Source organism: Mytilus edulis, chromosome 14 (assembly GCF_963676685.1).
Source record: "Mytilus edulis chromosome 14, xbMytEdul2.2, whole genome shotgun sequence".
NCBI classification, from domain to species: Eukaryota; Metazoa; Mollusca; class Bivalvia; order Mytilida; family Mytilidae; genus Mytilus; species Mytilus edulis.
In genome coordinates this window covers 26,050,534-26,122,622 of record NC_092357.1, presented here as the reverse complement: position 1 = coordinate 26,122,622, position 72,089 = coordinate 26,050,534, and the positions used below count along the sequence as shown (strand labels likewise).

General features: G+C 32.1%; 3 protein-coding genes across 4 annotated transcripts in view; all 3 read right to left on the bottom strand.

Annotated features, from left to right (window-relative positions):
* Window positions 1-10,124: 10,124 nt before the first annotated feature.
* Window positions 10,125-30,709, bottom strand: LOC139504451 (uncharacterized). The gene is made up of 14 exons (XM_071294537.1): window positions 30,397-30,709; window positions 27,427-27,477; window positions 24,592-24,670; window positions 24,126-24,212; window positions 23,075-23,155; window positions 22,064-22,159; window positions 21,329-21,397; window positions 18,730-18,795; window positions 18,076-18,129; window positions 15,933-16,254; window positions 14,400-14,579; window positions 13,388-13,680; window positions 12,274-12,899; window positions 10,125-11,477 (listed from the first exon to the last, which is right to left on the bottom strand). The coding sequence occupies exons 3-14, from the start codon at window positions 24,666-24,668 to the stop codon at window positions 11,176-11,178; spliced, it is 2,253 nt and encodes a 750-aa protein (XP_071150638.1). The 5' UTR covers window positions 24,669-24,670; window positions 27,427-27,477; window positions 30,397-30,709; the 3' UTR covers window positions 10,125-11,175.
* Window positions 30,710-35,801: 5,092 nt separating this feature from the next.
* Window positions 35,802-63,675, bottom strand: LOC139504449 (uncharacterized). Of its 2 annotated transcripts, none has more exons than XM_071294535.1 (20): window positions 63,547-63,663; window positions 61,062-61,140; window positions 60,404-60,490; window positions 59,256-59,336; window positions 57,605-57,700; window positions 54,790-54,852; window positions 53,219-53,290; window positions 52,595-52,648; window positions 51,074-51,133; window positions 50,332-50,385; window positions 48,511-48,564; window positions 47,930-47,983; window positions 46,853-46,906; window positions 44,860-44,898; window positions 44,275-44,328; window positions 41,829-42,150; window positions 40,772-40,951; window positions 39,594-39,886; window positions 37,819-38,408; window positions 35,802-36,940 (listed from the first exon to the last, which is right to left on the bottom strand). In XM_071294535.1, exons 2-20 carry the CDS (start codon window positions 61,136-61,138, stop codon window positions 36,645-36,647), a joined length of 2,580 nt encoding a protein of 859 aa, XP_071150636.1. In that variant the 5' UTR covers window positions 61,139-61,140; window positions 63,547-63,663; the 3' UTR covers window positions 35,802-36,644. The 2 variants fall into 2 exon arrangements, with proteins under 2 accessions (XP_071150636.1, XP_071150635.1); XM_071294534.1 differs by having other exon boundaries at window positions 35,803-36,940; window positions 61,062-61,146; window positions 63,547-63,675.
* Window positions 63,676-68,652: 4,977 nt separating this feature from the next.
* LOC139503035 (uncharacterized) overlaps window positions 68,653-72,089 on the bottom strand; it is a 16,421-nt gene continuing 12,984 nt past the window's right edge. The window contains exons 12-13 of the mRNA XM_071292712.1: window positions 71,346-71,962; window positions 68,653-70,062 (exon numbers count right to left, since the gene is read on the bottom strand). Of these exons, the coding sequence (XP_071148813.1) occupies window positions 69,767-70,062; window positions 71,346-71,962 (913 nt within the window). The 3' untranslated portion in view covers window positions 68,653-69,766. The remainder of the gene's footprint in view (window positions 70,063-71,345; window positions 71,963-72,089) is intronic.

Below are 72,089 nucleotides of genomic sequence, written 5' to 3'. Positions count from 1 at the left end.
AGTTAACTTCGAACCAGTCCTGCCGTAAAGTAAACATAAGTTAACTTCGAAACCAGTCCTGACATAAAGTTAACATAAGTTAACTTCGAAACCAGTCCTGCCACAAAGTTAACATAAGTTATATTTTTATCTATTATTATATTTTTATATTTTAACGTTTGCTTTGACAAATCCGATCGAAACCAGACCTGTTCCAAATTTAACTTTTGACTGGTCTGCTCAACACTAAGCTAACTTGTAACGAGGATTGTTCTACGTCGATTTTTAAAAATATTTCTTAATATCTTTGTTTCGTAGTATAAACATCGAAAATAAAGTAAAATTAAGACTTACGTTATATAAACAGGATTTAATACAAATATTTGAAAATAAAGTACGCATAAAACGTTGCTTTTAACACAAATTTTTCTGTGATCTGCCAATCTATAGATTAAAAAACGATCTTGGTTACAATGATAACGGGCACTGAATATATATTCCAATACCTATCAAATTCAACCATGTTTGCACTTTATTAATATGTATATCTATGAAAGGACGTATTTAAGATGTTAGTCATACGTCCTTGTTAGTTATATGTCCTTGATCTATGTAGCCTCAATCAGCAATATTTTAAATTCAGGATAGAATTTACTATACAAAATGAAAGCATCATTTTAACCATGTTAACACATGACTACAAATTTTTGTTCGCATAAATTTAGGATGCCAGCGTGTCCTCCTTTTATTCAAAATATTGATACTTCACAAAATTTCAGTAGTTTTGATACCTCATGCTAACTTGTACAATAAAATTATTTGACCGCATTGACAAAAACTGACCATATGTGCACTTTAATTTGTAAATCTATATACCCTCATAGTAAATCAGCATTTTTTTTTGGTCAGGATTCAATGTATAATACAATGGCAGAGATATTGCAATACAATAACAACAATCTTTTGTTCGCATAAATTTAGGGTGCCAGCATGTCCTCCTTTTATTCAAAATTTTGATATGTAACAAAATTTCAGTAGTTTTGATACCTCATGCTGACTTGTACAACAAAATTATTTGACTGGTTCACCAAAACTGACCACATGTGTACTTAAATTTGTAAATCTATATACCAGCATAGTAAATCAGCCATATTTTTTAAGGTCAGGATTCAATGTATAATACAATGGACAGCAATATTGCAATACAATAACAACAAGATTTTGTTCGCATAAATTTAGGGTTCCAGCATGTCCTCCTTTTATTCAAAATAATGATACGTAACAAAATTTCAGCAGTTTTAATATCTCATTCTGACTTATACAACAAAATGATTTGACTAAGGTCCACCAAAAGTGACCACATGTGTACTTTAATTTGTAAATCTATAAACCCGCATAGTAAATCAGCTATATTTTTTATGTCAGGACTAAATGAATAATACAATGGACAGCAATATTGCAATACAATAACAAGAAATTTTTGTTCGCTTAAATTAAGGGTGCCAGCATGTCATCCATTTAATCAAAATATTGATACGTACCAACATTTCAGTAGTTTTGATACCTCATGCTGACTTGTACAACAAAATGATTAGACTGCATTGACCAAAACTGACCATATGTGCACTTTAATTTGTTAATCTATATGCCATGTATACCCGCATAGTAAATCAGCCATATTTTTGTGTTAGGATAAAATGTACAATACAATGGACAGCAATATTGCAATACAATAACAACAAATTTGTGTTCGCATAAATTTAAGGTGCCAGCATGTCATCCATTTATTCAAAATATTGATACGGAACAACATTTCTGCAGTTTTGATAGCTCATGCTGACTTGTACAACAAAATGATTTGACGGCATTGACCAAAACTGACCATATGTGCACTTCAATTTGTAAATCTATATACCCTCATAGTAAATCAGCCAATTTTTATAAATTTAGGGTGCCAGTATGTCCTCCTGTTATTTAAAATATTGATATGTACCAAAATTTCAGTAGTTTTGATACCTCATGCTGACTTGTAAAACAAAATAATTTGACTGCATTGACCAAAACTGACCATATGTGCACTTTAATTTGTTAATTTATATGCCATGTATACCCGCATAGTAAATCATCAATAATTTTGTGTTAGGATTCAATGTACAATACAATGGACAGCAATATTACAATACAATAACAACACATTTTTGTTTGCATCAATTTAGGGTGCAAGCATGTCCTCCTTTTATTCAAAATATTGATACGGAACAAAATTTCTGTAGTTTTGATACCTCATGTTGATTTGCACAATAAAATGGTTTGACCGCATTGACCAAAACTGACCATATGTGCACTTTAATTTGTAAATCTATAATCCCTCATAGTAAATCAGCCAATTTTTTTATGTCAGGATTCAATGTATAATACCATGGCAGCAATATTGCAATACAATAACAACAATCTTTTGTTCGCATAAATTTAGGGTGCCAACATGTCCTCCTTTTATTCAAAATTTTGATACGTAACAAAATTTCAGTAGTTTTGATACCTCATGCTGACTTGTACAACAAAATTATTCGACTGGTCCACCAAAACTGACCACGTGTACTTAAATTTGTAAATTTATATACCAGCATAGTAAATCAGCCATATTTTTTAAGGTCAGGATTCAATGTATAATACAATGGACAGCAATATTGCAATACAATAACAACAAGTTTTTGTTCGCATAAATTTAGGGTTCCAGCATGTCCTCCTTTTATTTAATATAATGATACGTAACAAAATTTCAGGAGTTTTAATATCTCATGCTGACTTGTACAACAAAATGATTTGACTGCATTGACCAAAACATACCATATGTGCACTTTAATTTGTAAATCTATATGCCATGTATACCCGCATAGTAAATCAGCCATATTTTTGTGTTAGGATAAAATGTACAATACAATGAACAGCAATATTGCAATACAATAACAACAAATTTTTGTTCGCATAAATTAAGGGTGCCAGCATGTCATCCATTTATTCAAAATATTGATACGTACCAAAATTTCAGTAGTTTTGATACATCATGCTGACTTGTACAACAAAATGATTTGACTGCATTGACCAAAACTGACCATATGTGCACTTTAATTTGTTAATCTATATGCCATGTATACCCGCATAGTAAAATAGCCATATTTTTTGTGTTAGGATAAAATGTACAATACAATGGACAGCAATATTGCAACACAATAACAACAAGTTTTTGTTCGCATAAATTTAGGGTGCCAGCATGTCCTCCTTTTATTCAAAATATTGATACGGAACAAAATTTCTGTAGTTTTGATACCTCGTGTTGACTTGTACAACAAAATGGTTTGACCGCATTGACCAAAACTGACCATATGTGCACTTTAATTTGTTAATCTATATACCATGTATACCCGCATAGTAAATCAGCCATATTTGTGTGTTAGGATTCAATGTACCATACAATGGACAGCAATATTGCAATACAATAACAACAATTTTTTGTTTTGCATAAATTTAGGGTGCCAGTATGTCCTCCTGTTATTCAAAATATTGATATGTAACAAAATGTCAGTACTTTTGGTACCTCATGCTGACTTGTACAACAAAATTATTTGACCGCATTGACCAAAACTGACCATATGTGCACTTTAATTTGTCAATCTATATACCCGCATAGTAAATAAGCCTTTTTTTATGTCAGGATTCAATGTACAATACAATGGACAGCAATATTGCAATACAATTATAACAACAATTTTTGTTCGCATAAATGTAGGGTGCCAGCATGTCCTCCTTTAATTCAAAATATTGATACGGAACAAAATTTCTGCAGTTTTGATAGCTCATGTTGACTTGTACAACAAAATGGTTTGACGGCATTGACCAAAACTGACTATATGTGCACTTTAATTTGTTTATCTATATACCATGTACACCCTCATAGTAAATCAGCAATATTTTTGTGTTAGGATTCAATGTACAATACAAGGGACAGCAATATTGCAATACAATAACAACAAATTTTTGTTCGCATAAATTAAGGGTGCCAGCATGTCATCCATTTATTCAAAATATATACCATGTATACCCGCATAATAAATCAGCCATATTTTTGTGTTAGGATTCAATGTACAATACAATGGACAGCAATATTGCAATACAATAATAACAAATTTTTGTTTGCATAAATTAAGGGTGCCAGCATGTCATCCATTTATTCAAAATATTGAGACGTACCAAAATTTCAGTAGTTTTGATACCTCATGTTGACTTGCACAATAAAATGGTTTGACTGCATTGACCAAAACTGACCATATGTGCACTTTAATTTGTTAATCTATATACCATGTATACCCGCATAGAAAATCAGCCATATTTTTGTGTTAGGATTCAATGGACAGCAATATTGCAATACAATAACAGCAAATTTTTGTTTCGCATGAATTTAGGGTGCCAGTATGTCCTCCTTTTATTCAAAATATTGATACGTTACAAAATTTCAGTACTTTTGGTACCTCATGCTGACTTGTACAACAAAATTATTTGACCGCATTGACCAAAACTGACCATATGTGCACTTAAATTTGTAAATTTTTGTACCATGTATACCCGCATAGTAAATCAGCCATATTTTTGTGTTAGGATTCAATGTACAATACAATGGACAGCACTATTGCAATACAATAACAACAAATTTTTGTTCGCATACATTTAGGGTGCCAGTATGTCCTCCTTTTATTCAAAATATTGATACGTAACAAAATTTCAGTACTTTTGGTACCTAATTCTGACTTTTACAACAAAATGATTTGACCGTATTGACCAAAACTGAACATATGTGCACTTTAATTTGTAAATCTATATACCCGCATAGTAAATAAGCCATATTTTGTATGTCAGGATTCAGTATAAAACAATGGACAGTAATATTGCAATATAATAACAACAAATTTTTGTTCGCATTAATTTTGGATGCCAGCATGTCCCTCTTTTTTACAAATGTTTTATTCAAAATATTGATACGTAACAAAATTTCAGTAGTTTTGATACCTCATGCTGACTTATACAACAAAATTATTTGACCGCATCGACCAAAAACTGACCTGCATATGTCCACTTTAATTCAAAAATATAGATCCGCATAGTAAATCAGCCATATCTTTGATGTCTGGATACAATGTATAAAACAAATGACCGCTGTTACATGTAGGATGGCACCTTTATGTCTTCTCCTAGCACTCCTGTGAACATGTTAGTAGGACGGCAAATGTAAACAAGGAAAACAATGAATGCAAATTTTTTTTCTGCATAAATTGAGAATGTCTGCATTTCATCTCTGTATTGATTATATTGAACTGTCACTAGGGTGTATAAAACAAAACTATAAGACCGCATCATCCAACACTGACATGTTGTGCTTTTTTATAAAAAAAAATGTATACGAGGTTCTCTTCTGGGAATAGTATAATCTATTATGTCGGTTGAGTGATTTTGTTTGTAGTTAAACGTCAAGTGGCAACTATTTCATTCATGTGCACAAATCTCTCGACAAATCTGACGAATTTTACGAGATTGTTGGTAGGTTTGTAACCGGAGAGCACGAATTTCATTACAAAATTGCTTGTCTCCACCGGGACTCGAACCCGGGACCTCTATGTTACAAGGCAGCGCACTAACCGACTAAGCTAAAGAAGTATTTCCCTGGCTCAACCGCTTACGGCTGACTAAGTATCTACTAAGTTTTCTAATGGAAGCAATCCCGTCACACTTCCACCACCTCAAGAGTCATTATACTCTATAATGATGATATTTTTCATCTTTTTTTTTATATTTATATTTTAACCTGGCTAGGTAATTCTTCTAACCGTGGGATATTATTGTTGGGCGCCAATGTAACCGGAGAGCACGAATTTCATTACAAAATTGCTTGTCTTCACCGGGACTCGAACCCGGTACCTCTGTGTTACAAGACAGCGCGCTAACCGACTGAGCTAAAGAAGTACTTCCTTAGCTCAACCGCTTACGGCTGACTAAGTATCTACTTAAGTTTTTCCAAGGGAAGCAATCCCGTCACAGGTTTACCACATATCCGGACACTGTACAACTGTACAATTTTCGTTAGAATATTCTGCGGAAAAAAAATAGTAAATTCAAACAAGTAGAATAACAATGAAATATCCATGCATGTATAAATGCATCAAGTAAAAATTAGGAAGAGACAGGTAAAAAAACGGGGAACGAAGTAACGTCGACAAAGATGTTGATATCCCATGATATAAGAATGTTGTTCCTATGCGTTGGATAACCTTTCTAACAGCCTTCTAATTAAACAAATATGATAGCTCTATGTAATTGACTAATGTATGTAACGTAAGGGTACCCAAATTGCACCGAGTACCCAAATTGCACCTATTTAGAAAAAAAAGCATTCATTTCGTAAACCTTAATATTGAGAATGGAAATGGGAATATGTCAAAGAGACAACAACCCGACCAAAGTGCAGTTAACGGGAAAGGCCAAAAATGGATCTTCAATACAGCAAGAAAATCCTGCACCCGGAGGCGTGCTTCTGCTGCCCCCTTTACACAAATGGCTTCTAGTTTAATGATAATTGACGTTTGAATGATTAGGATTCATATTGATTGAACAAACATTCCATGTGGGAAAGATAAAATTGAAAATTGAAATGGGGATTGTGTCAAAGAGACAACAACTCGACCAAAGAGCAAGCAACAGCTGAAGGCCATTAAATGGACTTTGATACAGTGAGAAATATGTACAAAAACAAAACATAAGCCGAACAAATAAATTCGATCTATGACACAACATTAACACAATGAAATTAAAACAAGGTCAGATGAAAACAATATCAGAAATATGCATGCGAAATATTTCATGAGTAGTGATGCATTTTTCAATTAACCGACAGCGGTTTTTGTAAGTAGAATACTTAAAATGAAGAAGAAGATGTTCTCTATAATTCTCAGCATTTTATATTCAAACTATCTATCAATCGATATGTTGTTTTAACAGACAAGTAAATTAAAGTATTTTAGTCATATCTACACATTTCATTTCAGGTTTTAGTAGAAGAAAGCAATGGGGAAAAGACAAGAGTGACAGATAATTTGAAAAAACAATGCACTCTATTTGCTAGTATTTATGCGTTTTTCTTACTGAAACTGACGTGTTCTTTTCTGAAAAGTAGCACTAAAGAAAAGGTAGACCAAATAGATGTATAATAAAATGCTTGTTGGGGAGGTTGTTTTAAACTAAAATACGTAAAATTGATTTGAGTAGCACAATGACTGTGTACAGAATAGAAAAGCACAATATTTGATATAGTTTCTTTTGGGTTTTTTTCTTTACTTTGTTGAAATGTTTTCTAGTATATTATTATGATTATATTCATAACACTCATTCACATGTTTATTAATGTCGAGATAACAACGAAAATCACAATCTTGCCGATACTTCAAAACTTAGGACTGTAAATTAACATACACATATTCCAAAAGGAGACATAACTAATTTCAAAAAATGTTCCGATGACATAGAAATTAGTCATGTTTCTCTTCTGTGCTACACCTGTCGATATTCCTTTGAATACAATAAAAAGAAAGTTAGAAAATTTGAGATTGTTTCGAAGTTAATGAAGAATGAAGAGTAGATAAAACTATGAGCAATATAGATACAGGGTAAATGATAAATGATTTTCAGGGCGAGAACATGTTGATGTAATATAAAAAAAACACGCTGAGCAGAAGTTTTAACATGCTTGTTCACATAGCGACGACCCATACACAGAAAGATATCGCCCTATCCGGACAAGTTAATGTTGATTTTTAAATTCCGCGTACTAACAGGGGATACTAGTTTTAAGTTTTTGGTTTGACACGACCAATGATCTATATTAAGATCTCACCCGCTTAAGGAATCAATATTTAGATCTTTCGCACTCAAGGGCGAGCATGATACATCGTGAACCAAGAAAGATGATTTGTGTATCTTTTTCATGTTTTTTATTTAGAATTATCATAAAGTAATCTGCATCAGATCGAAATTGACACTATGCAAGTGCCCGTATAGGTACCAGTATTGTATTACAACTCCAGTTTCCGCTGCATGGAGACATGGAGGGAAACAAAATATTCTATGTTTGGACTCCTTTTTGTTATGTTTGATTATAGGTTTATGCTGAATTGAAACATATATATATAGATTTGAAAAAAAAACTTGCATCTGTTTGGGGATATCAATCCAGAAAAATGGAAGAATATCATGTTTACTGGAAGTGGTGCGGCCAAGTGAAAACAGCAATCAGAAAGTAGAAACAAATGTTTTGACTTCAGGGTAATGTAACGTTTTATTTTACGTGGCATGACCCACTTTTTTTCGATTAAATCATAATTTCACATTAGTACATACATGGTATGAAAATGAAAATGTTTGTCTATGTAGTATTTTTTATTTCTTTATTTTCAAAGATCAGCTGTTTTGCATGTAAGCCTATCAAACAGTCGATTACAAGACTGAAACCTAAACATGTACTTTTATAAGACTTTGCTTTATTTCGAAATATTTAAATACGAAATTTAGATTCATTGATATTTAATTCGTAAAGGCCGATTTCAATCTGACGCAGTTCAGTCTTTATATTTTGTAGTTATTAATTACAATCCGAACCTTCTGATTGATCTGGAAATCGTATTCAATTGGATGTTCTGTTTATTAGTTGTTAGCAGGACACAGTTAATTAGTCACGCCCGTTCATAGTCGGGGTAAAGGGGGCTATAATGGGATAAAAGAAAATTCGACAAAACAAGTTAAAAGTACGATGTATTGTGTTGAACAATTTGTCTGCTTTTTGGAAAAAGGGGCTCAAAGAACGTACATTGTTGGCCTTTTTTAATTATATTCGCGTAAGAAATATCAAAGCATACGTCTAACATATTTCCCTGAGAAATTATATACTTTCTGCTCAACTGACATTCATGAAAAACATACCGGTATACTATGAATTTAGATGGTACTATTCTAATCTTTAATATTTTGGATATTTTTCTGCAGAAATTTAATTGTTTCCATCATGAAATATTTTTTTATGGTTCTCTTTGGAAATAAATTTGGAAGACAACTTTAAATTAATCCTCTGCATACCATCTTCTTCAATACATGCATGCACATCATTTGTTTATAGTTTAATCTCTGTCACACCTCTTTGCAATGCTTATGCATTTGAATCACACTTGTCTTTGGCTAACATACACATCTTGTTTTTTATGTAAACTGCAGTTTACAAAACAAACATAAAACTCTTGAAACTGAACAACAACAACTCACAAAATATCATTGGTAATTTTAGGTGCTCCGGAAGGTGAAGGTATCTGTTCCACATGTAACACTTGTCTAAATAAATATATTAAATAATAAACTATAAATTTATAGTTCTCCTTTAATTTATTGTCAATATAACATGTGGAATAATCTGATAAAAAAATAAAAACAACACGCTTAATAATTTCTTGCGTCCGAAGCGTTTTTCTGGATTTACCTTCATCAGCAACGCTCAAAGCCAAACATTTGAAATCCGAAGATGTATAAGTACCGAAACCGTTGAAAAGCTATATGTCAAAAATGCCTAAAATAACTAGCCAAATTCATCTAAAGCCAACTTTGCCTGAGGAAGTTGAAACCTTAGTTTCCAAATAATTTCAAAATTTATAAACGGACAATTTTAGTAAAGTTTGTTAAATCATGACAGTACCGAAATACTGACTACTGAACTGACGATACCCTCGGGGACTGATAGTCCACCAGCAGAGGTATCAGCCCAATGATGTAAAAATAAAAACAACACGATTAATAATTTCTTGCGTCTTTTCTGGACGCTCAAAACCAAACATTTGCAAACATTTGATAACCTACTCTACGAATTTGTGTTATTCATGTCAGTTATTAATTTAGATTATTGTCCATCATGGGTGAAGTCTAAATATGAATAGAGTTGGTCCTGATTCGTTTTACTATGTATAATAGAGATTGTCCAAATTACATTTACAAGTCTGTATCTCCACGATGACACATAGCCTATACTATCGTATATTCAGTTAATACAGTGGACATCATACATGTACGCTAGCATATATTTTATTTTTATTTCAAACACATTAGTATATAGTCATTTCACAACACGGTTACAAAACGGTGATCAATAACTTTTGATACAGGGATAATATAAACACGAAACATAAAAATACAAAAACGAACAAAATCAACAACATGCATTAACGTCTACTCCCTAAATCTTTTCTTTTTCTCTATTTTTTTTTATTTTATTCATTATCAACAAATCAAAATATGACCCTTTAACATGTTAAGGCATTTTAACCGTAGACAACATAAAAAAGAACAAATGAACAAGCAGATTAATTAAACTGTGCGTTATTTGAAATTATGCACTCGATTTGCTGTCCTAAATGTCAAATATGTTTGCCTGAATCTTATTTAAACTTGTAGTATAAGCTTAAACCACTTGTTTATTATTTAATGAGATAGATTCTGGTTAAAATGTACCTTCAAACATACGTTTGACCTTACATCAAAAGACGTCTGATTTTACAAATGTAACATAAACATGAATAATTACAGAAAAATCAGAAAAGAGCATTGAGATCATAATATACTATGACAAAAATATTAATGAAACAAAAAGTGAAAAAAAACCAGAAGCACTCATAAACATTAACGAATGATTAACAGTGAACAATAATATAGAATACAAAACACGTAAACAAAGGGGATTGATGCATATGACTTTGAATAATACCTCCGATTATCAATTCCAACGCGTCATGTTCCTGCTGTTTTAAATAGTCTAGGATGCAATGGTAGGGAATTTCACAATAGGATTCCCAATTCAGGATTTGTTTACAGACAACACAAAAATGATGTGAATTTAAACAACATAAGAGGTGCACAAATTTTGCAATGTTCAAGCGCTACAACATGGACAAAAAATCGTATATATAACGAATTTTATGATGCGTTGCAGCCACAAGATATATATATATATCCCTTTGATTAATTTATGGTAAAGTTGGTGACTTTTTGATAATTATATTGTTACTCATTAGTTGTGTTCTTATTAAAGAACAGTCTGGAGAAAGGCAAGTGAATGTATAATTAATGTATCATCTGTATTTGGGACAACTCTTTTCTGTCTTTGTGTAATTGGCGAATACTTTCAGCTAATCCTCCTTCACCAACACTTTCAAGGGCAGATACTAACTTATCAACTTTGCCGTTCTTTAGTTGATCGAGAGCAGTTTTTAGCAATGTGAAAGCTTGCCTGTTACTTGATGGTACTTTTTCACAAATTTGGTCATATTGAACCTGTTTCATATCTAGATGAAGAACAGTTTCAAACAGTTTGTCTGCGTTAAGCAACTTTCCTATAGCCATTATACCTTTTTCTGTCAGGAAATCTAAAAAAAATAATAATTGTTATGAAAAATAAGAGTATTGTTACGAAAAACATTCATATTTGAAGATGTAATACGATGTATAAATTAACACAGTTGATTACAAGACAATTACAAGATAAACATCACTATTAAAGCGAATGTCATGAATTATTGAAAATAATACAAAACATTATTGCATTTATCTCTTTAGAAGAACACCAAAATGCGTAATACATATTTACCCAAAGAACTTAAGTTGTATATATTTTGCATAAACCCTAGTTAAAGTATTAGCATGAGATTTATAAACTTTAAGGCTTAACATGTACAAATTCTTCAAAACGAATCACATATAATTATCTGATTTTAAAACAGGTCTGCACACTGATATCCGGATTATCATATTAGTGTACAAAAGTGAATATGGCATGATTGCCAACAGATATAAAAAGATAGTGAAACATATGTGATCACTGCATGCCTTTAATATAATTGTGTATTAAATAATACGCAATGTATATTTTATCAGTTGTTTATGATATGCCGAATTATAATTTTGAGAGCGTTGAAGCTAATAAAATGTCTACCATTTAAAAATCTCACAAGTTCGTCAAATGGAGACTAAAATATCAATACAAAACTTATAGGTATTTAGAGAAGATATTTTATAAGTAACCAGAGGGAAATATGACTTTTGGCATTCATCGATATGGACCGGATGCAGGACCAACGTTGTAATTAATTGTATAGCTATAATTTGTTTTTCTTGTGAGTTAGATTATTAAAATAAAATCAGTATGTGTATTGTTTTTCATACCATCTTCATTACATTGGCGAACTGACAAGGTTGGTTGTCTACTAATGTAACTTTTTCCCTTCGGGGACATCGTTTGATCATGTTGTGCCGTTCTAGCTCGTCGGTCAGGAGTATTTCGTCCTTTCAGTAGAGTTGCATTTGCGTATTCTTTGGTGCTCAATGTATTATAGCTTATTTCATCGATTATTTCTTGATCTTTGGTGAGTAACAAAAGTCCATAAACATCTTGATCAATTTTGTGTTTAATTTCGACTACGAATCGTGTAAAATTTTCCGCGGAGTTAGGTAAAAATGTCAGGTCTAATCTTTTCCTTGATGTAAAGCGCGGCAAGCCAAAACATCCTTTCAAATTGATATCAATTTTAATTTGTGGTTTGAAGACAAAATCTTTGCTTATCCAGTTCTTGAACAGGTGAAAACCCCTATCTTCGCAACTTTGGCAAAACGCTTGCATCTTTGATTTTTCAATGCATGCCAGCAAAACAGTGAGACCACGTGATGTCACATCGTTTACAAAGAATAGAATTTTACAAATGGACGTATGACCATGCATTTCTTCGATTGTTCCTGATAATTTTAGCGGGCCTTTCTTCAGTTCCTCCTTTCCTATCAAAGAAACACTAGTTCTGAAATAAATTAAACCCTGCTTATACATTCTGTCCTTGATGTCTATAAGTCATCAGTATCGACCACTACAGTAAAAATAAGGTATAGAAGAAGTCCCCATACAGGAGCCTCTGGTCAATGCTTGTTGCATTGTGTATGTATTTCATTTTTAATTTTAATTCATTTATGTTTCGGAGTTTAGTGTGACGTTCATTTTCACTAAACTAGTACATACTTTTGTTTAGTGGCCAGCTGAAGCCATTCCTCCGTTTGCGTATTTGTGTTTTGCTATGTTTAAGACCCATTTTTGCCCTTGGAAGTTTTTGTTCTTTGGTAGGGTCGTTTTCTCTTTGACACATTCTCCATTTCCATTCCTAATATAACGGTCACATTTAAGTAGCATATGCAAGTATGTAATCCTCATTTCAATGTCTAAGCTAAAGCAGATAATGGTTTTCTAACGTCATTTAGATAATAGATTAACTGTTTCAACAGCAAAATAACCTACCCAGAAATCTTGTCCGTTTCAAAGACTGCAGTATGGTTTTCATCAACGGTGACCACGTTATCTGTTAATGTAAACTGACCATTGGTGTTCTGTCTAAATAGGCGGTATACATAATCCTCATCTGTCTCGTATGGGTTTCTTATATCGTTGAGTGGTAGTTTGACTTGAACCTTCCTTTTCAATGGTGTATTTCCAGATGTGTACAAACAATCAGAGATAGCCAGGATTGCTTCCCCTTTCTTACTCCGCTCTTCATACTGTCTTCTCAAAATCTCTTTATTCACAGGAATAACCTGACAAATAGATGTTTTAATGTGTGAAACTATGTCGCCTTCTCCCATTTCATGCAAAGTAAAAATGTGAGATTTTTCCATATTAAATATTGTTGAATATTTTAAATGAAAAAGACAGCTAAGTGTTCTGTGTATGCATCATAGCGTGTTTCAATTATTTTTTACATTGTCAACAATTTTGGGTTTCTGCAAATATGGTTTGTTGCTAAATTAGAATCTACTTGGAATTCATTAAGCATTGAATACTAGTGTTCGTAAAAAATACAAAGACGTGTGAAATTCAAATTTTCTATTTTATTTAGAGTGACAGTTTGACGTACACGTTCAAAATAACTTTACAATACTTTGGCTTTTATTTTAATTTAATATCGCACGTTTTTTACGTATTTATACAGTCATATTCCTCAAAAGTTTAGCTTTAAGCTTTGAAGGGAAAATCAGAAATTAACGCATCGGACGTAGATATGTATAGTGATTGTTTTATTATGAAGATTGCATATTACTAATTGAGACGATGAAGCTCCTATTGAATTTTGTAATCCTTCAATTAAATCACATGCGAACAAACATTTTATAAAAGAAAATTGACGTTAATGGTAAACTCGTTAATTTTTAGAACAGAGTAGGCACTAAAGACAATCCTAGTCAAGTAAATGTGAAGTCAATTACAACCGACCTTGAACATCTAATTGCGTATCATTCATAATTGTAATACGTACGTGTAAACATATCGATTCTTCTTTCACGACAGCACCAGGAGGGAAGGTTATTTGAATCCTTGTGTCAGTTTGGGCAATATACTTGTAACCAGTTGGTAAAATGTTCACCCGTTCTTTGATTGGGTTGGATACAATACAGAGTGCATCTAGTTTGACAGTGTGAAAGGTCACTATTTTCTCCTGAAGAAATGTAAATTTGAAATAATCAGATATACATGTTTAGTTAAAACTAGTGTGCAGATTTTTAATGTTACAGTTGTTACTTGTATATACACGAATATTATCTAGAATGAACTATTGTGTCAACTAAATAATTAGTCATTAATCAAAAACATTTACACTTATATATCGTAGAAACCTTTTGTCTGAACCATTTCTTTATCGCCCAAATACTTCTTCTTATCTTGCATTTATGTATCTAAGACGAAACATCTTTAGAGTGAGATCCCAAACGTTGTGGGAATGTCACTGTATTGTACTGTAATGGTCGATTCATACCAAGCTTTTCCTTATACTGTGGATTCATTTATATTCGTTAGATACTTATGTTCGTGGATATCGTGGAGTCATGGGAACCACAAATTTGAATGTTCAACTGATTACAAATTTTCTGAAGGCATTATGTAGATTTTACCAAAACCACAAATTCAAATATCCACGAATATGCAAGTTTCCTTCAATCCACGAAAATAGCAAGCTACAAACAACTAATCAACTTTTGTGTGAGATTCCTTAAAGATATACTGCACTCATAAAACAAAAGTATCGATCATGAACAAAACATTAATTCATGTTATATGATGGCTGTGTATGCTTCAAATTTTCCCCATCATGTCAACTACATTACAATGGTAAACTAAGACTAGAATTCTACGCCAGAATATCGTCGATCGATTGGTTTTCATAAAGCGACTTTACTTTAATTTTGAATCGGTATCACATTCTTTTATTTGAAATCGTAATGACAGATGAAAAATACCATGATAAAATCCGATGGACGCAATTTCAATATCAAAATTGATTGATTGATTGTTTGATTTTGTTAAACGCAAGTTTAAGCACATGTAAATTTTTTAATGGCGGCAATATTTAATTTACAGATGATGCAAAAGTGCCTTAAGAAAACAACCAACCTTCAACAGGAAAATCGACAATCATAGTAATTTGACGTGCCTTCTGTGTACCCTTGTACCCTTGTACCCTTGTCAGTGTTGACAGGTTACTGATACATGAATTGAACTATTTACACAAACCGAATGTTTATCAGAACGCAGACATGAATATGATGTACATGATTACAATACTCAAAACAATTGATCGGAAGTTGTGATCACTTATATAACTGTTTGTGTCGTAAAGATAACCATTTAGAGGTTGTAAGAATAATATTGATCATCAGCGTGTTATTCTTATCCTGTTCCTTATACGTCTTTGACAAGATGGTGCATGGTAAACGCCACTGAGCAGTCAACGTATTGATGAATATCAGTTTAGACGGACCTACACGCTATTACGTAGAGAAATATTATATACCTTTAACGAAGCCTCAACTAAACTCCACTTTGGTCCAAATTTAATGTAGGCCTTCAAATGCAGAAACTGATAATTTATCTCGTTTGGAAGCTTAACTCGCACAGTAATCATTCCACAACTATCTTTCGGAAAATTCCGATTAGTTTTTGGATCTGTTGGCTCAATATGGAAAAAATCTGTCTCAAATTTGTAGTTGGTTAACGCAGCATCTGGTTTGTAAAAACGTTGAAAATCGTCAGACCTCCATCGTTTTGCTTGAAATATGCTGGAAACATCCGTTGTTGAATAAATTTGTATTCCGCATCCAATATCGTAGAAAGTTCTATAAATGAAATGCAGAAAAACTTTATTATTTCCTTAAAAAAGTGTATAACAGTAGGTTTCTCCTGAATTAAACTTACATCCGTACTCTCGTGTTTGAAGATCCAAATGGTATCTTCCGCCTTTTATTCGTTATATATTTCAAGTGATGTAATGCATAATATTCTGAATTAATCATTGTTTTACACATAAACTAAAACAATCGTATAGAGAAACCTACCCATACCGGCGTCACGCATCAGGGTATAGCACCGATGTTGGGCGCTTGTGGTCAAATACAATGTAAGCTGTCACTATACTAGCAATTTTGGACGCAGTCAACTTGCAGTCATATATGTATTGTGTGCAAAACCAACTTAAAACGGTTTTAAAACGTACGAGGAGCGTGCATATGCATTTATCGGTCGTATGTATAGCATTTGTCGAGCTCGGATGAAATGCACGCTTCGAAGGAAAAAGGTCCTTTGAACATATTTGAGAAGCGCCCTGATCGTATCTGGAACGATTATCCGTGGCTTCGGCATGTCTGAAACGTGTAATTATTGAATGTTTGAACTACTTCATCAACATGTGCCACTTTCAATGTGAGAGCAAGTTTCGTTGAATGTCAGAATACGTTTTGATACGTCACGGGTGCATTTAATATGCCACACAACACCAGACGTATGTCACAAACGCGACCCGCATACGTACGTTCAAGTAAAAGTCCAGGTAAAAGTTTAACGATCTTAAGAAGTATACGTTCCCTTAACATGTATCAAACGTATATGTAGCGTTTAGCAACGCGCTTGTAATTTATGTAGTGCGTGAGTGTAGCAAATAAGTAAACGCTTGAAAAAGAGCTAGATGAATTTGTTAATGCTACATACGAACTTGTGCAACACGCTTGTTCCTCTTGCGTGCACCTAACGCCTACGGTCTATACGTTAATGTGTGACGCCATCATTAAATGAATGTATTGGTTCATTGTTAGATTTCATCACTTTACAAATCCGTTGTGTAAGTAGAAGTCGAATATTCATACACTTGCACCAAAGGCAATAATCTATATTAACAGACTTTCGTTATATATTATCGATGAGTTCTGAAAACAAATTCACGAAAGCAAACCTACATGTATTGATATCTCCTATTGATCTCCTATTAATTCTATTATGTCATATATTTGATGATAAAATTAACTAAACTAATCATGGGGCACATACATGCCATTCAGGCTAGAAACCTACTTATGTTAAATTATCGCTCCGCCAAACGTATGTTAAGTTTCGACAATACTGCCATCTCTTCGGATTAAGAGACTTTCCAGTAGCAAGATGACGAACTATTTGGGCATTTAGGTTCATTTATATATATGTTAGCGTCAAAAAGTGAAGAAATTAGGCATTACGCTTAAATCCTAGACAATAAAGTAACGCCTAGGTAGTAAGTCTATTGCCTAAATAATGTTATGCATTAGTCTTAAATCCGATGATTTAAGCTTAAATCCTGAAAAATGTGTGCAGATATTAAGCTTAATGCCTTAAATATAAATGCGAGTAAATAACAGACATTTATTCATTTAAATAACAAATATCTTTGTTAAATATTTACATTATGGGAACTGGGGCCTGTTTATCGAAACTGTCCTAACATCGGTCCTATTCGATATTCTTAGAGCAGAAATTCTGATAAAGTACGGATCGACTTACGACATGTCTCAGCATTGAAACCGAAGCTATATATCTTCAGTTTACAATCATGTTTCCCTGTTGGTACACTTATTTTGTAATGGTTTTCAAAACCTGAAATGGTGTTTACATAAGTAAACGTTCATACAAACCCTGAAATCTCTGCACGTTTATCTTCAGCTTTTGGTTGGGGGATCAATGTTGACCTGTATATAAATATATAAGATGAAATAACACAAACCAGAAAACCAATAACTGAGAACACAAACATAAACAAAAACGAGTTCTTATGTCCTTGTAGAGTTTAAATAGACCCACTCTTCGTGCAGTTTATGTAGATTCGGCGATAAGTAGTATGTACAAATGTCACGTTATATGGTAAGAACGGGAGTGTGGCTACGACAACATATATTTACGTGAGAGGTTTAGCTAGCTATAAAACAAAATTTTATCAACTGTTTTGTGCATCAGAAAATGCATGTACCAAATCATGATTATAACAGTTGTTTTCTATTCGTTTAATATGTTTGAGCTTTTGATTTTGTCATTTGACTTTTCGATATAATTTTCTTTTGAGTTTATTGTTATTACCCTTTCCCGTATTACAACAACATTGCAAACAATTTTTTTAACTCTAGTGAATTTTGCTTTGGCTAAATTTCATTACAAAAAGGGTATGTTTTTCTAACCAACAAAATCAAATTCAGCACATTTTTTTTTATATACAATAGACATAATTAAACACATTGAACTTATTTTAAGAAGGTTTGAGTTCATTTAGTATCAGTGGAGTTATCGAAACCTACTCAATAATGTCTGGTGTTCTGCCGTTGACCATGTGTGGTATAACTGATTTTGCTACATCTGTTGACCTGTAAAATCGATTTATAAATTGACTAATTAACACAAAAACTACGCAGGCTTTCTTTTCTACCTTTATCGGTGTTTTCAAAAATGTGTTTGAGTCACTCCATAAAACATTTCACTCATTAGTAAATATATGTTAATTTTTATTACACAATTTTACACGACACGATGTGAGGGAACATTAAACATTAACATTAAATATGTTAAAGTGTGCATTCATTAACATTATATATACCAGGCTTATGATTAAGTTCCCTATATCCGAGTGTCGTCAGGGCCGTAACTACATTGAGGCAAATGAGGCAAATGCCTCATGTTGGAAATTTCAAAAAAAAAAAAAAAACTGAAACAAGATTGTCTTCATATCAACCTGAATTGTTTTCACGGAAAGTTTCTTGCAAGAAGCAAGTTCTCTTCACTCTCTGATGATGTCGCCCCTGCATGTTTTTCGTGATCCATGTTTCTATTTTACTTTTAGTTTTCAGAGTTGATGGTCTATTGTTTGTATTTCTGTGTCCCGGGTTTTTCTTTTGTATGTCCTACTTTATAACTGTAGTCTGCAGAGTGTTGATTTTCATTTGTAAAGTGTGGTTTTGCAATGTTGCATGTCCACCGATGTCCAGACATTGTATGAGAAACTATTTTAAGAATATACGATGCTACTGGACATAGAAAAAAATTGTCGTTTTTGCATGGAGAATTGAACTTGATATCAAAGAATACAAAACTGGCTCTTTTTTTGTAGATAAAACTAGATAGCTGACATGGTTTAAATTAAAGAATACAAAACTGGCTCTTTTTTTGTAGATAAAACTAGATAGCTGACATGGTTTAAATTAAAGTAAGACCACCAAATTCCCGGTATCAAATCATCTTTGAAAAAAAACGTCAATGTATTGCCATATGACCTTTTACATTAGAGAATTAAACTTGCATGAAGTTGTGTTCAGACTCTTAAACAGAAAATAAAAGAATATGGAGTAAACGTGCACAGGACCTTATCTCACACAAAGTCAATGCATAGAAAAAATACAAATGATCAATGGCCAACATTTTTTTCCCTTTCTTCATCTTGATAGTTGATGGAGGGTCTTCAACAATAAAAGAATCATTAATACCGTAAAAGAAGGTCAAGATGGTCCTTGGTGTCGACTTAAGCAGTACTAGTACTTAAAGTATAATACTGCACTGTCACTATATTTAAATCTAGTCATAAAAAATCACCAAAGTCTGAATTATGCACTGAGTACAAGACAAGAACAGACAGACATAATGATTTTGAGAATTTCGGTTTTTGCTTTATCCTATATATCGGTCTACTTTTAATGTTGTCCCCGTAAAAACCTAAAAGTCTTGAATTACAATGAATTTATGTTTTTGCTTTGAAACAAGAATATTATCGAAAGAAATAGCTAAAAATTAATTGCGTTTCAATGTAAGAAAGAGTCCGGGAAACGCTCAGAATGCACGATTTTGCGTTATTTTTCTCAGAGCTTCTGGGGGCCTTGAGCGGCCCCCAGACCCCTCGCCAAAACCATTTCGCCTCGCTACGCTCGGCGAATATATTTTGCCTCAATATAAAAAGAAGCTAGTTACGGCTCTGGCTTCATAAAACGTTTGAATGTCGGTCAAATATAAGTACATGAAATAGTTGCAGAGGTTATCAAATGCAAAGTTTTTGTCTGGAAATGACTCTGCAGTCACATCAAAAACAATAGAAAGTAAAAAAAACAACAGTAAGGATTTTGAGATCATTGAAGATCCATGATTGCGCAAAGGGTTTTCCAACTACAGTTATGGTTATCTTTTCCTTGGACACACTGTCCTCCGTATTTGGAAAAAAAATTAGTTATTTTAAAAACCTGACCATATAAATAACCGGTGAATTATTAACTTTGTACTAGAGTGACTTTCACAGTTTTGCAAATTCAAAGGAAATGAACTAAACAGTGATATAGCTAGTTAATGTATAGTTAAAAAAAACTACTGCATTGTACTTTTCTAGGAAACTAAACGCCAACTTTCAGTGGCATTCATTCTTTAGATTTCAAATGCAGCAGTTTTTTTTTAGGTTGGTTATTTTTGCGATGGTATACATTATTTGACACCACCTAGACTGAACAATAATGTTTTTAACTGATATCCAAAATGTAAGATCTGTATTAGAATCACTACCTGAACGCTTTGAAAAAAAATATAGTATTTTCATCAAACTTATTATTTTTAAAAATGTGATCTTCCACATGATGTGAACTCAAAACGATACGTCTCAGAATGTCTTTCAAATTGAATTCGAGAAATAAATAACGAGAACGAGAACATAAAATATAGTTATCATTATTATTGTTTTAGCTTTCCAAATAACCAATAGTGCCGTGTTTCTTGCATTCAAATGATAAGCACAGATGCATCTATCGAGTTTGTATCCTTTTCAATCAAAATTCATGTTTGCATCTTTTAAGAAGACTTGAGCAACTATAACTGGTTCAAGTCATCTGCGCATAACGTATACACTTACAGTACGTAAACAATACATACTTGAAAATATCTGAATTATTGTCTTCGTCAGTCTCTGGAATTCTTTCTTCCGCGTCTGTGTCTGAAGTTCTGAGTTTATGTAAAATAAAACATACATAATTAATAAATAAGAGAAGCTTTCGACTTATTTAAAGTGTTTCAAAAGTTGAAACAATTTGATAAATTGTATTCACACCCTTTTGTCGTAAAAAAGTTTTGTTGGTTTCGACTTGCTAAATCAGAAGTCTTATGGGATTTGTATATTCGAAGTCATGATTTTGTTTGTTCAAGGTTTTGTTTGGTATATATTTTTAAGAACATTTTTAGAGCCATTCATACAATGCCAAAATGTTAACAATATTACATGAAATGCAGCAATTCATTATAAGATATATTATACCAGGAATATCTCCTTAATGCGGAAAAGATTGTGAAGAAGTTTCGCCATTTAGTTTCAAAATAACAAGCTTCTCATTATACTAGTATATATTGATAGAGGATTATTAAAGGAACTAAAAGAGCATACAAAATATAAAGGTCAAAGTGCTTGTTTTCGAGATATTACCCATTGAAATGCCTGTACCAAGTCAGGAATATGACAGTTCTTGTCCATTCGTTTTTGATGCGTTTTGTTATTTGATTTTGCCATGTGATTATGGACTTTCCGAATTGATTTTCCTCTGAGTTCAGTATTTTTGTGATTTTACTTTTTCCTTAACATAGCAAGCGAACATCTTTAAACCATGGAGAACTTACCTTTCATCCGATTTTATTCTTTTCTTTAGAATAGTATTCAGGGTTTCTGTTAATCTGTTCACCATCATCTTGAAATCAAAGTCTGATTTAGCATGTCTGAACAAAACAAAACACAATAATTATTAAAATCGATAGGTCTGTCTCATATAAAGATACCTAGAACGACAATTAAAAAAATACGTGAGAATTTCAAATTTCCATTTCGACTTCAATTAATCCTGTGTAAAAGTATTATATTGCAGGGTGTTCAAAACATGCAAAACGTGAAGTATTTTATAATTTATGCTTGTGCAGTTTCGCATTACATGAATGGTATTACCTTGAGTTAACTACAGTTAACATCAAGATTTTGCATACTGTCTCTGTTTATGGAAACCGTCTTTTTTGCTAACTTGAAATATATAGTCACCAGGCATTGAAGTTGAAAAAAATTTTGAATCATTTTTTTGTACTCATACTCCAAATCAACCAATCAAAATGCTGGATTTCATGTTTCGAGCATGATTTTTGTACTCCGAACACTGAGCGAAGTTTTATGACTTCAACCACAGAATAGGTTTTTTCAAATTGAGCGATTGATTTTTATACCTACTTGTGATATTTTAATGACGGATGAGAGATATCAGACATGATGCAAAAAGCCATGTCGATGCACGTTTTGCCTCACATTTAGTTATTTTTTTCTATTATTTTTTTTTGGGGGGAGGCGATTTCAAATGCATTTACGATCTTTTAAAGTCGTCAATGTATCCTAAATTCTAAAACGATTATCAACTTCATCTGAAATAATGATAAATAAATGAACTTCAATGCATCTATCTCAACAGAAAGAATATGGTAAAACTATATGGATGTATGGAATTTTCTCCTTATTAAACAACTAATCAACCTTAATAGTCACTGCCTTATAACACAGTATAGATGACTTTATGTAATTTACAATTTGATAGTATGCTTTTTTATTTCATTAGAAATACAGTAAATAAAGCAAACATTAAAACTTATACTAACCTGTTTTCTGATAGAAATTTGAGATTTTGCTTTAATCGCTGAATAATTCCCAAAGTATCTTTGTCATATTCAATAACATCCCTAAATAGAAAAAAACACTTATTAAAACATATTATTCTTTAATTATATTCATAAATGATTAATGTTAATGCTGAACAACTCTTCATTGACTCAACTGTTGTCATCATTGTGTCTATCAATCTTTCAATTTCTAAACTTCGAGAAAAAGTCAATCAATAAGTTCTATCAAAGATGGAATTTTTTGTATCGTTTATCTAAATTCGACGTTTTATCCTCATCTAACCCGTGAAATGTGACGTTCACATGTTTCTATGTGCTTGCTCTATTTCATCAAAGCGCATCAGTACATTGTAGGTTAATTTACTGAGACGCGACGGGTGCCACATGTGGCGCACGATCTGCTTATTTTACCAGAGCACCTGAGAACACTACATGTTATCGATGGTGTTCGTGTTGCATAGTCTTTGTTTTTCTATGTTGTGATTTAATGTACTATTGTTTGTCTGTTGGGTTTCTCCTTTTATAACCATGGCATAGTTATCTTATTTTTTAGTTTGAATGTCCCTCTTGTATCTATAGCTTATATGATACTGTTATGCTGACTGTGTTGGATTCTTTCTTTAAAAAAAATAGCAAAACATCATCAACCAATTACTCATAACTGCAGATGAGGCAATCATATAACGCTATACATGTTATAGTTTAGGCTTCCAGAGAAAAAAATGACTATACAAATATAACGTGTACCGACACAACATATCGATTTCTATGACTTAGTAATTTATAAAATAAAATTGAGTAATCCTTTTACAGTTACACTATGAGATTGAATAGTCGACAATCAACCTGGTGATAACAATAACGCAATCATTCTAAACCGGTGGCGTATTACATTTTGTTCTTTAAGACAATATTAAAAAGATGGCAATTGATATCAGTTGCTATAATTCATATTAACTTGGTGGTAAAGTGTAAACAATCAATTGATCTCTTGAAGAATGATTATCCGTTGCAAACAGGTATTACATACCTCTCAGAAAGTATATTTAAGTATGTCTGTACATTCGTTATACTTTCATTTAAAAATGTTTCTTCGGTGGAAGTTGGCGTATCACATCTACAAATACAAAATAAATGTTATATACAAATTATATTTCACAATATTTGAAAGATTCAAATAGCAGGTGGTACTAAATATCTAATAGAAAAACATGGCGCTTATACAGTAGTAAAAACTTTCATACAATTAAAGCATTAAAAATAAATTGATCATGTGGTTGGCAAAGGTGATGAATACGTCGTTCAAAAAGTAACAAAAACTTTCAAGTTTGAGTTGCATCTTATTTACATAATACACTTTAAATTAAACTCATCATAAATATTCTGAATTCCTCCTTTCTTTCTTATAATAAGTGGTTCGGTTGTGGATAATCTGATTATATGCTTATGTTGACATTTTTTTGGCGAATAAAATATTTTTTGCTATATGCACCTACTTTTTTAGAACACTCTCCCTTATTTCTGCCAATTTGAGAATAAGTTTCTCTGTTTGTGCTTTATTAAAGGTGTCCATTCCTAGAAAAGAACAAAAGAGTACTGTCAAACTTTTATGGTATTAGCAAATCATAGTGTAGTGTTTATCACTGCGAACGTCATCACAATTGTCCTCAATTTGGAAAAAAAAGAATTTCAGTTCTCGATATTTTAGGTTTTCACGAAATGAAATGGATTATGATTTATTATTTGCTGAAACATATCAATCATTTGTCAAGGTTCTAAGCAGCTAAAGCTCAACATTCCATAGTAAATGGGTGTTCACCAAATTATCTACCGGTTGGTTTTTTGCCGACTCAACTTCTGGTTCACGTTCCCGCCAAATCATTTGATTTACCTGTGATATTCTGGAACAGCATAGACTGTACAATTAAATCGATTGTCATCTCGACAATTAAAGTTTCTCCATTGATGCTCGAGACCCAAAAGTTAAAGATATGATTTAAACATCAATCTGATAAAAAAAAAAATGACTGAAAATAATCCCAAGCTTGCACGTATGTATAATCTATTGTAACAACAGACGTTATTGTTTTACACAAGTTCTCAATGCCATTTTAAGGTTTTTCCGTTCCAAAAAGATACTTTCAGTTCTTAGTAAACTTTTCTCACTTCAAAGTTGATATGTTACAATATACATTTTTGTAAGTTAACATATCCTACTTCGTTACTTACATTTTTTACTTCCAACTTAACAACATTTTGAAGTTGACGTTCTTCAGTTTAAACCTGCTATTTCTCATTTTTTTTTTGACATACATTTTGTAACTCAGTTCGACTCGGTGGTGAGACATGTTATCTTGGAACTATATAAATAGTATATTTTAACAATGTAGTGTCCCTATCGGTCTTTTGTTTGTATCAGTAGCGTTTCAATTTGAAGAGCATTGAAAAAGTGAATTTTTGCTCTTCCTTATATTATGACGTGACAAAAAAAATAAGCTTTCATCTATCGCAATTCTAGCTTGTGACAATTATCTTGTTTTGGCTATACAATTAAACTAAATGAATTACAAATTATCAATTTAAAAATGATCATGGAATCATTGCTTTGATTTTTAAATCGTTTAATAAACACATATAAATAATACATGCGTCAAACTATGTCTTTAAATTACGATTAACTACCTGGTCAAATGTCTTGTGTTAAAAGTCGTACCCTTCTGTTTTATGATATGAATCTTTGTAAGGGATGCATCTTCAATTTCAAGTCATATAATCTTTCTTATTTAATAATTGTATGATTGATATTAAAGATAACGAACATATAATAATCCGTTGTATGACGTACTTTAATGACTGATCATTTATGCAATAATTGGAATTACTTCAAGTTATATGACAGTTTTATATACAGAATATAAAGTGTGTTGTATATATAAATATATATAAATATGCTTAAAAGGAAGAGTTGAAAGTATGTAAATAAGCATACAATATATTAAGGTCTGCTCATAACACTTACAAAAAATATATCTATATCTGAGTTTATTCTAAATAGCTGCGTTTAGCTGTTTTGATTATTATACATCATTGGCTTGCATAGGTACAAATTTAAATCGGATGCATACAATAGAAAAAGAGTCGGTTTTATGTTACTGTCAGCTAAATCATATACAAAATTACTAATTGGATTAGCTATGGATATAGGAAGATGTGGTATTAGTGCCAATGAAACAACTCTCCATCCAAATAACAATTTATAAAAGTAAAACATTATAGGTCAATGTACGGTCTTCAACACGGAGCCTCACACTGAAAAACAAGCTATAAATTACAAGACGTGTACAACCATTCAAACGGGAAAACCAGAACAGGTGCAAATATATGTATTGCTTTAAATTCAGTTTTCAAAATTAAAAGTTAAATATTTAATCTTTTTCCCATCACAATTGATAATGAGTAAAAATTATAAATTTCACCTCAGTTATCATTAGTTTTTTTTTCCTCTTGAAAAAAGCATGATAAGGGGTCCTTCAAGTCATTTGTCCTTTCCTTCTATTCTATCACCTGCGAGCATACCTGACCTCTTAACCTCAATTGTTATCGCTTTGAAGATGTCTACCTTACATATTAGATAATTCTTGAAATTGATAGAAAAGTTCTGGTGAAATAGAAGTTCTTTTGGGTTGAAAAAGAGCTTAAAAGAACCATTATTTAATTAAATATTATAGGATTTTAAACATTTTGTGGTTGACGGTCACAGCAAAACGAATATTGCATTGACAACTTTTACAGTCCTTGCAATGTCAGTTATGATACATTATATTATATATACTTTAACGTGTCACGGAAAGCGTCCCCTGGTAAAAACGAACCTTGAATAACTGCTGACTGTACGATTTAATGAAATTTCGTCAACACATCAGCAATTCAATAATGGATATAACAATTAGAAGATTTGGCTAGATTGCCAACTGACAATTCCCAAAATGACTTGCAAGTTCACAAGACGATAATATTATGAGATCAACATTTTCCGTATTATCATTGAAAAAAGTCGCGGATATCTTTAATCGGGTTACGGTCAATTAACAGAGATACTTTCTGAAATCTCAAATCTTAAAAGTTATATAGATGTAAACTTTTAGTTCTTATTTATAATTTCATCTTAGTTAGCACACTTATTTATCTTCTTTTTAAAATCATATTGAAAAGTGTTCATGTTTTGTCAAATAAACTTTATATTTAACATATGTATATATTGCAATCTTTGAAAAAAGGTTTTAGTAATAGATTATTTTTTTTTCTTACAAATATACATACAGTTTATTTACCTTTATTTTGATGTGTTCTGTGATGTTAAATCTTCGGTCGATCCGCGCTCTCTGATTATATAAAGAACTGTTCAGTATTTTAGACTGGTTTAATTGTTTTTGCTAAAAGAACATTGACTAATAATAAGATTCCTAGAAATATGCTATTAATACAGCTATATATATTTGTTTGGCAAATCAAATTGCATACAGAATATGAAATATGAATCTGCAATTGATAACCTCTTGTTACTAGTATGAAAGGTCAGATTTAAAAACAAAAAGGGGAATATATACTTAGTTGATATAATCATTCATTATATGATACCATTGATATTCTGTTGAGATACTAATGTTTAGTATTCCCAAAAAACATCTATACTCTTAAAAAGTAAGATCACAAAAATACTGAACTTAGAGGAAAATCTATTCGGAAAGTTCATAACCACATGGTAAAATCAAATAACACAATGCTTTAAAAATACCAACTATGTTATATATGTTTTACGTTAAACATCTATATACTTTAATTATGTCAACTCATCTTTAGTCCTATGACATGTATGAAAAGGTGAAAGGTCACATTTAAAAACAAAAAGGGGAATATATACTTAATTGATATCATCATTCATTATTTGATACTAATGATATTCTTTTTAAATACTAATGCTTCAACGAATTTCAATTATTGATTATAAGGAAATGAGTTAAATGGGGAAGTATAAAGTATCAACTGCGTACATTTGTTGTGTAATATCTAATAGCCTCGTGACAAATAATCACTTCGTAAATTTTACGGACGCCATCACAAGTTGGTTGACCGTTATCGAATATAACTGTTTCACAAATAATATCGGATATGTTCCTTATGTCGTAACTACAATCCCCTTCCCTTTCATGCATGTATATAAATTTGTTAAGGGGCCAGCTGAAGGACACCTCCAGGTGCGGGAATTTCTCGCTGCATTGAAGACCTGTTTGTGACCTTCTGCTGATGTCTGGTCTATGGTCGGGTTGTTGTCTCTTTGACACATTCCCCTTTTCCATTCTCAATTTTATGAATGTGACCTACCGAATTATAAAAAAAGAAGATGTGGTATGATTGTCAATGAGACAACTATCCACAAAAGACCAAAATGACACAGAAATTAACAACTGTAGGTCATCGCACAGCCTTCAACAATGAGCAAAGCCCATACAGCATAGTCAGCTATAAAAGGCCCGATAAGACAATGTAAAACAATTCAATCGAGAAAACTAACGGCCTTATTTATGTACAAAAAATGAACGAAAAACAAATATGTAACACATAAACAAACGACAACCACTGAATTACAGGCTCCTGACTTGGAACAGGCAAATACATAAATAATGTGGTGGTGTTAAACATGTTAGCGGGATCCCAACCCTCCCCCTAACCTGGGACAGTGGTATAACAGTACAACATAAGAACGAAATACAAAAAATCAGTTGAAAAAGGCTGAACTCATCAGAAGGACAAAAATACAAGTGGACGTGGCCCGGTACTTATACATCCCGACACAAAAAGACACAATGAATAGATCTGAGAGTACTCGCAGTTATCTGACAGCTAGTTCAAAGCCACTTACAACTCATAAAAAAATCATGCAACTTAGACTAAACTATCAATTCGTACACATTTTTAGACTATTTACCGGATTTTTTATAACATAAGCAACACGACGGGTGCCACATGTGGAGCAGGATCTGCTTACCCTTTCGTAGATCACTGCTAGTTTTTAGTGGGGTTCGTGTTATTTATTCTTTAGTTTTTTATGTTGTGTCATGTGTACTATTGTTTGTCCTTTTGTCTTCTATTCATTTTGAGCCATGGCGTTGTTAGATTTTCTTCGATTTATGAGTTTGACTGTCCCTTCAGTAGCTGTCGTCCCTCTTTTGCCGAAGTATTACGTAAGTCTTATTTGCTTGGTTTATTCTGAATGAAGGTGTTCAACTGTTTTGTTCCTAAGCATATTTTGCTTTTACATAATTGCTTTTGGACGTTTATGCTTTCCAATTGTTAAAGCTTACCAATTGTGAACCTTTTCTAAGTAGCAACATTCCTGCAGCACCTGCATACGGGGTATACATCTCCCAATTGATACAATATTCCCGTGCTTGCATTTCCTATCATGATTTTGTTGATAGAGGGTTGCCGCTCACAAGGACGCTATTAAACCATGAGTTCCTAACGGTGATGTTGAACTCATCCCTTCGTAAATTTTACGGACGCCATCAGGAGTTGGTTGACCGTTATGAAATAACCGTTTCACAAATGATATCGGATATGTTCCTTACGTCGTAGCTACATTCCCCTTTCTTTCATGGACTTGACCTACCGAATTTGACTATTTACCGGATTTGTTATCACATAAGCAACACGACGGGTGCCACATGTGGAGCAGGATCTGCTTACCCTTCTGGAGCACCTGAGATCACCGCTAGTTTTGGTGGGGTTTGTGTTGTTTATTCTTTAATTTTATATGTTGTGTCATATTACTGTTGTTTGTCTGTTTTTTTTTGTTTTTTTTTTCATTTTTAGCCATGGCATTGTCAGTTTATTTTCAATTTATGCGTTTGACTGTTACTTTGGTATGATCTTTCGTCCCTCTTTTATGACAAATGCTCAACAACTAGCAATTTAAACATAAGATAGGAGGACTAATAAGATAAGCTATATAATCATTGCTTTAAACTAAATTTTGCCAACAGTCAGTTAAATATTTATCGTTGTCATCGCGAACTATTAAGCCTAGAAATTAATAAACTTTAAAGAAATAAAAGTATTTCAAGAAATAAAGAAACCATAATTATAATGCAATTTGTATGTAACAATTGTTTTCATTGGCTAAAAGTTGCCGTCAAATCCACAGTTGTCCAGACGTAACTAAGGAGGACAACCCTTTTGTAATGATTAAATCAACAAATGTTCGATTACTACTACATAATCGAAAATAAAACAACACCTACCTCGATTTCGCCGTTTTTATGTACATTTATCCGAATTTGAAGCGTACAGGTAACGTAATAACCTCCAGTTTGTAAGTTTTCATTTGTATGACGTCACGTTTACCTACGTTTATAAAGGGAAAAACAATTGTCAAATCTTGAAATTGATACTAAGTCTCTATTGAAATCATCTACAATGTTCATGACCGTTTATAGACATGTATCTCGTTTTGATTTAGATATGCATGTTGGACAGATTACACAGGAGGTGACTGTCTTAATCACTAGTGATTAAAATATACACTTGTAATATTCGCGTTGTTGTTTTAGTTTAAAGAATGAACATTAGAAAAACAGGTAATACAGAAAAATAAAAAATAAAAATTTTATAGGTAATAATATATACTTAGATCTTAACAAAATTATCATGCGATAATCTTTATCTTTTATAAATGTGTTGTGTAATTTTATACTAAAGGTTAAACGTAAATAAAAATATTGAACTGATTTTGATAATTTCAGCATTATGGGTATATAAATAAAGTTATGGTAGTTTAAAGTACAGAAATAAAGATCCCCTGTATCCATACCCTCATAATTGACAGAGTTGTCATTGTCTGCGCCTAATGATTGACAGACGCGAAATAATAAGATTACAGACAACACAATTTGTGTCAATCATACCGTGGTATCAAATAACTAGAATACATTTCTCTTTCGTCAGATTATGACCCTTTAATGTTTTTTTAGAATGTACGTTACTTACGCCTTCCGTTTACTGGTAACAGATAAAAAGATTTAACGATACAAATGTAACATTATATAAGACATCGGTTTTATAAAAAAAAAAATTAGGTTAAGCATGCGATTCATACAATGATAAAATAGAAGTAGTAGTTGAGCAGCATTAATAGTACTCTACGACGGAGTTTAACAAGGTAACTAACTATAAAGTGCACAATCATTCGAAATTTTTTATTGTAATAAAATCATTTTTTGTCAATATTTTATAACAATCATACAAGGGGTCATTATGAACCAATGCATCGAGCTGGTATCTATCATAGACGATAAATTAATAATTTGACTTTCCATATATTTTCAAAACATTATTTCTAGTTTATCCTGCACAATGACGATCAATAAGACGCTTGATGAATGTCAAAGAAATAAAAACTCATCAAAGGTTCCTCAGACAAGAATTTCGTGAACATCATGAACATACACTGTGTACGAGTCATCAGTGGCACTCAAATTTAAACTTCACGCAGCTATTGCTTGGAGTATAAACCTTAGTGTTTCGAATAATTGAGGACCGAAAGGTCAAGCGACCCGTTATTTTTCTGGTAGATGGACATACGAGCCATATAAGTCTGCAAACAGTTCAGCATGTTAAGCTTTGTAAGTCTGAGAAGGTTAGTGTGTACTGTTTGCCCGAACATGTAAGTCATATATTCAACCGTTTAATGTTACTCTATTTGGGCCTTTGAAGAAGCAATGGAGAGATTCAGTTAGAGATTACCAGTTTTAAAGTCCCGATGAATGTGTCACAAAAGGTACATTTGCTTCTCTATTTAAGTCGGAATTGGCGAATGCAACAACAGATGATGTAGCAATTAAATATTTCCGTCCTGCGGGGCTTGATCCGTTTTCAGTGTACATCAATCTAAATTCCAATCATCGTCAGTATTTGCAAGGACAAAATCAGACACGAATCTCGGTAAAGACGACGATGTGAATTGTAAAGATGCAAAGGTTGATAGTCATCCTATAACCAATAGTTCTGGGACCTACATTCTAAATCCAGAACCCGTACAGAAGGCTGATGAGGCAGCAAAATTGATTGTTTTAGTGCGATCCGAAATATGTGACTCTGTCTTATGTAAAACATCACATACATTAGTGGACGAATTGCATGATCAGGCTCCTTGACTTTATCAAGAAACCATCATACAAGTTAATCCATACAATGTCAATTTAACACCACACAAAGACACAAATAAAAATTCGCGCGAAAAAAAAGCACTTGATCATCTTTCGAACTCCTACTTGTTACTTCAAATCTCCAAATGAACAAAAGACTATCAAGTAAGGAAAACATAGACTGTACTACCAAAAGCCATTTCGGGAGCGAAAAAATAGAGAATCCAAAACAGCAGAAAGAAGATGAGCAGAAAATGACAGAAAAGCTTAAGCTAGATTGATAGAGAATAAAAACACAAACTAATGGAAGAGGAAAATACTAAAAAGGAAGAGATGAAATACCAGAAAAAAAATAGAAGAAAATAAGAAACGTAAATTAACAAAAAAGAAAACTAAATCGGAGAAAACGACTTCTTCCAAACTGAGTTCCAAGTGTTTACTTGAAACAGACGATGTCTATATATATATGTTTCGAGATTTGCTCCTCCTTTCATCATGCAAAATACTCTGGTGTTTCTTTTTCTTCTAGGCATATTGACGACATCGTTATATTTCCATATGAGTGTGATGATTGCCTCTAAATAGCGTTAGATATTCTACGTGACATAATTATCACAATGAATGTATGACTTGTTACAAATGTTATATAATTATTAGTACAGTATCTTACCTATATCGCAACCCAATGCTTATTTATTACGAACTAATTTACCTGTCTTTGCCTGTTTGGGTAATGTGGACGACATTTTAACTTTCGCAGAGGGCGTGGTTGCTTGTACTTGTGTCCTCTGTGTATTGTTTTTTCAGAGGTTGTGGTAGCTTGGTCTATGACCTCTGTGTACTTACTTTTGCAAATACGGTAGTATGTAGTGGGTATTGTTTTATGCTTATTATTGTATTTATAAATTTATTGAAATACCCACTCAACATAGGATACCGGATTAAACGTCTTCACTTTACGAAGACTTGTTGAGAACCTTCATTAGCTATTAGGAACTTCAAGAAAGATTCTTCAATTATCCTCTAAAATTTTACATTTTTCATATCAGTTTATTTCGTCAGTGGTTGAATTAAATGAGAAACTAATGTTGTATCTAATTTAGGGATCCTGCTTTTGTCATATCTTTGATTATTTTTGTTTAATTCATATACAACATTCAAGATTCTAATCCTACTTTGTGCACGAGCTTTTGTCGTTAAAAATCATAACATAAATAACAAACAACGCAATATCTTTCATCTAACCGAGATATCGAATCTCAAAGAAAACAATCTACATCGACCTTCAATCTGATAATAACCTTTTTATGTTATTTAAACAATACGTTACATCCTTTTTTTCACAACTTAAAATATAAAACCATAACGGTAATCTAATATGCGTAACTCATGTAAAATGTTCATGTTATTAACTGAATTTAAGATGAAATACAGTTTGCGTGTTATGAAGAACAATTATGTTTCTATACCACCAAAGTGATATACTAATGGTTTCTACGTCATTATTAACAATAAATTGTTCAGGCTATCATCTAAGTTTTAATTTCAAATAGTATGTATTCTTATCATTGGCATAACTATTTGCTAACGTAAATTATTGACATCATATTATTATAGCATTTTTGTATTAATATGAGGTCTTTCCATTTTTCGTGAAAATATAGCATTTGTTCTGATACAATTTTTTCTGCCATTTAAGATATTTTTTTTGTTTAACAACATTTCTAAATATTTTTGGTCAGTGGTGTCGTATAGTGATAGGGATTTCCAAATTCAACCCATGTAACAAAACACTTACTCTTTATGTTTTCTTAAGTTATCTCGCGGTGTCCCCTTTTTCTTTTCTTGTCATCTTTTTTTTCTGAAACCGTAAAAGATTTCAACCAACTGTTTGCACCAAATTGTTTGACTTCTCTTAAGAATGGTTTGGCTTTGGTTTAACCATAGTGATCTGATTGCATTTTATGACAGTTATTTCCCTTTGAAATTAAACGTGGAATTAATCAAACATCATATGTCATAGAGGCCTAAAATCTGTTGATATTAAGTCATTGGTTCTTTTAGAGGACATTGAAGTCAAAGGTCAAAGTCTTAATTTTTAATTTTGCTTAGAATCGTTATTGGAAAGAAATTAATGATGTGATGTGTTTGCCAACTAATTATGTACGATTTGGCGGGACTACAATCCATTTAAGTCGAAGCGTTTTGGTCACCGTTTATATGACTTTTCTCCCCTTATGTTTTTGAAATCAGTTTTTCTCCTCCAACAAACAAGTAAATGACCTTGGATCTGCGATTGAGATCTCTGACATATGACACTAAATTTGAAGTCAAAGTCAAAGATAACCATCATGTTCTAGATTTTGACCTTTGCTGAAAATTCATATTATTTCTTTTAAAAATCATTAATAATTTTCATTCGGTTTTGTAGACATTTGACCTTTTAAATTGTATACAACAAAATTGATACATTGTAACACTTCTTGAATTTGATTCTTTATTATCGAAGTTGAAGTAGAAAGACCTTCAATTGTTCTTAGAAAAATTGGTTTTAATTCTTATGCTTTTGTTCTTATAAATAAATGTGATTATTATGCATCAGAATGTAGGTACCAGTCTTGTATTACAACTCCAGTTTCCGGTGCATGACAAAATATGGAGGGAAACAAAACAGTCCATTTTTTGACATTTTTTTCTGTTTGATTATAGGTTTATGCTAAATTGAAACAAATATATATATTTGAAAAAATCTTGCATCTATTTTGGAATATCAATCCAGGAAAGTGGAAGGACATCATGTTTAATGGAAGTGGTGCGGACTAGTAAGAACAGCAAACAGAAAGTAGAAAAAAAATGTTTTGACTTCAGGATTACGCAACGTTTTATTCTTCGTGGCATGACCCACTTTCGATTAAATCACAATTTCACATGTACATGTATATTAGTACATACATGTACATGATATTTTCAAAGATCAGCTGTTTTGCATGTAAGCCTATGTAGCAGTCAATTAAAAGACTGCAATCTGTAGAGATCTTATACCAGCTAGAGACGAGAAAATGAATGAATGTATGTTACATATACAAAAGAAAATGTGATATGATTGCCAATAAGACAACGTTTCTAATGAGACCAAATGGCACTGAAATTAACAATATTATGTCAGCGTTCGGCTTTAAACAATACGAGAAGCTCACACCGTATAATCATCTATAAATAAACTCATCATAGAAATCAGGTTGCCAGTTTGACCATTGTAAATATAAGATTGTCAATTTCCTGCACGTTTTCTAGTTATTTCCTAGGCTTTTTTTCGGTCAAATTATTGGAGGTTTATCACTTTTTAAAAATACATTGTTTCATCAATAAAACTAACCATCAACTCATTTGAGAGCAAATGAAAATGAAAATGAAAAAAAAAACAAACACAATTTGCAACCACTCTATAACAATAGGAACTACCAGCAGCACGAATTCCATTAGGAACCGCGCACAACAGAGGATTCAAATACAGTTGGGCCCTTAATTTTTTAATCTGATAATAGAGTAGTGAACATAGTTATGAATGGTACCAAGCTTTATATTTTAGAACGCCAGACGCGCGTGTCGTCTACATAAGACTCAGCAGGAACAATCATATAAAAAGCCAAACAAGTTAAAGATTAAAAGTATTGTTGAACCAAACTAGAAAAAAATATATCAAACGGTTATATTTTTGTATCGATGACACTGCTGTTGCCGTTTCGTCTCTGGGGTTAAATGTATCACCAGTCTCTTTAAGACATTAAATATACTGATCGAATCGGAGAACCAGTAGGTAAACAAAACAAAAACGGCATGGATTATAAAACAGTTGTATTTACAAAGAGCAACCTCAATGTTCTAGGTATTTCAGTTTTAAAAAATAGATTCTTCCTTAAACAAAACCAAGTTATATAAGATGAAGCGTTATACACATATATACAAACAATTTATATAAGTTTTTTTTCAAAAAATGCTGATATACCAAAAAACATATACTTGGAGCCTGTTCTGTCAATAGAAAGACTAATAAATAAACTTTGCTTATTATACGTAATAGTTGTGAAAAAAAGAAGGAAAGGAATAAAAGAAAAAAAGAAAGTTAAAATAATTAAGGCTATACAAAAAAACATGTTATGAAAGGGATGCGAAAAACACCAGAGAGACATTTGAACTCATAAGCCGAGAGATTGTTGTTCTTTTAAAGCTCTTTTCTTTGTATACCTTACTTTATAACTCTCAATTCATACGATGTTCAAGTTCATGAAAACGTTGAGAGCTAGATGACCAAATTTATCAAATTGGTCAGGAAAATATTGTCCATGTTACTTTTGTATTTTGGACAGGTCTTGTCGTTCTTCGTACAATTCGCGAATACTGTCAGCTAACCCGCATTCTTCAGCGCTTTCAAGGGCAGATATTAACTTTTCAACCTTGTTACTTTTCTGTAGATCTAAAGCTGTTTTCAGAAGTGTGAAAGCCTGCCTACTGCTGATCGACACCTTCTCACAAATCTGGTCATATTGAACCTGTTTCATATCCAGATTTATTACAGTTTCAAACATTTTGTTTGAATTAAGCAACTTTGCTACGGCCATCACACCCTTGTCTGTCAGGAAATCTGAAAAGTACAAATATATAATGTTTTTCGTGTATAGCAGAGCATAATATCGGAAAAGCAAAAGGAATGGAGACTTTTAGTATTACGAAATAAGCAAAAAATAAAAATAATCATGTGAAGATATATAATGTATATTGAAAAGTAATAAGTTTCAGTCTAATCAAATTCCAACAAATGAAATGAAACATATGTTATCAGGAAAATAAGCGGTAAAGTGCACATTAAACGTTATGAAAGTACCGCCATCGTATAAGAGAGATGTTTAGCTAGATATACATCTCGACGTTAGTCTTATTTTTTTTTGGTCCAAGCAGGAATATGAATGTTTTACTGTTTTTATTAGTTGATGACGTTAATTTTATACAGTTGTTCTGGATTAACTCTTGTTGAATTTACTTCGGAGTTAAGTCATTTGTTTTACTTTAGTTAGTCACAATGCATACTAGTTTTATCAAAAAATATATGTTTTGATTTTATATTGCTAGATCATCCAGATTCGTAGGTAGCAATAATATGATAAAATAGATAATGTTAATTACAACTTATACGGAAAAAAAAGTAAAATCACAAAAATACTAAACTCAGGGGAAAATCTAATCGGAAAATCTATAATCACATGGCAAAATCAAATGACAAAACGCATCACGAAAAACATCCTCTATAACACATTGATAAAATGATATATTCAGCAGCGTAAAATTGATTCAAAACTTGATAATAGTATAGGCACGGGCAGTGAATATTCGTAAGTCGACGTAATCTCACAAAACTTCAGTAAACATATAAATAACCGAAAAACGAAAAAACCATGATATAATATAGCTTTAACAATTGTAAAACATTCGTTACTGGTTTGGTATTCGAATAGTTTTTTATACCTTCATCACTGTATTTACTGACTGAAGGTGTAGGTTGCTTGTCATCACTTTCTTTTATAAACGTCAATTCCCGTCCCACTCCGAGATCCATAGTATTTCTTCTATTAATGGATAAGGATGCATGTGTATTATAGCTAATTTCATCGATGATCTCCTTATCTTTGGTGAGTAACAAAATACCGTATGCATCCTGGTCGATTCTATGTTTAACTTCTACTACAAATCTGGTAAAATTCTCCGACGAGTTTGGTAAAAATGTCAGGTCTAATCTTCTCCTTGCAACGAAACGTGGCAAACTGAAACATCCTTTCAATGCGATGTCAATTTTTATTTGAGGTTTTAAGACCAAATCTTTACTTATCCAGTTCTTGAAAAGACGATATCCTCGTTCCTCGCAATTTTGACAGAACGCTTGCATCTTTGATTTTTCAATACAAGCCAGCAACACTGTTAGCGAACGTAGAGTGACGTCACTAACAAAGAATAGGATTTTACAAACGTAATTATAGCCATGCATTTCCTCGAGGTTGCTAGATATTACTAATGGACCCTTTTTTAGTTCGCCATTCCCTATCAGAGAAACGCTTGTTCTAAAATGAAAAAAACAGGTTATGAATACCAAAGTACTTAATCAATATGAAATATATATAATGGTAATAAATGGATAAAAGTACGGCCTTCCATACGAGGCATTGCCTCACACCGAACAACAAGCTATAAAGGACCATGATTTAGGACAGGTGCAAAGAAACACAGCGGATTTAAAGTTTATACAGGAGCCAACATTCACCTTATCGATGTATCCCTTTTATCGTAGTAACGGTTAATACCTAACTTGAAACAATAGTTTAACATCAAAGCACATAAATATACCAGACTCCTTAACTACAACAGCTTTTCAAACAAAAACATCAAGGCAGAGGAACACTGATACATTATTTACCATAGAAACAATGTCCAAGCTTTTTGTTGAACTTAAATTTCAATACTAAATTAACAGCAATAGCTAACTCTTATTTGACTTATGTTTGATATTTTCCATGTTGTTGACATAGTGTGCCGGCTTCCCTTCTGTTAATAAATGCTAAAATAATCAGGTTAAATCTTTCTACAAAGGAGAACTATTGTGCCGAGTCAAGAATATGATATGTGGGGGCCTTTGATTGCCATTTGATTTGGGACTTTCTGTTTTGAATTTATTGTATGATTTAGTAATTTTGTGATTTCAAGTAATTTGTTTGAACCCATATATTTTTTTAACATTAACACTGTAACCAAACAATATAAGGGATCAACTGATTACTAGATGGACTTATCGTCTTATGTAATAATCAAAACATATTCAAATGTGTCAAACAATTATTCGGATGCATTAGTTAGTACTTTGGACTTCAAATAAACTAACCACTCTTAGTGTACCTTTGTTATGGAACCGGTTGTCACGTAGGATTTCCCGAACCCAGTAACACTGTTGTTAAGTTATGGAATATTGGATGTTATCAATTGCAGAAAATTGTTTAAAATGAAGAAATTGTATTCCTGCCTTTTTATCTCATTTCTTTCCAACGTTGGCGTTATGTGTAAGTTCTATCTTCTTTTCTAATACAATTTGGCATTTATTGGCTCAGTTTCTTAGAGTACGGTTTCTAGCATCTTAATGCCTTATTTCCAATAAGCGCATATGGTGTTGCAATGTGAAGTACACTGGTCTCGATTAAGGACTTTCCGTTTTGGATATTCATACAACTCATTAAATCATAGTTAACCATATTTACCCAGAGATCTTATCCGTTTCAAAGACTGCATTGTGGTCTTCATCAACCGTGACCACGTTATCTGTCAGTGTAAATTGTCCGTTGGTGTTTTGTCTGAAAAGTCTGTATACATAGTCTTCATCTGACTCTGTGGGATTTCTAACATCATTAAGTGGTAGTTTGACTTGAACCTTCTTCTTCAGGGTCGCATCTCCAGTAGTATACAAGCAATCGGACAGTGCCAAAATTGCTTCTCCTGTCTTATTTCGTTCTTCGTACTGTCGTTGTAAAATTTCCTTGTTTATTGGAACAACCTGACAAAACAAGATATTTGAATGTTAATATAACTTCTATCTTTTATATCAGATGATGTAGAATGTTTGAAAAGGATATTGTAATGAAATAATCAATTTAGGATTTGTATAACACATACAGTTTTGTAATTGTCCTCATTTGGAGTCCGTCGTCGTCGTTAAGGTATAAAACCACTAATTCATAGCCTCTGGTATTGCTTTCTATGTTGAATTCTGCAATTTCAAGCACACCTTTAATTGCATATTAGAGCGTGCTGGTTCCCGGAAGTTTGACAGTACAAAAACAGGAACTTCAGATCTGAACAACAGGCTAAATGTCCCCTCCTATCATAATTGCATTAATTTCTTTATTATTTGAATAAATTTATCAACAAGGGTTCTACAGTGATCCCAAGTCCACAAGCTTTCATTTGGTACAAAAAACTACCTAAATATATATCCGCTATTGACAAGAATACAGCTATGCGAAGGAACTATTAAATATGTACGACTTTCTTGTATGTTCTTTCCGACCGGGCCTGAATAAGGTGGTTCTATACCTTAATTTTTTTCAATATTTTCCTCCATAAAACAAAAGCTCAATTTACTACATACTGAATGCGTTAAAGATGTCTAAGTATAACAGGTTGTTCTACCTACTTCATATATGCACCAACAAAATAAGATGACTGCTTGACAATACATTGCTCTTGAAAGATGAATGTTATCCAATCTTAAAATTTTGGCTATTTACTCAAAATTCCATATGAGAAAGGTAGAAGCTGTTTAACACAAACAAAATAACAGCATGACAAGTTTTAGCCGTAAAAGTAGTTCATATGGTAAATTGTATTGTCTATATTTACAAAAATGCAACCTAAACATATAGAACACTTGTATACGTACATGTAAACGAATCGACTCATCTTTTTCAACTGCACCAGGGGGAAACTCTATTTGAATGCCCTTGTCAGTTTTTGCAACATACTTGCAACCATCTGGTGTGATGTGTATACGTTCCTTTATTGGTTTTGAAACAATACAGAGTGCGTCTATTTTAGCAGTTTGAAACGTGACAGATTTCTCCTAAAATAATTTCAAAATAATAAGAAAACGACAGTCAAGTTTATTTTGTAATGTTGCGTATTTTTTAAAATATTTAACACACCACTTGTCTGCTAGAACACAAGTCTAATTGTTTTAAAAGAACTTGAAACTTTGAAACTGGTAAGCGATTTGAATGAAGGCTTGTGTTTACTTATTTAGCGATTAAGATGAAATAATCAATGAAATATCATAATAAGGGACAATAATTTCACCATAGCTAAAAAATGCCATAGGTTTTTACCTACAACCTGTTTAATAAAAATTAAAAACTAAATATACCTCTTAAAAATAGATAGTTCAAAATAATCAAATAACGAATACCAATTCAAGGCGATACCTTAACAAAACTTTATTTCAGAAATAAATTTAATCATTCCAATTTCATGCAAAATTATTTATTCTGCGTGGAAGGATACAACTGCCCTATTTTAAATTATGGAATTAACAAAGGAGTTTTCTTAAGGTGGTACCTAACACTACCGGGATGACAACTCTGTAAAGTTAGTTAAACGTTTTAATTACGTTGTGTTGTAAAAGGGATATTAAGCTTCTCAATGATCAAAATTGCCAAATTGCTATAACCAGTGTATTTTTTCTGATCAATTGGTTGGTTAAAATGTTTTGAAGTTTTCATATTTTGTTAAAGGGTCAAAGTAAATACTTTGTCAAAATTTTATGAAAATTAAACGAGCCAAATGAAGTTAAGTGAAGGTGTTGGATACCACCTTAAATACTAATATCCAGCATCGCCACACTTTGATAAAGGTGATCATGCCTGTCAGAAGGAGACAAAATTGACCATTATTCTATTCCTTCGAAAAATCGTTAGGGGACCATATTTTTATTCCATAGTAACCTTGAAAGACGTTTCTACCATGTTCCACTTTTGTCCAAATTTAATGTAGGCTTTCAACTGTAGAAACTGGTAGTTGATGTCATTTGGAAGCTTTACTTTCACAGTGATCATGCCCAAACTATCTTTCGGAAAATTCCCTTTGTATTTGGGATCTTTTGGCTTGATATTAAAAAAATCTGTCTCCAGCTTGTATTGTTTTAACGTTGTGTCTTCTTTATACAAACGTTGAAAATCATCCGATTCCCATCGTATTGCCTGAATAATTTCGGAGACGTCTGATTCTGAATAAAGTTGTAATCCGCATCCAATGTCGTAGAAAGCTCTAAAAAAATAATGATTACACAGTGTGATACATCTCAACCATGTTCCAGTGATTTAGTACTCTTATTACATTTCATAATGCATTGAACTCTGTTTTACATGCGACAAATTTAGATACGTCGTTACCATGTGTACAGATATTGTACAAGTGAACATGTATTAACTAGTCTAGTAAATTAATGTTTGTGTTCTCCACTGATAACGAAGGTATTAAAAATAACGCGGGTATCTTCATGGACTAAATTTTATACTCAAAAAGCCACAATCTGTAAAATACAGTCTTTTTTTTAACAAATCAGATTTTGTATTTAACATATTTCAGAAATTGTACCTCCAGATAGCCTAGCCAGGGAACATTACATAAAATTGAACGGGTCTTGATTTGCTCTCTATTCTAACGGTCATTAAATTGTCATGCCGGTCAGACATTATTACTCTAAATGTTAGGAAGACGAATATAGCACTATCAGCATCTCGATGTATAAAATTATACCGCATTGTGCATGCATATAAATGAAGGACGGCCGTTTGGATTTCGTATTCGATTTCGCATTCTATATATTCCTGCAAACGTGAAATGCACATTCCCTTTTCCAAATTATACGCCTGGTACCATTATTACCTCACCTGGACCAAAGGCCAAGTGAGCTTTTCTCATCACTTGGCGTCCGTCGTCTGTCGTCCGTCGTCCGTCGTCCGTCGTCGTCGTCGTCGTTAACTTTTACAAAAAACTTCTTCTCTGAAACTACTGGGCCAAATTAAACGAAACTTGGTCATAATCATCATTGGGGTATCTTGTTTAAAAAATGTGTGGCGTGACCCGGCCAACCAACCAAGATGGCCGCCGTGTCTAAAAATAGAACATAGGGGTAAAATGCAGTTTTTGGCTTATAACTCAAAAACCAAAGCATTTATAGCAAATCTGACATGTGGGTAAAATTGTTTATCAGGTCAAAATCTATCTGCCCTGAAATTTTCAGATGAATCAGACAACCCGTTGTTGGGTTGCTGCCCCTAAATTGGTAATTTTAAGCAAATTTTACTGTTTTGGGTTATTATCTTGAATATTATTATAAATAGAGATAAACTTTAAACAGCAATAATGTACAGCAAAGTAAGATTTACAAATAAGTCAACATGACTGAAATGGTCAATTGACCCCCTAAGGATTTATTGTCCTTTATAGTCAATTTTTAACAATTTTTTTTAAAATTTGTAAATTTTTACTAACATTTTCCACTGAAACTACTGGGCAAAGTTCATTATAGATAGAGATATCTGTAAGCAGCAAGAATGTTCAGTAAAGTAAGACGTACAAACACATCACCATCACCAAAACACAATTTTGTCATGAATCCATCTGCTTCCTTTGTTTAAAAGAGGGACACACGATACCAAAGGGACAGTCAAACTCATAAATCTATAACAAACTGACAACAACATGGCTAAAAATGAAAGACAAACAGAAAAACAATAGTAAACATGACACAACATGGAAAACTAAAGAATAAACAACACGAACCCCATCAAAAACTAGGGGTGATTTCAGGTGCTCCGGAAGGGTAAGCAGATCCTGCTCCACATGTGGCACCCGTCGTGTTGCTTATGTGATTAAAAAAATTTAATCCGGTAAATAGTCTAATTCGGTAGGTCACATTCATGAAAGGGAACGGAATTGTAGTTACGACGTAAGGAACATATCCGATATCATTTGTGAAACGGTTATTCCATAACGGTCAACCAACTCGTGATGGCGTCCGTAAAATTTTAATATTCACATAGACCAAGGTGAGCGACACAGGCTCTTTAGAGCCTCTAGTTTTTTATATAATTATTTTCAAACTGCCTTCAAAATGATCATTGTGGGTAGATATAGCTTGATAAGGTATAAGTGCCATTGAGACAACTCTCAATCCAATCACCATTTATAAAAGTTAACTATTATAGGTCAAGGTACGCTCTTCATTACGGAGCTTTGGCTCACACCGAACAGCAAGCTATAAAGTGCCCAAAAAAGTACTACTGTAAAACCATTGAAACGGGAAAACCAACGGTCTAATCTATATAAAAATCGAGAAACGAGAAACACTTATGAAAATATCTAAATAATAGATATCATACTCACCCTACAATCTCAGTACGTTGTTCATTCATATTCTGCTCTGGGATTTGTGTCGACCTTAAGATGACAAAAAACAAATGAAATTTTAAAGAATTAAACCATACACCTAATCGCTATTTGTCCGCCATTACTGGATATCACACAGGTTCCCGTAACTTTTTGACGTCATAAATCAAAATATCTGACGCCACAATGGAAAAGTGATTGTTGTATGCGTCAAAAGTTCAAGCGGCCAGGTCAGCCTTGATTTGCGGGAAGGTGTATTTATTACTTGTATCATAAAGTTTTTCTTTTGCAATAAACATATTTTAACAAATAAGGTGACGATTACCTTTCCAAAATGTGTATTTATCTCTATATTAAACGCCATAATCCATTAGAAAATAACTGTTGTTAATACAATTATTTTTTTATCAGAAGTGCTAACGCTCTTGTTGAAAACATTTTTTAACTGGAAGAAACGAATCCAGTGTGCTGATTTTACTACATTTAAACAGCAGTATATTTATATAAATGTTATCGAAAGAAATCAATGACTTTCAAGTTGTCTTTAACACCAAATGATGTTACAATAAAACTAATACATACCTAGGAATTTCTGTAAAATCCTGGTCAATATTTGTTGACCTTTAAATAAAAAAAAGTATTAAAATAAATCTTCAAGGTAAAAAAAAACATGTATGCATTTTTATATATCTATTCAAAACGAGAAAACTAACGGCCTTATTTATATAAAAAATGAACGAAAAACAAATATGTAACACATAAATAAACGTCAACCACTGAATTACAGGCTCCTGACTTGGGACAGGCACATACATAAATAATATGGCGGGGTTAAACATGTAAGCGGTATCCCAACCCTCCCCTAACCTGGGAAAGTGTTATAACAGCACAACATAAGAACGAACTATAACGATCAGTTGAAAAAGGCTTGTATACTTATGAAGAGCGTTTCCACAAGAGATCGAAGCTGTTTATGTACGCAACTATAGTTCACACTAAGGTATTCAACAATCAGCTAAATCAATAATTAATTGTAATACTTTAAACCATTTATTCAATAAAAACAACTTTTACACCATATCTATGAACTAGTACTAACGTAGTAATCCATCATCATGTAATTGTATTTGTATGTTAAGGTAGCACAATACAAAGATTTTATAACTCCAACTCCCAAGTTTTAAAATGCTGTAACTTTCTTAATAATGCTTGAAAATTTATAAAAGTGGTAGTTTTGGATAGCTAACAGATTACTCTTTCAAATTAATGTAATGTTAGTATTATGCAACAATTATGTAACCAATTATAATATTAACTGTGTCTAAAATATTTATCACCAAATTTCCACTTTCAAATGAAATTAGCTTCTTCATAGGTATCCCTAGAGGGTCGATTTTATTATATGTTGTTCTTATGGCCATTATCTACAAAAGGGTGTCTCAGATTTCAGATAGAATGTATAGAACAAATTTTACACCTAATTAAACATTATCTTCTTTTATGTGGTTAGGATGTTTACACTAATTAGAGATTTATGAGAGAATGGAATACCATAGAGACAATCTGAGACACCCTTTTGAAGCCCATGATGTGTTGATTAAGATTTCGTTAAAATTTTCTGTATAGTTAAAAAGATGATAGAGCTAAATTCATTCAAGTGAACTTATCCACATTTTGCCACTAATTACATAATAATTGATTACATAATGATTGCATAATAAAAATATTGCATTCATTTAAAAGAATAATCTTTTATCTATCTATATATACCTCTTTTGTTATTTTCTATGCATTCATAAGAAAGTTACAGCATTTCAAAGGTTAGTGATTGGAAGTAAAAAAATCTTTGTATTGTGCTACCTTAAGAAACAACACAGATAACAATCAATAATAAGCCAATTAAGGTAGAAGAGTACGTTGCCAAAAAAACCTTGAAAAGTCAAACAGACAACGCCATTGTAACAAAAAGAAAATAAACGACCAAACGACATCTAAATATATACAAAAAAACAACAACATAGAACATTAAATACTACACAAATATGAACCTCAGCAACAACAGCGGTAATACCTTCAAAAAGGTAAACGGATTCTGCTACATATACTGCAACCTACGTGTTGTTTATGCCAGTACAATTACCTAGTAAAAACCAGGCCCGCCAAAAAAAAAATATACAAGATAGTTACAAAACTTTCCAGGGAATACGCTTTAAAGTTATTAGCTTCTTCTAACTTGTTCAATCTTATCAAAGTGCTTCAAATGGTCATGCCGGTCCCATATTGATTATTTAAAAGTAATAAGCTCATCCCTTGTGTAAAAATAACAATTAACTGCGAACTAATTTGAAATTCATAGATGTTACAGTCATTAATATTTAATTAATAGATGTCCCCGTCATTAATATTAGATTTACCATTTGATTCGACAAATTTGTCAACATTTAGAGTTTTGTGGATCCAGACGTGTGTCTTTTATTTCAGATTATATACATTTATATTTGATTAATTTAAATTGTATTTCCATTTTGTCATTGGACATGTTTCAATGTTTATAAAAAGAAAGACCTGTACAAACCCTGGTATCTTTGTTGATGTTACTCCTGTCTTCTTCTTTGATTTATTTGTTGACCTGTATGTAAAAAAAACTTTACTAGTATATAAAAACTAATCCCTATAGACATTTCATAAGGTTTTGCGGTTTTACAAAAAAAGTTCTTTTTATTTTTATAAAATGTTGACCGATTCGGAAAGCTTTTGTCAAGAGTGTGTCAATGTTTCATAAGAAATGCAATTAAGTCGCCGAGCGGTCTCAATAATCAACATTATCGCTATTTTATACATTTTTCCTTTGACCTTTTTAATTTTTCATATCATGCTACTCACCTGAGAATGAAAATTATCGCTAAAAAGTAAGGAGGCACGTGGACTTGCTAATGAAATTAACATGAACTTAGGTAAAAATAACAATAAACAGATTATAATTGATCATATGAACTCGAATGCTTTTCTCGATTTCGCCGCATACCGGCTCAAGCGAGAAAATTAATCTCGTTGAGATGATCATCGATAATCTATAAATCCCATACATGTATATCAACTGAACCGAAATTTTCCTCATTCAAAAAAGTCAGTACAACACTTTATAAATTTCAAGCATCCGAGGGACTTTTCTTGATTTGTATTTACTATACATCAGTTTCTTCATCATGTTTTAGCTCACCTGGCCCGAAAGACAAACTGAGCAATCTCATCACTTTGCGTCCGTCGTCCGTCGTGTTGTTATCTTTTACACAAGTCTTCTCCTTTGGAAATACTAGGCCAATTTAAACCAAACTTGGCCAAAATATTGTTCAACCTTGTTATAGTGATCCTAATGGATATGACGGTGATACGTTCAGGCTTCAAACGTGATAATCTCAACCCTTGAGCAAATATGTACTGCGAATTAAAATGAAATTCATAGACGTCCTTGTCAACAATATGTGATTTAGCGTTGGATTCGAGTGCAAATATACAGTTTTGTGGATCCAAAACTTGTGTCTGTTATTTTAGATTATATACATTCATATCTGGGAAATTTGGATTGTATTTCAATTTAATTGTCATTGGACATGTTATGAGGTTTTTTTTAAAAAGAAATGTCTATACAAACCCTGGTCTCTTTGTGGATGTTACTCCTGTCTTCTGCTTTGATTTAGATGTTGACCTGTTTGTAAAGAAAAACGTTACTAATATATGAAAACCAAGCCCTATAGGCATTTCATAAGGTTTTGTGGTTTTAGTAAAACCTCTTTTTATTTTTATAAAATGTTCACCGATTCGGAATGCTTTTGAATTGTGTAAAAAAAACCTATCTGTAACTTCCTTTTGACGAAAATAAAGCCCATTTTTCCAAGCACAAGCAAAAGCTACTATATCAGGGAAAGTGAACCGCTGATATATACATGTATTGCTGCTTTAACTTTATAGGTATTTTTTGTTTATAGACCGACCATTTCTAAAAAAAAAAGGAGGTTAGAAGCGATCTGTTTTATTGAGACAAAACACACGTGCAACTCACTAAAGATCAGATTGACAAAGTTATTTATTCCAACAATTCATACAGGTATATGATAGCATATATGTGATATATCATTGAAAAAAATATGCAAAAACGGAATATCTGTACATGTGCATTCAATTATCTGCTTATGGATATGTTTTCAATATTATATACGAAAAATGCATACACACCCAGAACTCTCTGTACAATGTTCTTCCGTCTTCTGCTGATCGATATCTGTTAACCTTCAATTGGGAAAATAAATGAAACAATAAAAAATACGAACAAAATGTACACATCGAAAGCCATTCTTCAGTTTTTTATAGGAAATATAAATGTCTGATTATCTATACTATTAAACGAGAAGACCTCATTTTGTGTGTCGCTTCTCTTCCTTCCACAATAAATTAATCATCATGCCTCTGTGTTCTTTAGACAACATGCATAGTTGCATTTGTCATCCGTTCTTATGATTATTCAGATTGACTTATTCTGGGAGAAAAACGACAAAATAGGATTCGGATATTGTTTCCGTTTTCAGACCGCATTTAGTCATAGATAAGACTTCCGGTTTTAAAGAACAACCAATCGTATGATAGATTACAAAAATGAAAAATAAGTAAGCCAATCAGAGCGTTCTCAATATCATGGTTTTTAGATCGCAAGAACCACAACTATTATACCTCCTTAGAGCCAATTACTGTTGTCGCGTTTATCCACCTGTAAACTACAATTATACTACTATAACATTGTATAATATACAGAGACTCTCTGTATTCTGTCTACTTTTTTCTGAAATATTACCTATCTAAGGGGGTCATACCAGTTGCATATATTAAATTGAAATAAGTAAAACATGTGGAAACAAGAATGTGTCCATATTATACGGATGTCACATCTGCACTATCATTTACTATGTTTAGGGGACCGTGAAATGGGGTAGAATCTCTAATTTGGCATTAAAATGAGAAAAATTATATCATAGGGAACATATTTACTAAGTTTCGAGTTGGTTGGACTTCAACTTCATCAAAAACTACATCGACAAAAACTTTAACCAGAAGTGGGACAGACGGACGGACGAACAAACGAACGGACGAACAGACTAGAAAACATAATTCCCAGAAATGGGGCATAAAAGTTTATTGTTGAAAGTGAAAATGTGTGTTTGGCCAAAATGAAAGTAGGGTAGAGATTAGAGCTAGGGAGGCACGACTTATTCGGGCTCGGGTGTTTTAAGCTCGGGATTTCGGGATTTATCTTTACGGGATGCGGGAATATTTTTTTTAATTTCGGGATGTCGGGATATGAATGTATTAAAATACGCACCTCGGGATTTCATGTTTTTAAGCCCGGGATTTCGGGATCAGGGCCCCTCAAACCACCCCTCAAATGAGCCTTGGTCATTTAAACGAGATACAAATCCTACCATTGGCATGTTAATAGGGCTCTCAAAAGGAAAAGCACTGATGGATTGTCCTAGAAGCACATTTTATTAAAGTAATAATGGTCTATAAGCAGTTTCTTTTATTTCATATTTGAAACGCTGCTAATTTTTAATTTAATTTGACTTTTGCCAAAAACTGCATTGTAGCAAAGGGGAAGAATAATTGTGGTATAAGGCCAGAAACACGAAAAATAATTGAATTTAACAGAAAGGAAACACATAACGGACTTCGGAAAAAAGGGAGAGGTCTTTTGATACCAGAGGCGGATTTAGGGGGGCAGGGGGGAAATGTGGTTGCTTATATAAGGATTCACTGAAGCGTCAGGAATTTCTAGATCCGCCACTGGATACCGTATATGAAATTCTCCAGTCATAATATCTTTTACAAAAATTCATCTTACAACAGTTTACAAGCTGTATATGCCCGCGATTTCGCGGGTGTGTTCTAGTGTTAATAAATTGAGGAAGCAGCATATTATTTTTAATGTTACTGGGTAAATTTTTCTTGATTCCATTTTGTCATGCTGTGTAGAAAGAAACATAATCTATTAAAATGTATACAAACCTAGAAATCTCCGAACATTGATCTTCTCTCGCCGGCTGACCAATTTGTGTTGACCTTCAATTCAAAAAAATATAGAGAATATAAACAATTATGAGGGCACTTCATTGTGATTTGTGTCAGATATCCAAGCTTAGAATTATTATATGCTCTTTCGACATCCCAGATCAGCTTGATCAGTATGTTAAAACTATTATTTATGTCTGTGTTAAACGTGTTGTTTTCCACTTTTTGACATCACTGGGTGATACCTCTGCTGGTTTACTATCAGTACTAGAGGGTATCATCAGCTCAGTAGTCAGTGCTTCGGTACTGACATGATTTAACAAATTTTACTAAAATTGTCTGTTTATAAATTTTGAAATTATTATGAAACTAGGGTTTCAACTCCCTCAGGCAAAGTTGGCTTTAGATGAATTTGGCTATTTTTTTTTAGGTATTTTTTATATAAAGCTCTTCAGCGATTTTCGGTACTTATACATCTTCGGATTTCAAATGTTTGGCTTTGAGCGGTCCTGATGAAGGTAAATCCAGAAAAGCGATTTTGACGCAATAAATTATTAAACGTGGTTTTTTTTCTCCATTCTTTAACATGGAACATATCTTGTGTTGCCTCTCAACTGATTCGAGTGATGACTAGAGATATCTTGGTTAAGAATAAACCGGCTTATGGCGTTTCAAATTATACAAGGTATCTTTTTAATGATTGCTTTTTATGTGTCTAAAGAAAAAAGTTCATACAAACCTAGGCCTAGGAATATAAGTATATTTTCCTCTGGTCAACTTCGGGGAGTTATTAGATGGTCTGAAAAATAGAAAGAAAAAAATTAAAATGTAAAGGAAATACAAATATTATTATGCTTGCAAAGTTAATCGTTTTTGTTTATAACTGAAAACTTTGTCAACAAATGTGTAGATAATTCGAATTCATTGTGAATGCTTGTTCAAACTCTTGACTGTTAACGTGATTTCAAGTATTAAGTATCACGGACTAAAGTATCCGCATTTCGGAATGACGACTTCTTAGATATAGGAAGATGTGGTTTGTTGTTAAGTATACTTCTTTTGTATGTTTAATCTTCCGTTAAGGAATACCACGGATTTTTTTTTTTTTGTATATCAATAAACTATTCTAAATCTTGGCACAGGTGGTGTGAATATCAACAATAAAACTATAAATTTGGTGTTCGATAAAACTTTTGTTTCTCATATACAGGTACCGGAAGTGTGGTGAACATACTGTTACTCGACGAAATTGCCATGTGTTCTATTGTTGATACAATTATGTAGCAAGTTAAGAATATAATTTTTGACACCTAAATTTTCATACCAACATAGTGAAAGGAAGAAGAGTCAAGTAAACTAAAAGGGGGCAAATCCAACCTCCGAAATTAACAGACAGGCATAATACCAAGTTCCAGTCTTATTATAAACCATACCTTAATTTCCAAGGAGTTTGAGTTCATTTGCAGTGAATTAAATAACTATTTGCGATAAAGGTAATTTATTCAAACCTACCATAAAATCATAATATTCTGTATTATATAATCAAATATGGAATTTATGCAATAAATCCAAATCTGAATAAATAACATAAAATTAGCAAAGGTGGCGAATAAAAACCGCCAGTATAAAGAATACAATATGTTACACAATAAGAAAAAAAAACAAAAAAACAAAAAAAAACAACAACAAATAAACCCAAAACATAAACATATGCTAAAACAATATTTTAAAGGTGTGGGAGGGTGGGTTAACAGAATTGGCGTTTTCTCTTGAAATCACAAAATGGCGTCTAGCAGCTTTCAAAACAAAATCGTAAAAGACCAAGCGTCCCCTCACATGCAATGGTGCTATCATGTGCGGTTTCCTGATTTGTCACTCTAATTATAATTAACCAATTGCAACTTATATTTACCATGATCATGAGATGACCATATTGACCTTGATTGCATTGATTAAGAATTGCATAATACATAGACAGTGGCTATGGAAAGTTCCCAGTTTCATATTACGATATTGATAAGGGGTTACCCACTGTGATGATCAGATTAACAAGAGAACTCAAATTTACTGCCAAAAATCCTTTTACTTACAATAAAATTATTTTTTTGAGATTTGAGTACGGACTTTCAGTTTTCAATTTCTCGGAGCTCGGTAATTTTGTTATCTTACTTGTGATATTGCTGTTAACAAGATAATCCCCTTTAAGTTCAGTTTATGTTCACCACAAGTGATGAAATAAAACAAAGAAAAATATACAAACCCAGGAAACTCTGCACATTGTTCTTCCGGCCTTCGCTGGAAGATATCTGTTGACCTATAAATAAAAGGGATACTATATTTAATTTTTGTTGGGAATGGAAACCGTGCATATATTATAACATGGGTATTTTGACGTTTTTGGTATAAAAAAAATTCCATTGCTTTGACACATGTTTGATAATATTTCTTTCAAATTTCTGGCCAACATCGTTTGTCTGATCCAATTTTTGCATATACTTTGGTATATAAATAAGTCACTGTACGACTTTCAACAATAATCAGAACAAATAGTAAATAATATGAATTATAAAGGGAAAAAAGGTGACAAAACATAAATTTTAATCTAATGTCTGTCGCCAGTAAGGACTTCGAAAATCTTCTTTAAAATATATGATTAAAATGTATATAGTTATCAAAGGTACCAGGATTATAATCTAGTACGCCAGACGCGCGTTTCGTCTACATAAGACTCATCAGTGACGCGCATATCAAAATGTTTATATAGACAAACAAGTACAAAGTTGAAGAGCATTGAGGTTCCAAAGTTCCCAAAAAGTTGTACCAAATTTAAATACGGCTAAGGTAATCTATGCATGGGATAAGAAAATCCTTAGTTCTAACATACTCAATAATATCTGGTCTTCTTCCATTGCCTGTCTGTTGTTGTATAAAGGTCAGGTATGAGTCGTCTGAAGATCTACACATTAGGTAGAAAAAAATCTATTAAAAAGGTTATGTACTTGAACATATGCATTTGTTTCAATATCATTAAACATATATATAAATTTTCAAAATGATACAGTGGGTACCGAACAATCTGACTGAAAAAGATATACCGGTTGATAAACATGTTTGATCATTGAGAAGCTTGATTTTACTTTACAAACAGTGTGGGATTGAAATGATAAGCAGATTTTAAATAATTAATCCTCTTTTTTATTGTGTTTCCCACTAAATTCTTTCAACTATCCATTTTTTTAGCTTCGTAATCTCATAAAAAAAATATACATGTGTTATTATGCTGGGATGTGGTTCTATAAAAAATAAACAGACAGTGCAGTTTTATTGTTGATGAAACCAAATGAAGCAGATGTTATCAGTCAGGTATCATTAATAGATTGACCAATCAAAACCTGCCAATGTGTTTACTATTAAAACTGTAAAAGAACTTCATGTGAACTAATCATTTATCATATACTTAGACTAAATAATATATAAATTTTACCGTATGATAATAGCATTAAATTGACGTTAATTCCATATTTTTCGAATTGGTGCTTAGCGGGCTGATATGAAAAGTTTATCACATGCTTCGATTGTTATCACATGCCTTTCCGTAACGTTATCACATGGCATTCCGGTAATACTCGGCCAATTCCGGAAAATACACCTCAATGCTACGTTTTCAGTGAAAAACATTACAAAGTAGTGTACAAAACAATTATTTGAATACTGGAAAGTATATTGTTTAAAATAATAAAAAAAAAAAAATTAAAAAAACCAAACAAATTATTTAATAAATGCATTTTTTAAGTTTTTCTTAAATATAATTTAGAAAGTTTCCTTAAAAAGTTGACTTTTAACAATGATCATTAGGTATATTGTTGAATTATTTTTTGCCGATTCGTCCATATTAAAATGTTTGTTTTCTCTCTCTCTCTCTCTGTTGGGGCATATGATAGAAAGATTTCATATTGAATGTATCAAATTTTGGGCTCGACGGCCGTGAACTTTTTTACTCTTTAAACTTCGGGAACCACATAAAAGGATCAATATGTGAATCTGTTATTTTTCTCTACTGTTGAAGCATATGATAAAAAGATCATAACATGTCATTTTTCATATCGCATGTATTATCAGCCCTCGGTCAATATCAGCCCTCGAGCCGTGCGGCTCTTGGGCTGATATTGAACCTTGGGCTGATAATACATGCGATATGAAAAATGCCATGTAATAATCTGATATTATCGGATGTTTATAACATATAACCAAAAGATCACGGATTTTTATTAATATAATTTCCTGCAAATTAAATAACAACACTTTAGAAATGTTTAATGTTAATTCACGTACCGCTCGTTGTTCAACATTTGTGCAAAGGCCTCATTTGTAATTTTATTTTGTCTTGCTTTAACAGATTTAAATTAATAAAGACAACAAAAATAAGTCCAGACCTTTCAGCCGTATAATACATACCTAGGGGAAAATTCTGAACTGTCCGCAAGGTCTGGAACTGTTTCTTCTGTAGGTGAGTTTTGACTGATAATTTGAGAAAATAACAATTGACAGCAAATAGATATTATAAAGTTTATATAATTATCTAATCAATTTAGGTTCATATTTTACAGATATTACTAGTTGAAAATGAAATGCTGACTTTTCTAAAGCACAACCGTTTTTACAGGGAGGGAGCAATTCAAGCTGTATTCCAATATAATTTTTTGTTCAGTCTTTTCGTTTATTCTCACTCATTGACGATTGTTTTTGATTCTCCTTCAACGTTTTGTTTTTAAACCTCCTTGATACCTTTTTTTTATAAGCACGAAACATAAAAAGCAGTATATTCTGTACAAGGTAATGTTGTGGTATGAAGAGGTATTTGTATTTCAATATATTACTTTCATTTTTGGCTTGAAATAATAAAGATTATCTATGATTTTTTTATATATAAGTCTATTGAGATCAGGTTCCTGACGTCTATACTAAGATATACACAAGTAGTATTTTACATTAAACACGCTTGTGTCTAATTACCATCTATAAAATGTTAAATGTAAAACGCAAGATAGAGGATGTTGAACAGTTGAACAATCTTTATTATATAGGTTGCACTTTGTAAATACAGCTGTTTCTCAAAACACGCTTCTTTTGGGGAGTAATTGAATGTTCATAGAAAATTCATTTTTGTTTACATACTGGTTCCCAGTTATGCTCTCTGTAATCCATATCGCAGAGACAGAACTTGGGAATGTTACCAGTAAAAAAACACGTGCATATTGTTTACATTGAAATCTGTGGTAACCTTTCATTCGAGGTAGGGGTAGTTAAGAAAATTAGTGTAAGTTTAAACTCTGAGAAGTTCAGGGCATATAAACGTTGAAAATATGCCGCACAGCCCTATATTTTGACCTTTGAAAAAAATTGTGGTGCATATGAACTTTCAAATCTAGGATAAGATTTTTTTCAAAACTTCATAGTAAAAGTGGTACAGTTTTAGCCGTAAAAGGAGTTCCTATTGGAAATTGCATTGTCAATATTCACAGAAATGCAACCCATATAGGGTGAAAAAGGGGAACATTCAGAATTTAACCAAATTTGCTTTAATTCACAGATTTTAAAGAAATTAACTCAAATAAGAAGTTTTATAAATATTTAATGAAGATTGATAGAATCCTGGGCCTTAAATATGATGACTCAGCATAAATTCACAGTTTACAGTATGCATAGTTTACTTAAAGTCCTGGATAAAATTAAAATTAAATCATAATATTTGCATATTTGTAAGTTAAATTGTTCAGAAGTGCTTATATTTACTCTTCGCAGTCATTGAAACTCATAGATCCTTCCTAAATATTATTTATGGGGTATTTGTGTCCTTTCGATAACCCAAAAGTAAGCCGCAACACCTAAATCTGGTTTTTTTTGTCACCAACATAATAAATACAAGCTAGAAAAACAAAAATATCTCAAGAAAACTTACAATAGTGTGTTCTATCCTGAATATGTACTAAATATTCCAAATTGCTAGAAACAGCAGAATTATTTAGGAAATTTGAGGCCCCAGGGGCAAGAAACATAGAAAATTGACTACCCCCTGGGTCATAAAACAAATAATTTAACTTGTAAATGCTATGATTTTATGATTTTAAAGTTCTTGATATAAAAAACAATAACTAACTATGCTTGGAAGTTATGCAAAAATCAAATGTTAGCAGTCATCTCTACAACATTTGAAGTGAATTTATATCTCAGACTGGTATCTGCATACATACAACTATTGCAAATATGGCTTTGTTTGAACACTTCTAGTATATATAGTAGCTAAATTGTGTCAGATATATGGTTAAAGATGATACTGTTGTGACAAGAATTCTAAATTGACCATTTGAGGCAGAAAATGTGTTCTTTAATTGACAAATAGGCATACAGTAAGATGTGGACTGGAGATAGAGGCTGGATTGGATACTTTATATAATCTTGAATGTTGTAATGATTGACTGCTAAACATTACATTTATGATATTCTGATATGCTTTCAATATGTTATCAAAACAGTTTTTAACAGGTTCTAGGCATTTTTTATCAGAAAATATGCAAATAGGGTAAGCTGGCAATAATTAAAGTCTTGTTTTCAAATTCTTTAAAAAATTGAAACAGGGGAGGGAGTATAAAATGTATAGTAAAGAAAAACTTGGAGTATACACAGTGATTTCTTTAAGACTTTAATTCTGATAAATGAGTATTAATGTGAGAAAAACTTATTTTAGAGAGTTTTCTATTTGAATAAATGTCTGTATAGATTGCACTTTGTAAATACAGCTGTTTCTCAAAACACGCCTCTTTTGGGGAGTAATTGAATATTCATAGAAAATTCATTTTGTTTACATACTGGTTTGCAGTTATGCTCTCTGTGTTCCATATCGCAGAGACAGAACTTGGGAATGTTACTAGTAAATAAACACGTGCATATTGTTTACATTGAAATCTGTGGTAACCTTTCATTCGAGGTAGGGGTAGTTAAGAAAATTAGTGTAAGTTTAAACTCTGAGAAGTTCAGGGCATATAAAAATATGCCGCACAGCCCTATATTTTGACCTTTGAAAAAAATTGTGGTGCATATGAACTTTCAATTCTAGGATAAGATTTTTTTCAAAACTTCATAGTAAAAGTGGTACAGTTTTAGCCGTAAAAGGAGTCAATATTTACAGAAATGCAACATATAGACAACACCTCCATACAGAAGAAATAGTTTACTATTGAAGAGTAATAGGGACGATTATATAAAAACCAACCTTTCCACAGGTTTCCTAAATTTCTTTAGCATTGTGGTCAGTGTTTCTTGTAATCCGTTCACCATCATTTTTAGATTAAAATCTGATTTAGTGTATCTGGAGAAAAGAAGTATATGTTTAAAGTTAAAAAGTAACACTGACAATATGTCTCAGTATGACAAACGTTAGAGTTTTAATCGCTCGTGGAATATTATAATGATATAATAAGTGAAACATCATCTAGCCCATGAAGGGTGTTGACTTGATAATGATACGTGTCTCATTTGACAGAAGAAGTTGTTTCTTCTGGTATGTTGACTTGAGTTATCATTGATATGTTCATATTTATAGATTAAATGTTACATGTGTTGACAAAACTTTGAATTTTTGAAAAAATAAGGCTTTTCTACCTCAGGAATAGATTAACTTAGCTGTATTTGCAAATTTTTTAGGAAATTTTTGTCCTCAATACTCTTCAACTTCGTACTTTATTTGGCCTTTTAAACATTTTTTTATTCGAGCGTCACTGGTGAGTCTTTTGTAAACGACACGCGCGTCTGTCGTAATATAAAATATTAATCCTGGCATCTATGATGAGTTTATTTAATAAACGAACAGCTTTATCCCTATGACGCCATGTTTAACTGACTATGGAATTCCATTGGTACTGTTTTGTTCATGACTACTGGGTAACTTTGTCTGCACTTATATGAACAAGAGTTCATACAAAAAGTTTTGGAATTCAAAACAAAAATGCATCTTGCGATATTCTTTAACTTAATTTATCGATGACTTGATGATGTAATGTCTCTCAATGATCAAGTTGAAACGCTACATCTCATATTCACCGGCGAACGTTAAACTGACAATACTTCTAAAAATACAAGGTTTGGTAATGATATTGATCTTTTCCTCGATATTGACACACATTTATATATCTTCAAACTAGATACTTTGATCAACATGATAATTTCATTTTCCCATTTCTAAGCAGTAGTTAACACAGTTTAAAGGCTTCCGATGTTTTTATTCTTTACTAACATGGTTATACTACAATTGCCTCTATCATGTAATCAAACATTTAAACTACATAAATCACACTTTGCATAAGATATGACATTGAATATAGACTTCAATTGACAGATTTACCTTTATGAAAAAAAATGGATCGATTATTTGATTGAAATGACCATTGTTCGTATATTTCGATTCAACATATGTATATAGATTCTACCACTGCATCGAGTGTGATCCGATATGTATCCACTTGAGACAGTTAAATTTTTAAATTTAAAACACGAGGCTCGCAAAGCGTTTTCAATATTTAAAATTTAACTGTCGAGAGTGGATAAATATCGTATTACACGAGATTTGGTGGTGGAATCTGTTTCTTTAATGATTTTCAAACAATATGCAGGCAAACTTATTCCTTCTTTTTGAATGATCTGCAAAAAGATGTGTTCTTTCTGTGTGACGTCATCAGGCATGGTCGCCTTTTGTCATGCCGTCACAATAGGCAATTCAAAGGAAAGCAAGAAAATTCGACGTCATAGTCGGATTTTAACCAATGAAGAACTGAGATCAAACGAACTACACGTTGATTAATTTTTTGTTATACAATGGGTGCAGAAAGGGATAAATTAACGAAGAATTAGAGAAAACATATACAAACCTGTTTTCTGATACAAATTTAAGGTTTTGCTTTAGTCTCCGTATTATTCCTATAGTTTCCTTGTCACACACAAGAACATCCCTGAAAAATATTCCTTGTTTGTATTTTTTGAATCGACTGGGTTTCCGCTTCTCTTTTTTTTTGTGGGGGGGGGGAGGAAGGGGTTAAGGATGGTCTCTCTTTGAAACTGATAGATAATTAACATTACCGGGTTATCTTTTAATTGGTCCTATTAGTTTTACAAATTTGTAATGCACTGTTGGCATGAACTTTCCTCAAAGAAAACAACTAAAAAATCTCTTTTTGCCAATTCAAGGCTTATAACTCATTGTCATATGTAACCGTTTTAAAAGTGTTTGGTGTTTGGTTTGTGATGACTATTGCTCATGTGGATATTCGACGAAATTTAACCATAAGTCTTTATTTCAATAATCAACCCTCCTTCGTTTGTTCTTTCCGTTTCATTTTATCATTTTTGCCATTTATTTGAAGTTTGTCCCTCGTTTTTCGGTCCAAAACACAAGTGTGTGTTGTATACGTTAGATTGGTTTTTTTTTTAGAAACACAAAGATGTGGTATGAGTGCCGATGAGACAGTTCTCCACACCATGATATAAAGGACCCTACAATGGCTCGTGTTAAACCAACGATCTTATCTATAAAAATAGGAATAACGAGAAACATTCATGAACCACACCAACAAAAGTCAACCACTAAACAACAGTTTGTCTCTTTGTGTCTTTATTTCTATGTTTTTCTGATAGCTTTTGTCAGGTTTTTTTACTGTATGAATGTCCCTTTTGTTATGTGTTCCCTTTTAGCACTGTTTGTGCTGACATGACATATCATTGATATTGTTATATTGATAAATTAACTGTTTACAAAATTTTGAATTTTTGAAAAACTAAGGCTTTTCTACCTCAGGCATAGATTACCTTAGCTGTATTTGGCATGACTTTGAAGAATTTTGGTCCTTAATGCTCTTCAACTTCGTACTTTATTTGCCCTTTTTAACTTTTTTGGATTCGAGCGTCACTGATGAGTCTTATGTAGACGAAACGCACGTCTGGCGTATATACAAAATTTCGTCCTGGTATCTATGATGAGTTTTTTTACGAATTTCAAAAAAGGAAAATGGTAAATACATACCTCTCTGAAAGCATATTTAAGTAAGTCTGCACATTTGTTATACTTTCATTCAAATATAATTCTTCTGTTGTTGGCACTTCTTGTTGTCTGAAATCAATGGACAAGTATATTATGGTTGTGGATACCCAAAGCAAAATCAGATGGCTACTTTGTAAATATTGTAAATATAACGGAATTTGATGAGAATGTCATCAAAGTGAGAGGTTTAGCGCTATAAAACCAGGTTTAATCCACCATTTTCTACATTTGAAAATGCCTGTACTAAGTCAGGAATATGACAGTTCTTGTCTATTTGTTTTTGCTGCGTTTTTTCATTTGAATTTGCCATGTGATTATGGACTTTCTGTTAGATTTTCCTCTGAGTTTAGTATTTTTGTGATTTTACTTTTTGTACCCGTACGTAAAGTATTTTCACTTAAACCAATGTTTGAAAATATCAGACGATCAGAAACATATTATTTAATACTGTTTTGACTGTGCGGCCTCCTATGGTATACATAATTTCTTCTAACTAGTAATTAACAAGTTAAAAGTATACAATTTTTGTGTTTATTATTATGTAATTGTAACCTACACTTGAGGTAATTTGTTTTGAGCGTTCTATAATATTGAAAATATCTAAAATGTATTGTAATTTGTGTTTTACACAAATACCTACCTTATACGAACACGCTCCCTCATGTCTACCAATGTTTGAATTATTTTTTCTGTTTGGGCTCCAGTCAAGACATCCATGGCTAAAACTAAAAAAAAGATGAATCAAACACATAACTTGTCGACAAGTTATAGTGGATTGTGTCACAAAAAATGCCACGGAATAAAAACATAATGATTATTGATTTATCATGTGAATTTCACGTGAGCAAGTTTTGATTGTGTATATGTTTTTATACCAATTATATAATTGGCTGTATTAAAAAATTAAACATATATTAAGATCTTATTAGAAAATTATAGAAGAGATTATTTTCAAATAATCTGTATTAATAAAATCATATGATCTATTTTGTAAATGTTAATCATTTGTTAATAAGCACTTTGAAAAGTAATGAAATAATGTATAATAAAATATCTATTTTAGTTCTAACCATTTACCATGTGTTCCTTCAGTTAATTTAAAATCTGTATATGCACTAATGAATGGCACAAAATATTGAAGTCATACTATTACTGTACATTTTTAAAACAAAACCAATTATCAACGATTTGATTATGTGACAAAATCATTTTGTAAAAAGTGAAAATCAGTGGGGATTACTCAACACACCAACTCGTTAAGAACAACATTTTCTGTTACCGAAACTGATAATAATGGCTGTATTATTCTCTATTCTTTAAGCGCTATCAGATCTTCTTTTTTCCTACCTGACAATATCACACTTATTTAGAAACATTATCTGCGTGTTATGTTAATTTTCATGAAATTGGTTGGGAAAGGTCAAATGTTCAGCGTACACAGTACAAACTTTCTGAAGCCTTTTATTCATATCTTGGCAAACCACATTCAAATATCCCAAAAAACAATATTGCTAAATCCACGAAAAATGATACTGACGAAATTTGACGAATCCGTAATATATATTCTGTCATTCTATAGTAGAACTTGACAGTAACTTTACTCGTTAGTAAGTTCCTAGATAAATACATAGTTGAAAATTGAAAACTAAAGGGGAACTCATGAAAAATGGAATAAATGTAGAATAATATTTTAATTTAAAACCATGCCTTTGAAATAAGTTTTGCATTTTTTGTGCAGTCAAATTCAGTCAATTGTGATCAGAGAGAATATATTTAATGCACCCATAATTGATCCTGTAATCAGGTTTCCAAAAATAAAAGTTCTTTATCAATATATTAAAAAAAACTGTCATTTTTGAAAAGCTTGAAATTCAATCAAACGATAAATAACGGTTTTAAAGGGGCATTTGTTATTGTTCGAATTGTTAAATAATAAGACAATGATAATTATGATAATAACAATTTGTAGATAAGAACATATCTAATAGTAGAACCGACACCAGAGATCTTTTCTGAGACCTTAATTAAATATGAGACAAGATATCCTAATTTTAAAACGCGAACCGAAAATCAGGGACGCGTTAGTATTATTCTGAAAAGGCTCTTATAGAAGTTCTTGGAAAAAACAAATACAATGTGATCTTAGTTAAAGCGGTAAAATCCAAGTTTCAGAATGCAGATCAATTCAATTTCTTATCGACAACTGCCAGCTTCGTCTTTAGGAACCTGTACCAATCTTATTCTATTCCGATGCTACGATGAAATTTTTTTTTTGTTATTTTAAAACTTTTGAAATCTCTAAAAACTCCCATCTATGAACATGGTATTCAAACGAAACTACCATTTTATATGAGACCCAAACACAAAACAAACATAACGAAGGCAGACACTATTTCCTCGACATAAAAAGATAATGATTGATACACTTGCATGATATGTATGTCATACAGTATTGACGAAAATGCAGAACTCAAAAGTAAAAATAAACAACTAATCCGTGATATGTCAAGTTTGATGTGAAATAGATTTCACATAGAAATTTCACTAACATCAATTTCCCATGAAAAAAAAAACATTTGAATCTTGCATGAATTTGATTTACATCACAAACGAAATTATACATGACCTGGAATCATTTCCTGTGAGTTTTAAGTTAATCTATTATGAGTGTTACATGAATTCCTGTATAAATGACGTGAAATTCATGTAAATTAAAAATTATATTTTTTTTAATTTAATAATCAGATTTTATTAAAATCATGAAAAAAAGGGTAAAGTTCATGTGCAATTTATGAGAAAAAAATCATGTGATTGTCATGTACAACACGTTGGAGGCGAAACACAAGAAAACTTTTTCAGGCTGATTTCATATAGGATTCGTGTGAATGCACGTGAGCAACATTTTGTCCTTTTAATGTAGGTCAAAACCTTAATTCATATTTTGGCACATTACCAAATTAAATTATTTCTTAAAAATGAATGATATTCATCAAAAAGACATTATTTTAGTATAAAATAATTCTTCAACGTAAAATCAATAGCAGTTCAAAATCTCGCATTTCGTCCTTTTTTTAACAATTTCAAAATTCTGAACTTATATTATTGCATATATTAGAATTGTTTACCTTGCTCACAATTGTGTCTTATGTGTTGTTCTTACTGGTGTGTCTAACCACTGCTGTTTTACGAGTGTTCTCCGGAGAAGACCATACATGTATGATCTTACACTGGCAATGGAAAACGACGCATTCTTAAATTCAAAGCGCCCACAAATTATTTTTAGTTGGTTTTTGTCGACAATCAGGCAAATAGGAAAGTTTTGATTGGTTACGTAAGAAAACCTACTTACTGTTTCATAGAAAAATAACGTAATACGAGGAAAGACCTTGGTCTATTTAAAGAATGTATGTCTATTAAAGTTGTAAGTAAAACATTCATAGAGTGTTGGTAAGTTAATCTTCTAATATTTAGATTGATCAGATTACTCTTTGTTTTAACTGATTATAAATAGTATAGTTATGGGGGCTTAGATAGGTTTGCGGAATAGAGAATTATTGGCAAAAGGTACGAAATAACATTTACGACAATAAATAAAAGAAACAGGCAAATCAGCCAAATAAATTAAGAATTGAGAATAAAGGGATGTAAAATTTAAAATGCATAGAATATATCTGTATAAAGCAAAATCAATATTGAATAAATAAAAAAGGCCTAAATAATTTAATAATATAGAATTGAAGGATCTTTCATCAGATCCTCAATTATGTCATTATGTCCAACAATTAGAGTATCATGAGTATGCTATCAAGACAAATTATGTTATTTATACTTAAAAGGCCTTTCATTATAACACCTATTTTAACTTTTTATTGTCTGACTTTAAGTGGTTTTTCTTTCTTATATAACTAAAAGTACAACAGATGATTCGTGCGATTATTCGTTATATATATATGTTACATTTGTTATTCTCGTGGGATTTTGTCTATATGTGTTACATTTTAGTGTTATGTCGTTGTTCTCCTCTTATATTTAATGCGTTTCCCTCGGTTATAGTTTGTTATCCCGATTTTGTTTTTTGTCCATGGATTTATGAGTTTTGAACAGCGGTATACTACTGTCGCCTTTATTTATACATTTACGCTACAAAAACTGAGAGAGAGGATTGTATATTTTAAAGATTATGATTGCAAGTAAAACGTTTTTGGCAGAATGAATACTTGAACAGGAAACAATTGCTACGGACATTTAATAGCGAGGGTGACTTACAATTTTTTTTCTCTCATTTTAAAAACCAATAAGGATCTAAAAAAGTGTCCCATTATTCAGTCGGCCAAATACTATTATGCAATTGATAAAGGTAGAACAATTTATACGAAATGGATTTTATTTCTAAATCATGTTTTTACAAAACTAGAAAAAAAAAATGACAACTTGTACTAAAATTAATAATGGAAATGGGGATGTGTCAAAGAGATAACAACCCGATTAAATAGCAGATAACAGTCGAAGGCCACCTATGAGTCTTTAATTCAGCGAGACAATCCCGGCCCTTTAACAAAAAATGTAAACTAGTTCAGTGATAATGGACGTCATAATAAACTCTGAAATACATAGATGAAACTAGAATTTGTAAATTTGTTTTTGGTTTTTGACAACAACAAAAAACGTGTAATAACTTAAATTGTCTCAGGCTTAATAAATAAATGTATCATTGTTTTAATTATATGATTGTAATGAGTAGCATTCCGTGAAATAAACTATAATTATGATAACCATTATTAGCTAATATCGTCGTAGTATGAGGAATTTATGTAGAAAAAGAGGTCAGCTCTTACAATCGAAATACCAGTAATGGTGGATTAATTTAAAAGTTATGTCATCATTCAATATGCAATACCCGTAATTTGATATTAAAAAATCATTGCTCCGTAAATAAACGAATATATCGGTATTTGTTTTTAAAACAATGGATTAAAAGTTCGTGTAATCGGCGTAGTAGGTTTTTTGTTTAGGTTACTATACTTATCTTTTTTAAGAAACATTACCGGGAAGACGGTGAATACTTTTTATATTCTGTTGAACATGTTGAATAAATAAATGTAATTATTCTGGAAGCTATGTTGATTCCTGTTAATCCTGTAAATTATTGAGATGACAAAAGTATCATTATTGCATACTCTTTTAATTTGTCAAGATAACCGTTTTTATCCCATTAAACAATTTTCTTCATAATTCGGTTTTGGACTTTACTTAACCTTTAAAAGCCCCACCACATAACAAAAAAACTAATTAAAAGTTACGCATCGTTGTCAATATAATTGATTTGATGCGAATATCACACAAGTGAGAGGTTAAGCTAGCTATAAAACCAGGCTCAATCCACCATTTTCTACAAAAGAAAATGCATGTACAAGTCAGGAATATAACAGTTCGTATCCGCTTATTTGATGTGTTTGAGCTTTTGATTTTGCCATTTGATTAGGGACTTTACGATTTGAATTTTCCTCCGAGTTCAGTATATTTATGTGATTTTATGATTTTTGAACATGCGATTGATAACAACTTGATAAAATGTTAAACAACAGCCATATCGAACTCCAAGTAAAATCCCAACGGAAATTCCTTCATCAAATGACAGAGTCAAAAGCCCCAGTACATAAAACTAATTGAAAACAATTGTCATATTTCTTGATAAAAAAGTTTCCTTATGTAGAAAACGGTGAATTAAACCCCGTTTTATAAATAGCTAAATATCTTACTGACAGTCGATGGTGTCCATTTTCAATTATAGCGGTAATTCAAGAATTTAATGATGGGAACAAGCTAATATAATATATGTTATAACCTGGTTATAATAGACCAAAAGACTGATCTGAACTTTTAACGTGCTGATTCACAAGGTGACAGTCAACCGAGACCGATGGTATCCTACCATGACAAAGTATTTTGACTCAAATCCGACAAGTGTCTTTTCTCCTTGATGCCACGTGTTTAGTGGCTATGCAGAAACAGTAAATTAGAAACTCTTTTCTTTGATACGGCCAGTGTTGAACCCACGATTTCCAGCCCGAAGATTGAAGACACGTTCACAATATCATCAAGGCTGTAAACAAATGCAAAATAAACCTAAATCGGAATCAAATTCAAAAGACAGATTTATAAAAAGGACATAAAGTTCTGACTATATTTGTCTACGGGATAAACTGTTATACATTATTGTGTTCTTTTAGAATAGTTGGTGTGCCATATCAAACTCTAAAACCACGTGTTGATGATTGACTGGCGCATTTGCGTACACCCAACATCTCAATGTTTCCATATTTCAACCCAATATTTGATAACATATTACATTAATGCCCCGTGGGTGGTTTTTTTAATTGTAATACAAAAAAGAAAAGAAAACAATCGCCCTATCAAGGCCCTTATGGTTGATAAAGTTTTCTTTCTGTAGCTTATGATTGACCCACGATAATGTAAACTCTTCTTTGTGTATTCAATATGATTTTAAACAACATTATTTCGTTCAATCATATCGTGAGATCGAATCATCAAGAACTCATTATACACGGATCTTTAATCAGATCATGACCTTTTAGCGGTATTTTAAAAGAGGTGTTACATCCTTAGTTTTACGGGTCAACATATGTGCGGTAACCTTATATATGTCATTGATGTAATAAAGATAGAGTTATGTGATCCACACGATGAATATAATATAGAAATGACAGTGTTGTTTAAATACAGTATAAAGGGTACTGATTTTGTATTTCTTCCTTCTGACATTTGTATTGGATTCATAATTTGCTGAAAAGTCTTGAACAGTAGAACATATCTGAGTATATATTGCATCGTTAAATGTCTTACAATGTTTATGGTAAGGATGTATAGAAATAAACTTATCATAGATACCAGTATTAAATTTTGTATTTACGCCAGACGCGCGTTTCGTCTACAAAATAGTTATCAAAAGTACCAGGATTATAATTTTATACGCCAGACGCGCGTTTCGTCTACATAAGACTCATCAGTGACGCTCAGATCAAAATAGTTAAAAGCCAAATTAATACAAAGTTGAAGAGCTTTGAGGATCCAAAATTCAAAAAGTTGTGCCAAATACGGCTAAGGAAATCTACTCCTGGGGTAAGAAAATCCTTAGTTTTTCGAAAAATTCAAGGTTTTGTAAACAGAAAATTTATAAAAATGACCAGTCTCTAATATTTAATTAACTGTGCATTTGTATTCAGATATCGCAGATCAAATTTATTCGTTCATTGTTTAATCATACGTTTTTTGATTGAGTTAAGTCTGCCAATTGATATTTTATCGTATGTTTTTCTTTGTTGTGATGTTATGCTATTGTTTCAGAAAAAGGGAGAAGGTTTGGATCCATTAAAACGTTTAATCCCGCTGCAAATGTTTGCACCTGTCCTAAGTCAGGAATCTGATGTACAGTAGTTGTCGTTTGTTTATGTAATATATACGTGTTTCTCGTTTCTCGTTTTGTTTATATAGATTAGACCGTTGGTTTTCCCGTTTGAATGGTTTTACACTAGTAATTTTGGGGCCCTTTATAGCTTGTTGTTCGGTGTGAGCTAAGGCTCCGTGTTGAAGGCCGTACTTTAACCTATAATGGTTTACTTTTTAAATTGTTATTTGTATGGAGAGTTGTCTCATTGGCACTCACACCACATCTTCCTATATCTATATAATTGATATTCATGTCAACACCGAAGTGCTGACTACTGGGCTGGTGATACCCTCGGGGACAAAACGTCCACAAGCAGTGGCATCGACTACAAAAGACTCATCAGGAACGGTCGAATCGAATGTTGTGCACCATGCGCTACATATATATATTTTATCTCTTTATGCATGTTTGAGTCTTTTTTTTTTGTGCTTCTCATTTTATTTGCAAATTATATTGTTCTCGCTCCTGTCGATCCACACGGTTTGCTCTTTTTGTAGTTCACTCTTATTCCTATCTTTTTAGACATGTTAGAGGATGTATTAAATTTGAACATCGATAAACCCCTACTTCCTCAAAATCTGATTAAAATAGATTGAGGATACATTATGATTGTAAAAATCTCAAAACAAAGTCCAGCATATCCAGTGTAAAAAAACTATTTAGATGTTATTAGAATTCATTTGTATATCAATCTGCTAAACATTCATTGTTTAACCCTTTAAAAAGTGACACATACCAATCAAAATATTAACTTTCTTGTATCAAATGACTTTAATTAGTAAAGTTGTGTTATCTATTCAATCTACTTTAATATACATGATTAAGTAAAATAAAAATAAAAGCAATTAGGTAAAACGATACATGTTATATTTGTCACTTTTAAACTGTTCAATCCCTTTCAAACTTCTCTTAATAAACAATCAACATGTATGTTCTCTCATTTTTTATCGAAATAAATCCATGTGTCTTTCAAAATATTAAAAAAATGGAGTCTAAAGATACCAACGAAATATCCACAACACATAGTGGAATAGACATAGACATAGCTGTGGAAAAACACCAAAAAAAACGACCGAAAGACACACAAGAGTCATCAACATTCTACTGAAAACAAATGTAACACCGAGCAACAAGAGCGCAAGAAATAACTGGAGATGATTTAAGATTCTTTGGTAAAAAAGCTAGTTATGTTCCTTCTGTATATAAATACGAATATTAAAATGATTATACAAATATGTATGTGACACAACTCAACCATGCATTATCGATGAACAATCAACACCAATATTAAAAGACGAACAGACCTTTTCCAATCCAATAGACAATGCACATGCAAAATGGTATGAATGTATTTAGCCAGGGATTTTTCTTCGGAATCTGACTTGACTCAGAGTGTGCTTCGGAATGGTTACTATTAATCGTATTATAAGTTATAGATCTTCTTATAATTCTATTTGAGACAATGACCAGGTGCCATACTTAAACAAATTGTATCCTACTATATAATTGCAGATAAGCCTTTATACAAGAACTTAATTTTAAATTTGATGAAATGTTTCTCAAAACGTTTATGAATAAGACAGAAATCAAATATTCAATTTATCTCCTCTATAGTCATGCCTTGCTCCGAAAAAATAGTTCAAATGATTCGGCAATATTTCTGATTTGTTCCTATAAGAGTACATAAAAGCAATTGAACTAAATAGTTTAAAAATGAAAACTTCACTTAATTATTTCGGTGCGTTGGAAATATTTTTCAGTATTTGTTATATCTGAATGCTAAAATCTTCATTTATAAAACCCAATAATGTACTGGAATGCTTGAAGAGTTGTATAACAGTTAGTGATCAGAAAGTCTTCCAATTAAATTGTTCATGTTACTTCTGTACCTTTGACAGGTCTCCTTGCTCTTCAAAGATCTGACGAATACTTTCAGATAATCCCCCTTCCTCGGCACTTTCAAGTGCGGATGTTAACTTGTCGACTTTGTTTTTCTTCAACTGATCGAGTGCAGTTTTTAGTAATGTGAAAGCCTGTCTATTGCTGGATGGAAACTTTTCACAAATTTGATCATACTGAACCTGTTTCATATCCAGATTAAGAACAGTTTCAAACATTTTGTCTGCATTCAGTAACTTTGCTATCGCCATCACACCTTTTTCTGTCAAGAAATCTGAAAATATAAATAATTGTTTATATGGTTAAAAAGTTTTTAAAGCCACCATAAATATTTAAAATTCACTCACGAAATATCAGAAAAAGAAATAATATTTCTTGACCTTAAAATATACAAGGGTTCACGATTTCAGTTTAATAAAATATTTGATACGAAAATTTATTTCAAGCCTACAAATATATTCCTATAACTCCATAGGGGAAGCTTCCATAATCCACACGTGTTTTCAGGTTTCACCACAGTAGAGGTCATTCGTTATATTAAAAATACTAACAATGATAACGATTAACAACATGCACTCTCACAGTTCAAATTGAACTTCATGGCAAGAGGTTATCAAGAAGCTGAGATAGGGCAATCTGTAAATGAAGCATTACAAATTGATAGAAACGATTTATTGAATAAATCAATACGTGGAAATGTTTTTGATAACACTGGCACCTTTTAAATTATGATACGGATTGCAGAGAGATTCTTAAGAACAAGCCAATATTAGTCTATAAAAGACATAAGAATTTAGCCGATCTGCTAACTTCCACTAAAATAAGAAATTAACCTATTTATTGGAAATCCCTGAAGAGGCGGGCGAATAAATGTATGGGAAAACATTATAGAATTAATCTTTACTTGAAACAATATAGTAATACAATTATAAATACTTAGCCGCCGAAACATTAAATTAGTGTAGGATTGATGTAAGCAGTTCTAAATTTTAATATATAAATAAGGGCGAATAGCCCATAGAGTATTTTTACTCTTTCATAAATAAATAATCATTATATTAATGACATTTAATTGATGGGAATTCGTGGATGTTGAATGTCATGTTATTTTTTAAACAATTAACATAGGCATAGATGGACACACATAACTTCAACTGCAGACAATTAAAATAAAAATGAGAATATAAGTGATATTCAATGTCAACAAAAGATGCCGACTACTAGTTCAGTGATCAAGAAACTCTTTACAGAAATAAAAATGGTAAAAAAAACATCGCAGAAACAACTTCAAGCATATAGTTTGTTACGCAAACAATGTTTACATATGCTTCTAGGTCGTTAAAGATCATTACAAGCCAATAATTTTGATGAGACATACAAATTATTCTCTTATCAAAGCGTTTGATTCCTTTTCATAGATCAGCTATAGTTCCTGTAAACTAGCTACTGTTATCTTTATTTTTTGTATTTATTTGTAAGGTTGTTCGACAAAGTTGGAAGTATATATCTTAAGTTATGTGTTAAAAATAGAATAATTATTTGTATTGTTTCCCATACCATCTTCACTAAATGGTCGAACTGGCACAGTAGGCTGTCTGTCAACAAAACTTTTTCCTTTGTTGAACGACCTTTGATCAGACCGTTGTGATCTTTGTCGGTCTATGGGTTTTCGGGACGATGAAGCGTTTGCGTATTCCTTGTTGAGTAGTGTGTTATAAATTATTTCATCCAAAAATTCCTGATCTTTGGTAAGTAACAAAATACCGTACACATCTTGGTCCATTTTTGGTTTAATTTCAACTACGAACCTTGTAAAATTCTCTGTCGAGTTTGGCAAAAAGGTCATGTCTAATCTTTTCCTTGATGAGAAACGTGGCATACTAAAACATCCTTTAAGATTGATGGATATTTTTATTTGAGGTTTGAAGACTAAATCTTTGCTAATCCAGTTCTTGAAAAGTTGAAAGCCTCTCTCTTCGCAGTTTTGGCAAAACGTTTGCATTTTTGATTTTTCAATACATGCAAGCAAAACTGTAAGCCCACGTGACGTCACCTCACTTACAAAGAATAAAATTTTGCAGATTGATTGATGACCATGCATTTCCTCGATGTTTCCGGATATTTCTAGCGGCCCTTTCTTTAGCTCGTCCTTGCCTATTAGAGAAACGCTTGTTCTAAAAAAAAAAAGAAGAACACATAAGTTGTACACCAATATATAGACTATATATTGTCACCTGTTCACTGTAACAATCAAATATGTATGCACATATTTGAAAAATATAATAGATCTTAAGCACAAGT

Excerpts from the sequence above, each read along its gene's own strand:
- LOC139504451 (XM_071294537.1), bottom strand. The coding sequence starts at position 24,668 with ATGGACACCTTTAATAAAGCACAAACAGAGAAACTTATTCTCAAATTG. Across the intron at positions 23,156-24,125 it reads TTAAATATACTTTCTGAGAG|GGATGTTATTGAATATGACA; the intron begins GTATGTAATACC and ends TTTTCTATTTAG. Across the intron at positions 13,681-14,399 it reads AAGAATCGATATGTTTACAC|GTTATTCCTGTGAATAAAGA; the intron begins GTACGTATTACA and ends TCTATTTGTCAG.
- LOC139504449 (XM_071294534.1), bottom strand. The coding sequence starts at position 61,138 with ATGGATGTCTTGACTGGAGCCCAAACAGAAAAAATAATTCAAACATTG. Across the intron at positions 50,386-51,073 it reads ACTTATATTCCTAGGCCTAG|GTCAACACAAATTGGTCAGC; the intron begins GTTTGTATGAAC and ends TTTGAATTGAAG. Across the intron at positions 38,409-39,593 it reads GAAACGGATAAGATCTCTGG|AACAAGCGTTTCTCTGATAG; the intron begins GTAAATATGGTT and ends TTTTCATTTTAG.